A 72,089-nucleotide genomic window follows, 5' to 3' on the forward strand; every position below is an offset into this window, starting at 1 on the left:
GAGTCAGACGTGACAGAAACATTCTTCTAAACTCTTATTGGCTAAGGTTTCAACATCTCCCAATAAGGGAGATTAGAAATCAGGGCCAAAGTCATATTAGCTCTGCCTTTATTAAAAATGCACATATGTGTGTGCTCACCCGCACAATCATTTATGTATTTTCTCTGAAGTCAGAGTCTTAGGACACCCATGCTTTCCAACTACAGATTCCTTTTGTTCCCTGTCTGGAGCTCCAAGTCAAATGAGATGGTGGCACTGCAAACTGGTTTAGCCAGATGGTAAAACCATGGGAAGGCAGAGTTCAAGCCAGAATGAGATGTGTTTCATTGGCAAGCTTGATGGTCAGTATATTTTCCTTTTTCTATATGTCTATTCGACTCCACCTCTATGTAGCCAGTACCACTTTTCCACCGAAGAGAAATAGTGCATTTCCTTTCTGTTCAAGTCTTTCATTTCCACCTTCTTATCCTTACCAACTAATGGAAGCCCCTTCCTTCTAAGATCCCATGTCCATTCCTGGGAGTTGTTAACAGATTGCTTTTTTTTTTTTTATCTGTTACGCCCTACAGCTCAACTGTTGGGAAATCACATTGGTTGTTATACTTTAACATTCCTAGTCTATGATACACATTGTCTCCAAAGCTACCACCCTTTTCAAACCTTGCATCTTTCATCTGAATCATTGCAACAGCCCTTTAACTACTGCCCTTGCTCTGTCCTGTTTTATCAACAGTTGGACAAGCACCTAGAACTGAAGCCTGTGGTGACCAGTGTGTAAGTGTTTGGATGCTGAATGTGTAGGTGCAATAGTATTTGCTGCTCTCAAGTAACACAAGTGCTCCGGAGAACTCTAAGCCAACACTAGTCATCACTGTGATATCATTACTTTTAAAACCATGGGTTGAAAGTTATGAAATATTTCTTACATGGAAATATGCTCCAATGTCTATATACAAAACACAATGAAATATTTATCCCTTTATAACTGAATCTCTTTTTTCCTCAAAAATCCAAACATAAACAAAACAAAAACCCAAAACAGAAAAACCAAAGCATTGCCTTGAATTCCTGTTCACTATTCTCTAATACTGTAAAAAATAATAGGTTAGTATGGATGCATCAAGCTTTAAAAATCATATTTCAGTTTGTCAATTTTTAAGTTTCAACTAAATGAAATCATCAATTTTTTCAGCAATTTAGTTAGTTTGTTCATTTTGCTTCTTCTATTTGTTGTTCTTTAGTTTGCAATTTAGTAGAAGACATTGCAAAGGATGCCTTGCCACATCTGAGCTCCTCCCAGAGAATTTAGAAACTTCATTTCTGTGGTGTTTTAAATGACCTCCTTTCCCTTATAAAAGAAAGGCAAATAAACCAAAATCTGCTTCATCAATTTATTTTTTTTCACTCTATGCAAACCAGGTGTTCATTGGAAGTGGGTCATCAGGCCCTTTTGTTCCTTTTGTCTTTGCAGAAGTATATTGTAGGTCTCCTGAACTACTCTTTACAAGAAACTCATATGGTGATGGGGTGTCCTTTAAAACTAGATTAACCATCACTGCATTTATATGTTCAGTAGAAGACATTAAATAGTGAATCAAATAACATGAAAGACCTAACATTGGTATGCCAGCCACTAGCTGAAGTGGCAATTTATTCAGATGGCAACATGCTCATGACTGCAACTAGTAGTTTTCAACATGTGTAATTAATTAGGCTGAATCCTTAAATTAAATCCCAATGACAATTGTTTACTTCCCTTTAAGGGGTGGACTGCAATAGTCCAACTTTCAAAACAGACATATTTTTTTTCCAAAAAGACTTCAGCAACATTTAAGTTAAAATTGCTTACCATCTGACAATAATGATTAAAATAGCCACAAAAGTGTACTTCTGTCATTATTCAAGTCTCATTTAAAGCATGCAAGTAAGATCACTGACCTACACTTTTACATAGGCTTTTGATATTAGCACTTCAATATTTTAGTCTCCAAAGTCATTAGTCCCTATAGGGAGAGCTACTATGGTTACCTTCCAGAAAGAGCTATTTCAGCGCTTGCTGAGTACAGGAGCATACAGGCTTTGCATCCACATTAAAGGCTAATCACCAGTAAGTGATCTGTGCTTTCTCTTCTTAGGGTAATTTTAGTGTTCCTATAAGAAGCTTGGAGTAAAAGAGGGACAATGTCAGCTATTAAAACTGTAGAATAAGCTAACACTGATGTGGAACTCCCTTCTGTATGCTGTAAATACATTTGGTTAATAAAGAAGATGTTTGTGGCCTGTGATAGGGTAGGGCAGAACTAGGTGGGGAAAACTAAACTGAATGATGGGAGAAAGAAGGCAGAGTTGGGGAGATGCCATGGAACCACTGCCAGGGACAGACATGCTGAAACTTTACCCAGTAAGCCACAGCCTCATGGTGATACATAGATTAATGGATGGGTTAATTTAAGATATGTTAGCCAGAAATACGCTTAAGCTATTGGCCAAACAGTATTGTAAATAATATGGTTTCTGTGTGATTATTTTGGGGCTAAGCAGACGAGAACAGAACAAGCAGTCTCTACAACATAACACTGAAAGTGTTGAGTATAATGTATTTCTGTAAATATTATGCAACTGATGTATTATTAATAATCATCAACTCACTAAAATTTTGCTCACTTTTCCAGTAAGCACTGTGTACTTATTATAGACCCAACATTTTTGTGTCTTCTGTGTATCAGAGACTTAATAGATACTTTCAGGCAAGATGAAAAATATGAGATATAGTTTCTTTCCTAGGGAATCTTTTGACACAAGAGATACATAGAGAAGCACTCAAGACCTCTAATTTAAGGGGGTGTTAGTTTTCTCATGAAAGATTATCTTGGAATTCTTATTGCTATTACAGAGATTTTCTGTTCAGAAAAACTTAGTCTTACTAGGTAATCACAGAAAAGCAAAAATTCACTAGACTCAATTCCTGTCAGAATCACTAAAATGGAGTCAAAGAGCCTTAAAAAGGAGAAACACCTGCTTCAAGATTTTTGCATAATCCTTCCCAACCATACAGCTTGACTTGTCTTTAAGGGTATTTTAAAAATTATTCACGGTCTGGACGGTGGTGGCGCACGCCTGCCTTTAATCTCAGCACTTGGGAGGCAGAGGCAGGTGGATCTCGTGAGTTCAAGGCCAGCCTGGTCTACAAAAGCTAGTTCCAGGACAGACTCCAAAGCTACAGAGAAACACTGTCTCGAAAAACAAAACCAAAACCAAAAATATTCACAGCTGATAACATAATACAGCTACAACTATGACCTTAAAACACTTAGTAAATGGTAATCAAGGTTGCTAGATGGCAAGGACTGGAAGTCCCACTGAGCCCACCTCAACACACATACACCACAACACATTCCATAAAGCTCTCCTTTGCTGTTTACACATAACTGACTACCGTGGCCTGTGTATTTATGTCCTAAATCTTATCTCTTTTCCTTCCTTTCGTGTTTTAATAAAAATAAGGAACCATAGTCTCACTATGTAGACCAGGTTAGCCTTCGATTCGCCATGTAGGCCAGAATGGTTTCCAGCTCACCAAGATTCAGTCCCTCCCTATCCCCTTCTACAGAGTGCTGGGAATAAAGGTGTGTACCACTATGCCTGGAGAGACTCATCTTTCCAGTTTCGCTTGACTTCTAGAAGGCGTTTGCTAATATTGCTGAATTGCGTCTTACTTGACTGCTGACAGCAAGCATGATAGCTACTTCCACTCTCCCAAGGCAGTTGATGCTGAACTGACCGCCCACTTACAACACGCCTCAGTGTGCTGAGGTGTCACAATCTTTCACTCAGCAGCTTGAGCTGGGGATCTTGCAATGCCTCCTTTTTTGCCCTCTGCATTCAGCCAATTCAATGGCTCTGAAATCTCTGCTCTTTTGACCAAATTTTGAACAAGGTCAGTGACCTTGTTCACTGGTACCCTATGGACCGCACCAGTTTCCTTGCCAACTGACCTTCCTGCAACTGATACTGACTTCACTGAACACCGCCATCATGTCTGGGTAAGATATTCCTCTTTTTACGTTGCTTGTAATGCCTCATACTCCACATTAAAAAAAAAAAACAAAGGAACTCATTCATTTATGGGTAAGTTTATCCTAGATTTTATCCCTGCCTATCTTTCTGGTTTCAACTGGTCTCAATCGTGATGCAAAAACATAGGGTCAGACATGCCAAACTTTTTGAAGGATAAATTTTCTCAAAATTCTCCTTTTCTTGAGAACTCACACTTTCACTTAGTATTCCTAACTGGCCTAGAAAAAGTGCGTATGGAGAACGTGACTTTGTTCTCTGTAGATGGTTGTCATAACCACTTCACCCATCAGATTGGGAGGCATTTTAGGTCATGGATACGTAGACCATTTTGAAGCCTCAGAATGTGCTGTATCTGACTCAATGTGAGTATCTTGAGAAATTGGGTGACCTTAAAGGATAGCAGTCCTTTCCCCTTTCTGTACTGTGTCATCGAGACAGGAATACAATGCACTGTGAGAGATTAACAAATAAACACTTTCCCCAGTGTTCATGTAAATCAAGTGAAGTATTTCCTATCAACAGCATTGCATCCTCTGGTGATTGCACCAGAGGATGCAATGAGATGGTCTCTATTTGTCACCATCCAATGTAGTTCAAAGAGCTGGATAGATAAGCATCAGGAAGAAATCTTACATCATTGAATATAATAATGCCCAAATATTATGTTTAATTACCTCTAATTGTTGAGGTAATGTGCTTGATAATTAACTTTAAAAAAAACACCAAAAAAACCCCAAAACAACAACAGCAAAAAAACCTCAGCACTCTTCTAGCTTTCTTGGGAGTCAAAGGTAGGAGCATGACTCTCTTTTCCTGATTGCTAGGTAGTTTACTGCAGGCCTCTGTTATGACTGTGCATGTTAAACTCACCTGATTAAGTCAGAACCTAAAATGTGTGTTTATATTCTATGTGTGTTTTCAATGTCTATAGTTTTATTTAATTCAATTGCATCGCATAATGCCCTGTGGCCTGGAAGTTATTGTAGGACTTCTAGAAAGCAAGCAAACTGTCACTCAACTGTCCTCTCCTTAAGTTTTCTTCCCAACAGTAAGAAATCAGGCTGGAAACATCCACCATACACTATGTCATTAGTGATTTAGACAAATCCACATGACTAATCAGAACATGGCTTTATGTGCAGTTTCTCTGCTTTACGTTTTATAGACTCCATGTACTCTTAGAATTGTCTTGGTAATTCTATCTCCCCACATCTCTTTCAATGAATTTCTCAACGCCAGATACACCTGCGGCACAGTTAGACTCTCTTCCCAGGGCCAGCATTCCTTCTTCAAGTCCTATAACTCATTAACTTTATTTGCATATATGAAGATTTGCTTTTTGTTTGGTGAAACTCTGTGGTTTTTATAAACATATAATTTCATGTATCCCCATGATGGCAGTAGAGACTATAGTTTTTCTGCTAATAAACTCAGTATAGCGATAGGGTATTTTTGTTTGTCTGTTTCATTCAGGGCTATCTTTATCTACTTCGTTGAAAGTCTTGGAAGTCTAGAAGAGAGAAACTTGATAAGATAGAGAAAATATATCAACGAGAAAGAACACATTGTTCTGCAACGCAATTGCTTTTACATTATACTCTAAACAATTTTCATTTCTAAAACTATATTCCCAGTTTGCATATAGACCTTCCTGCTAGACTGTAAACTCCAAGAAACTCCTTTGTTTCTTGAATGCTCTTAAGTCCGGCATGCCCAGAAGGCCAATACACTAAAACAGAAACAAATGTCACCCTGCACAAGTCCAAGTTGTTTTTTAACCTTGCAAAACTCCACCCAGATTGATGCAATACAAATGTCCGCCAGTGTCAAGAAGGTTTTCTTCTAATTTTGGTAAACCATGAACTAAATATATCTACTGCAATGTTTTTTCATAACAATAGATTTCAACAAATTGAGGATAAATGGGAGTCTTGTACTGAGATTTAGTTAACAGTTTATGCTTCCTATATCCTGACTGATGTATTTTTGGTTGTTTTGAGACAGGCTTCCTCCCCCGTACTCTGGCTGTCCTGGAATTCGCTATATGAACCAAACTGAACTCAAACTCACAGAGATGCACCTGCCTCTGCATCTGGAGTGCTGGGATCAAAGACTTGTGTCACCACATCCAGCTGTCTTAACTGATTTAACAGCTACAGTGAAATACTATTACTTGAAGCAATCTGACACAAAGGATGTGGATGTGATATCTTCACAGAGAGGGAGACAGGAGAGGAGAGGAGAAAGAGAGAGAGAGAGAGAGAGAGAGAGAGAGAGAGAGAGAGAGAGAGAGAGAGAGAGATTAAGTAATGTGTTCCAAGTCATCCTCACACTGACCTGACCTGGGTGAAGAGTGGATATGCCCACTGGAAACTCTTAGCTTCTTTTAAGCAGAAAAATGAGATGACCTAGAAATATTTCTAGGCTAAGAAATGGCTGATTTCTTAGCCATTTGTCTCTGATAGGGACCATGTTGATGCATGAGAGTATGTGGGGCATACATAATGATGCTACTGGGATATTGACAGTGATCTCCTTTGTGTGCCAGATGTGATTATTATGGTCTGGAGAGGATTGCACAACATCTGTCAGACAAAGACTTTATTTTGGAGAGTGGAACCGGAGCATGGGTGTATATTAATGACAAGAAACCCAGCTCCCCAAAGAACTGAACTTCACTGCACAGGAAAAACAAGCATCTGGGTTGTACATTGTGCAATGTGTTTATGCTGTACTCCAAAACAACCACAAAGACCACAGTATTACACTGTGACAGCTCTTGAAGTTCAACTGTCTCTGCTAATAAAGATCAACTTTTAACAATCAGTGCAGACTCCTGGGTTCTTGAGAAGAGTTAGTACCAAACAAATGTGAGCCGCAATGAGTGTGTGCTGCGGATTAGTATAAGCTTAGGAGTGGATCCAGAATCTGACCATGAAGTAAGGGGTGTTCCTGAGACTCATTGTACAAAATGAGTAAAGTCTAAGTGAACCCTGGAGTGGACCACAACAAAACCAAGGCAGTTGCAATGGATTTGGCAGGGAGAATAAAGGCAGATGTATAAAGAGAACTTCTTCAGATGGAGTTCCGGGTAGTGATGGGCAGAGAAATCTGGAAATGGGAAGAAGATACTTATGACAATAGTCCTAAAACTTTTCCTTGAGTTGGGACATTCAGTGGGTAGCTTGGGTCTTAGCAGACAGCAACTACCATTTCATTTTCTTCCTGGACTCTAACTTTATGTTCGCTATTATTCATTATTTTCTTCTCATTTCCTACTTTAATGAAAGATAAAATACTCCATGAAAAAAATCTTTCTTGTGTCTCCTCCTAGCCAATTCCATCCCACCCAATATGTACACTGAGTTCCTATACTTCTATGTTGGCTTCTGGAACCCTGCCCTAGATGTCGCTTTTGCTAAGTGAACTCTTAATCACCTTTTACTACTCCCGCTCAAAGGTCACCTCTTTGTGAACAGTATTTCAGCTCTCCTAATTTGGGAGAGGTGTTCTTCATTTCCGTGTCCTCATATTTGTTTATAACTACCAACAGTCTGTCTACAAAAGTTCTAGAGGTGCAGGTTGCCCAATCCCATTGAAGACACTAATCTAGAAACTGTGGGGATAGAGCCTAACTAAGTGCCAACAAGGTGATTGTGGTACATACGCAAGTGTTGGAGACCACTTGTAACTTGCATGCTGTAAAGAGTCCAACAGTGACTCTATGTCATGCGGCATGTTGAAAGGATGCTGACCATTTACCAGGTGACCTTCCCAAATTACTTCCTAATGACTATGTCTCTTAACATTATTTGAGGATTTTCTTCTTACTGGCATAATTCTAGCCAAAACTCAAAAGCTTCTTATGCACTTACGTAATTAGTTATGTAAAATCATTAAAAAAAACAAAGCAACTGGCTTAAATGCCTTAAAAATAATTTATAATTTAATCCATATAACTTAGTTTAGTTTTTATATGTATTCTTTAGTTCCATCTTTTCAGTCTTTTTCTATACTAGGCAATTTGCCAGGCAAGCACATCCTCCTGGTCATCTCACTGGTTACAGAGGCAATGTCTGATATTCTTTTAAAAATTAATTTTTGATTATAGTAATACAATGACTTTTGACAGCTTCAGGTCTTTGAGTTCTGGGGCATCCTGGATCAATTAATACTGTCTGATTTTGATCTTAGCCATCTTTGCATGTGAATGGGGACAATTTTTCTGTCTTCAGCACAGATGTTTTTCTTTGGTTGCCAAAGTGGCTTGTTGCTTTGTTATTATTGCTGTGTTTTAGTTTTATTTTTTATTAGTTTCATGATTTAAAAGATAGGTCATTAACAGGTGGTTAAAATAAAATAAAAATGATAGGAAAATAAAGAAGCGTCTAATTCATGTAACATCTTCTTTATGATCTAATTCTATCATGTTGAAGGAGTGCCCAACTAAATTTGCTGTTGAACAAGCCTATAAAACAATATCCTCATACTTATGGATTGTTTACATCATAAAATAACTTCAGCATAAAATAAATACATATTTTGTGCCTTTCATTGATCATTATGTAATTCAGACCATTTCCACGGATCACTTTAATTCTCTTTAAATGGGTACATGTGAATTGAGTTTAAGGGAAAGCAGACAGCTTAAGTTTATATTACCATAACCTTTTTAAGTAGTTTGTTACCAGTCAGTACAACTTAGTAAAATGTTTGTCTTTTCTGTATAGAGTTTCATTAGTGTGGAAGTTTGTGTATATCTGTGTTCTCACCACCAGAATCATGATATAACTGATTTGGCTTGCCCTCAAAAGTTATTTTGAGGTCTTGACAAGGTAATTTTTCCACACACTTTCTGCTGCAATGAAAACCAACAGGCTTGCCTTTCTTTCTTCGAATCTTATATAGTGAAAGATAAAAGATGCTTCTGTCTCAATTGCTGCTTGCACTCAGTTCAGTAATTCTGACAGTCACTCGTATGTTGTGCATACCAAGGATTGTTTCCTCTTGTTGCAGCACAGCACAATACTGCTTGGATCACGCCATGCACTGAATCCAGCTGACTCTGTCTTGATGCTTATCAACTGAGCTGATGTGAACATTCATGCAAAGAGTTTTGCATGATATATTCATTTCTTCTGGTTATTTGTTTAAGTGGAGTTCAGGGTCCGAGTGTGGCTTACTATAAGACATCACAAATTTTTTTCCCAAGGAATCTGATTTATTTTCATCCTAGCTGCAACTTCATGAAAGTCCCATTCTCTCTACACCCTCATTAATACTTGCATGTCTTCATTTTCTGAATTTTAGTCTTTTCATGTCTTTAAATATTTATTGTTATTTATATATGTGTTTTGGGAGGCTGGTACCTACAGAAGCTAGAAGAGGACATCAGATTCTCTGGAACTGGAGCTATAGGTGTTTGTGAGTTTCTTGACTTGGTTGCTGGGAACTGAAATTGGATTCTCTGTAGGAGCAGTATGTGCTCTTAAAGTTGAACATTCTCTCCAGTCTTTCTGTTTTAATTGTTATTTCTCTGATGAGTTGGGCTGTCATTTTCATATATTAATTTGAGAAGTATCCCTTTAAATTTTCTGCTCATTTTAAGTTTGTTAAGTTGTTAAGTTTCTTAATTTTATTCTTTGTTTCTTCGATAAAATCCCTTCGTGTGGAATGACATCAAAACATTTTCCTATTCTATGATTTATTATTTTCTTTTAAAATATATTTATTCTTTGACAATTTCAAAAGTATATAATATATTTTGATCATATCTAACACCAATCCTCCTCCAGACTTTCCCAACATGTACCCTTTCCACCTTCATGCCCTCTTCCCTTTAAAAAAATAAATAACTTGGAATGCCATTAGCACTGCCTTCATGGCATGGGGAACCTACAATAGCCAAACCTGACCCCAGACTTGCCCTGCTCCCAGCAACTATCAATTGCCCGAAGCTTGCATCATGGGCCTTTTCCTGATACATGCAGGAATTTTGACTAGCTTCAACTTAGGAAGGCCTTACACGACTGCCATGTCAGCTTCTCAAAGCAGTGTTTTATAGCTCTTTCCCTCATCCTCTGACTCTTATATTCTTTCTGTCTCCTCTTCTGGGAGACTCTCTTGCATAGGTTACTAAGGATACCCTTTGCTCCTTAGCCCAGAGTCACTTATTAGAAAGTCAATGCATTATACCTCTGCATTAACTCTCCATGGTAAAAGGAAACTTTCTCATCTAGGAGCCTGTCCTTTTTTGTAAGAGGTTCCTTGCAAGACATTGCCCCATTTCCTTTGTACTTTCACATTTTGAAAAATTCAAATATAGTTGCATAATTTTTCCCCTTTCCTTTCTTCCTCCCAAGCTTCCCTATTTCTCTTGTTTCATATCAAATTCATTGCCTTTTTGTTATCTAGATTGAGGAAGTAGGTATCAGGATTAATTTACACAGTTAGTGTCTATGTTAACAAACAAGAACTACAGTAAATTAGCTTCTAATTAGTTAAAAGTCAATGTTATTGTTACACACACACACACATGCACACATGATTGCATAAATATATAAATGCAACCTGCTCAGTTTGTTTAGTGTTCCTGTATTTGTATGATTTCAGGACAGATCGGTTCATATTGGATAACCATTTAAAGGGCTTGTCCCTGGGAATGACTATTTCTCCTGCTCTTAGCATTGCTTAGTTTCTGTAGTTCTGTGTCTAGGAGCAGAGATTCTTAAGATCTTTCTCCCTTCCACATTAGCATGGCTATTGATGCTGTCCGTGTTTAGGTCTTGTTCAAACAGACATATCATTGAGGTGTCATGAGTCAAGTTTCCCTGCCATTTCTAGGAGACATATTCTTACAGCAGAGGTTTTGGTCCCCTGGCTCTTATAATCTTTCTGTTTCCTCTTTTGGGAGGGGATGCTCCCTGGCCTTACGTATGGTAGTTGTGTTGTAGATGTAACCTTTGCGTCTGTGTGCCTCACAATCAGCGACTTTGTGCACTTTGAAGAGTAGGAGTTTCCTTTAACATGGAAGAACTGTTTTTGATCACTGCAATATAGGATTTTTTTGTCATTAGTTTATACTAACCTATCTCTGGAGACTTCACATACCCTAAAAATTACCTCCTCCTTTGTTTTGTATTTTTAAATTTTATACTATATCTACAATAAGTTTTGAGTTATATTTTGTCTGTGATGTGAGGCAAAATATAGTATTTATACATTTATACTCAATGTAGTACAGTCTGTTGAAAATCTATTCTTTAAAAATATTTAAAATTTCTAAAAGTTTTGTGTGTGTGTGTGTGTGTGTACGTGTGTGTGTGTGTGTGTGTGTGTGCACTCACAACTTAGCTCACTGTCTGGTTATTGTGGCCTATCAAGTCTCAGCATGGAGATAGAAGGTCTGTAGGAACACTGTTGAGAAAGTTTTTCAATTTAACCCTGAAAAGGTGTTTCAGTTAATAATAGAATTTATAAAGCACTTAAAGAAGGTGTTGTATTTTAATAGGAAATCTTTCACATTGTGTTAACATTTCTTTAGATATTTTAAAATTTTCATCATAAGGTTATATAACTTTTAATTACTGATTCTACATTTATTTTTATCAAATTTCCATTTAGTATTTATTTTATCAAATTCACATTTATTGTTTACTTACCAACAGTATTTATTTATTCTTAGAAACATAACTTAGAATTTTTCTTTTTATTGATAAGACAATAAAATTAAGATTTAATTTTTCTTAATGACTATGTATCCTATAATATTTCTGAATATACTTGTTAGTCTTAATAATTTTAAAGATTTCTTACATCTTTTCACATAATTTATCATGCCTTAGAATAAAGATGGTTTTATTTCTTCCTTTCTCATTTGGTATGCTTTTGATTTCTTTTTTTATCACTTATTTTCATCAGAATCATGTACAAAAATGTTTAGCTTATCACTATTAATAATTTTTCACAATAATTTTTGTTTTTGATATAGCTCGAGGCAGAGTCTAGCTATGTAGCACAGACGGAGCTCAAGCTCATGACTTCTCTTCAGCTTTCCTCGCAGGTAACACCACACCAGGCTCACCACGAGCTTCTTTAATGCTGCCGTTTTTAGATGGAGATTAGTCTTTTTCTAAAAGCCTTTATTTATTTATTTATTTAATTTATCTATCTATTCATCATAAAAAGATATTGAGTTTAAAATGCCATATTTTCATTTATTGAAATGACTTTACTCTCTTTACTCAGCCAACAGCAAATTTTAGCAATTTTTTGAATTTTAAACAAATCCTAAAATCCTAGGATATTTTCCTCTTTATTACTATGCACTATCCTTTTAAGTGAGAATTGCCTTGAGTCTGCCAATTGCCTAAGGCAATAAGGCTTAAGAACTTTGTTTTCTTTTACTGTTTGTGAGAGCTTTGGGAGACATTAATGGCTTCTTTTCCTGCAATGTGCTTCCCTGGATTTTGTGTCAGCTGGCTTCCTCTGATAATTTCTAAAAGTATTTGTATAATAGCTGTCATTTTTTCCTTGCATATTTCTTAGACTTTGCCAGTGTAGGCAAATGATGGAGTTTCTTTCTGGGACTTTTAAATTGCAAATATAAATTGTGTCTTAGATATCAGACTGTCTAGGATTTTTATAACATTTTTAGTCTGGGCAATTTAGGTATTTTGTTCCTCTAGATTGGAGATTTTATTGTTGTAAACTCTGCTCATGACATATTCTATTATAGTTTTCATGTCTGTGGCTATGTATGTTAATGTACATTTTTAATAATAGCAACATGTGAGGTGTCTTATACATTTTTGCAATAATAGCTAGAAATTTATCATTTTATTGATAGTTCAGAATTCATTGACTTTTGACCAGTTACTTTATATGCTCACACTGTCGTTCTTGTTTGTTAATAAAAAACACTAACAGTATAAACTAATCCTGATGACTCCACTCTTCACACTTTATATTCCCATCTAGTCCTTGATTCTATTATGCACCCATCAATGGAAGACTTTATTGATTAGTTCATGGCCTTCAGGATCCAATTACTTCTCAGTCGCACTAGGAGTTGAAGTTCAATGCTTTGGTTTATCATCTTTTTGGGGGGCAGAAGTCAGTATGCTTCTTAACTATAGCAATATATAACTATCTTTGTGAAAAGTAACTTTTAAGATTCTGTCAGATTTTCTTGTATATGTTTAATGTTACTTAATTGAGGGCCTACATATATTGCTTACCTATGATGACTCTATCTTTAATAATTTGAATTATTATTTTACCTTGATAATTGATATTAAAGTATATTTTGTCTTTTATTTTATATGCATAATACTGCCACTGTACTGATAATGTTTGTATGTTATATGATTTAGTCCTTTTAACAATTTTGGTATCTACATACATTTTTTCCCTATAGCATATAGATTGTAGTCTAATAATTCCTTCTTCTTAACTGGAATTCAGACCACTCTTTGTGGGGATTGTTGCTATTAAATCTAGTTTGGCTTCAAACTTTCGATCATCCTTTCTTGTTCTTCTATGTTGGGGTACAAGATCTTTGTGATGCAATTAGTGGTGTGGATTGGCTAACATGCACTATTTTTCTGTTTTTTTCTGTGCGTAGCACACTTCTGCCTTGTTTTTTTATTGGTCAAATGTTCTTATTTCTATTATATCTTTGCTTACCTTGCTTTTCTAGAGATGTCCTGTAGGTTTATTACACACATTTTTATTAGTTTAAATTAATTTGCCTCCTTGTTGTTAACTCAGGTTACTGTGCAAAGTAGTAAGTTTCATTATGACATTTTCATATGTAGGTGGCATTATAATTATTTCTTAATCGTCCCCTCCGCCACTGCACTTGTGCAACCTGTTCTTCATCTAGCTGGTTATAAAATAGCCCCACTCCTTCTGCTTTTTTATTACATATATTCCTTTACATTTAGAGAAAAATACATTACAAATGATGTCACAGACACATGAATAATTATTGTAGACTTTCAAGAAGTATTATGTATGATAATAACCTGAAGAATGTAGAACAGTATGCATCTTCAGGATGTTTTATATACCATGCAAATTTTAGGATCCTCACATCTTTTTCTGTATCCCATTCTTTGTCTATACTTTAGCTTCATGTATTTTATTTTACATATATGTGTAAAGTCACACACATATACATACATACATGCATACATACATACATACATACATACATACATACATACATGAGTGTGTGTAGTATGTGGCAGGTGTGTGCTCATGCACATACACACAGAGAGCAGAGACTGACCTGTGTTTTTCTCCATCATTTTTCACCTTAGTCTCTCGAGACAGCATCTTTCACTGAACCTATGTTTCATTGCTTTTTGTCTAAGTTGGTGACTAGAAAATTGCAGTATTCCCTCTGCCTCCATCCCCCACCTAAGCACTAGGGTTTCGGACGGATACAGTCAAGTCTGGCTTTTTATATGGGTCGTGGGGACCCAATTTTAGGTCCTTGTGTCTGTAGAGCAAATGCTTGTTCCCAATAAAACCATCTCCCCAGCTCTACTTTTGCTTATGTTTTAAATCAGACTTCTTCCCCCTATTTCTGTATAAATATCTAACTTTATCTTTTGTAAATTTAAACAATGATTAATTACATTGTCTCCTGTGCAATTTCATGTGCGCATCCCTCATGTTTCCTTGTCCATCCATCTTTCCATCTGCTATTATTTTCCATCCTTATAAACTTTCTTTAATACGAGTCCAGGTTTATTCTAAACAAATCACACAAATTACTTTTGATATAAAAATCCTTTAATTCATCTTAAATTTAACCAAGTGCTTTTGTTAACTACAGCAGTATAGTTGTTTTGTTGTTTTGCTTTGTTTATTTTTCTCTCTCTTTTTAGATATTGTAAATTTTACTACTGTCATGAAAAGTGGCTGAAGAAATTCGCTGGCTATTCTGATCTTTGGATGTATGACTGCATTAATAATAGATGCTCTTAATATTGTAGAATTCTTCCTCTATGATGGGTTTCTAGCAATTTTATCATGGTGCATCTAATTTGCATTTCCTATCTCCATTATCTTTTTCCATGGTTTTACATTTGTCACCATATTTGTAAATATTTTGCCAAGAAATAATTTTTAAATAATTTCCTAACAATCACATGCTTGTAATCGCAAAACACCAAAAGTGAAGTAGGGGGGATTGTGAAGTTGAGGCCAGCCTAGGATACATAGCTAGAGCCTAACTCAAAACAAAAACAGAGACAAAAACAAACAACATAAAACATACTAACAACAGAATTTTCTAGAAATGTCTGAAAATATTTTTTCAGGTCTTTTGTTGTATGGGGGTGGGTAGAGAATTCCAGGGTTCTGGGCTACACAACTGGATTGCATGATCTATTCAATGGGTCAGTGAATCTCTGTTAAATATTATTTTTGTCTTCTGTGATTTTTCTTTTTCTTTGCATTTCTGTTCCAGCAGTTTCTGTGCTATAACTTCAAGTCCACTGTACCTTTCCACTGACAGGATATAATCTGCTTTTCAGTTCATCAATTGAAAGGTATTCCAAATTACATGTTTGTGTTTAGCTTTCCACTTGATTCAGCTTCTCTTAACGATTTCATACTTCTCTTTAAGTTCTTGAACACACAGAACACATTTGTAACAACTTTCTGAAAGTTTCAGCTATCAAATTTATTTTATTCAGTAGAACATTTATTCACAACTTTTTAACATCTCATGTTTTAAAATTTATCTTTTGGATAATTTGAACACACACACACACAGCCTGCTGACTCAATTTAGTGTTTTAGTGCTGCTCTTGTGTATATGTGTTTAGTACTGACCTCTTGGGATTGGGCAGTTTATCAATGGGCTCCTTCCTGTAGGTGACTGATTATCCCTCAGCAGCCATTAATTACCTACAGCTCTGCATCTATGAGTGGGTTTTCCAAGCCATCCCCTCATACTTGTGGGGATGTCAGCTGGTATTGTCATTGTGTGGACCTTGTTTAGACAACTGGCTAGGACTTTCTGATGCAGCTTCTCATCAGATATAGAAGACGCTGCCTCACAGCAGACACCTTGGTTCTCCAGTTCTTACATTCCTTCCTCCCCTCTTCCATGACATTCCTGAGCTTTAGGAGTAAGGTTTGACTTGTAAATATATCTACTTGGATGGATTACCCCATAGACTTTTTTTGTTTGTTTGTTTGTTTTGTTTTGTTTTGCATTTTTACTTGTTGGGGATATCTATAATGATCTCCATCTTCTTCAACAAGCTTCTTTGACGTAAGGTGAGAGCTACACTTATCTCTGGGTATAAAGAGAGGTATTTAAAATGCAGTTGGGAATTAAACTAGTTTAAGAAATGGCATTTTTTCCCCATGGGCAGGGTTCATGATCTCACCAGTCATGGGTAGCTGGCTAGGTTTGCAGTACTAGGTGTGAATTCCTTTCAGTTGCATTATTCTTAGTCTAATTATGTGACTGTTTGCTACCCTAAGATATAAGTACTATTGCACCTTTATGAGTATTTTTCCATCTTGTTTATGGTAGGCTGTACTGATGGATTGGCATAACTTTTCTCCCTTGACAGCTAGTTTAGCACTTTTGGATACTTTGAGAGCCAGTTTTCAGGGAGGAAGCTTCCATGTCAGTTACAACTTTATTCCTGAATCTGAAATATTAATTTTCTCTAACAATTGGGTCTTGCCACAATAGAGTCTTATTTTCAAGTTCTGGGAGGCAACCAAAATCAAGAGCAGTAGCCTACATTGTTTGGGAGTCTCTTGAGGTCCCATGACCAAAAAGAATAGAGATGGCTCAAGCCTGTGTCTCAGTTAAGGCTTCTATTGCTACAAAGAGACACCATTATCATGACAAATCTTATAAAGGAAAACTTTAATTGAGGTGGTGGCTTACAGTTCAGAGGTTCAGTCTATTACCACAATGGTGGGGAGCATGGTAGTATGTAGGCAGATAGGTAATAGTTACATCTTGATCAGAAAGCAACAGGAAGTGGACTGAGTATCACACTGAGGGAAGCTTGAACAAAAAAGACCTCAGAGCCCACCCTCTGAGTGTCACACTTCCTCCAATAAGGTCACACCTTCTTCAACAAGGCCATGTCTCCTAAGAGTGACACTCTCTTTGAGGACCATTTTCTTTCAAACTACCAGGCTTTTGTTGCTGTTGTTGTTATGATCAAAGACCAAAGCTAAAAGTGTGTATACATGTAATTATGGGTTTGATAGACATGGGTGCAGATGTGAGTATCATTACTTCAGAATCTTGGCATCCAAACTGACCTCTTCAAGAAGCAGATGTTCAGTTACTAAGAATTGGAGCCCTATCTCAAGTGAAACAAAGCATGAGATGTGTTTAATGCATAGGGCCAAATGGACAAAAAGGAAGACTGAGGCTGTATATGGCTAATATTGCAGTGAATTTATGGGGTTGTGATCAGCTGCAGCAATGGAATACCGATATTAGCATTCCTGCAGTCCCTCATAATTCTAGGAAGGATATTATAAGAAACTATAAACAAAGGTCACCAGTCATTCAGGCTGTACAAGAACACAAAGCAACTGGCAAACCTTTAGAGGTACCAATGGCCCTACCTTTAAAATGGATAACTGAGAAGCCAATATGGGTCAAACAGTGGCTGTTAACAGACGATAAACTGCAGGCTTTAGAACATCTGGCACAGAAGCAACTAGATGCTCACAATATTGAAGAATCTATCAGCCCTTGGAATTTTTATGTATTAGTTGTTAAAAGGAAATCTGGTAAATGGAGAATAGTGACAGATCTAAGAGGTGTCAACAAGGTAATTCAATTTATGGTCCCCCTGAAATCTAGAATTCCTTTGCCTTCTCTATTACCAAAATAGTGGCCTCTTATAGTTATTGATTTAAAAGATTGTTTCTTACTCTACCTTCAAAAGAAAAGAAGGTATTTCTTTTCTTTTGCCTTCACAGTGCCTACTTAGAATAATTCTCAACCTACTAGGAGATACCAATGGACCATCCTCCCATAGGGAATGCTCAATAGTCCCACCCTATGCCAATACTTTGTAAGTCAGTCATTAGAAATAATACGTTAAAAATTTCCTAAATCTATAATTTACCATTACATGGATGACATGTTGCTATCTGATTCAAACATAGATAATTTTAAAGAATGTTTGAAGAAGTAAAGAAAATTTTGACAAATGGGGATTCTGTCAATTACCTAGGTTATAAAATAGGTTTACAGAAAATTAGAACACAAAAGGCACAAATTAGGAGAGATCAATTGCAGACTCTAATGACTTTCAAAGATTGTTAGGAGACATTTCCAGTCTATGACCAGCTGTTGTGATAACACCTGATCTAATAGTTTATTTAAACAAAACCTTAGATGGTAACAAAGACTTAAATAGTCCTAGAGAATTAACAGCTGAAGCAGAAAAGATATTAATTGTTGTTGAAGAAAAATCACAGGAGGCACATGTGGATAGGGTGAATCCAAATCTTAATTGCATTCTAGTCATATTGCCTTCTAGAATTCCCCCCACAGGAATTTTAATGCAAAGGGAAGATACTATCTTAGAATGAATCTCTTTACCACATAAACCAAGTAAAAATAAAAAGCTTATGTGGAAAAAGTCTCTGAATTATTTATAAAAGGAAAGTTGAGACTTTGTCAACTAGCAAGTATAGACCCAGCAGAGACTACAGTGTCTTTTACTTCTGATGAAATTAAAAAATGGGAATACAATGAACCTTGGCAAAGCTAATATTTTAGGAGAGATTAATAGCAATTATTCCAAAAGTGATAGAATTAACCTTATAAAGAGAGCAACTTGGATTATTCCCCACATTGTCTGGGGCACACCAATAACTAGAGGCTGTATATTCTGTATTGATGCAAATAAATCAGGAAAGGCAGGTTACAAATCAGAAGATTTAAGTAAGGTGGAACAAAGCCCTTATAATTCTGTCCAAAAGGCAGAATTATATGCTATTCTCATGGTATGAAGGGATTTTAAAGAACCACTTAATATAGTTACTGATTCACAATATGCAAAAGAGTTGTCTTGCATATTGAAACCACTGAATTTTTACCAGATGATACAGAATTAACTTTATTATTTATACAGAATCATGATATAACCAGGAATAGGCTCTGTCCCTTATACATAACACATATCCAATCCCATATGGGTCTACCATGTCCTATAACACAAGGTAATGCAGAAATTGATTGATTATTGATTGGAAATGTGCTGAAGGACTCAGAATTTTATAAGAAACATCATGTCAATAGCAAAGGTTTAAAGAAATAGTTTTCTATTACATGAGACTTTTCTATTTTCCAATGTCTCTCTGCTGCTGTTTCTAGTTAGTGTTAAGAAAATTCAAGGTTAATAAAGAATTATGTAATCTATTTCTGGGAATATTTTTGGGATCCAGTCTGGTTGAATACTCACCTTCCTGGACTTGGAGGGAGGGGGGAGGAACTTGAACTTCCCACAGGGCAGGAAACCCTGACTGCTCTTAGGGATGGAGAGGGAGGAGGAGAGGGAGTGGGGAGAGTGGGAGGGTGTTGGGAGGAGGGGTGGAAATGGAAAATTTATAAATTAATAAACTTTGAAAAAAAAGAGAGACAACCAATGAGGTGGTAAGGAAACATCATAAGGGTTTGGGCAGGGTTCTGTTCTTGTCTTTGTGGGAAAATATTCATTTTTAAAAAGTTAAGAGGCCCTGGACATCTAAATGCCTAAAGAAGAAAAGATAATTATCCAGATAGGATCACTAAGCAAAGAGAATTATCACTTATGAGGACAAGTTATCTGAGGGTAAGGATCTCTGAATACTAATTAAAATAATAATTATGACTCTTAAAATTCAAAACTGGCTTTGGAGTTAAGACTTTGGCTCTGTCCTTCTCTAAATCCAAGCATGTTGTTAAAATAAAAATTCAGAGTTTCTGTTTCATGTCAGGAGCCATGGTATGGGACAGAAAGAAAAAAGAATTTAGAAAAAAATTTACTTTTCTCCATATCTATTTTGTCTCTGTCATACCTTTCATCAAATATATATGTCTGTATAAGTAAAGTTTAAGTTTTCCACAATGAACAAGGAATTTTCCTGCAATAATCTTTGAAGTTTCCAGGAAGAAGATGGGGCCCCACATCAACAACTCCACTTGTTTGATTTGATGTCATGATTCTCATAGCACTACTATAAGACCTTTTTTGGGTACCAGCTGCTCAAGATGGTTCCAAGTGAAATGGTGCACTTTTTTTTCTTTTTCCAATGTTCTGCCCAGCACTTCAAATAGGAACCTCAGAAAAACCCTACTGAATACTCAGAGACTATTTGTAATCATACCAGACAGTAATCTTGGAGCTTAACCATCATTTTACTTTCAGAGGACCCCATAGAAAGAACATCACCCTTGACAGCTGGAAGTAATTCTAGAAGATGATGGTCCTTCTCCCAAAAAAGTTTGTCCTCAGTGATAGGGACATCATTTAGGGGTTGATTATAATTGTTATATAGCTTACTCACACTAATAATCTGAGTAATAGAGTGAATGCTTGTGAGTTACTATTTATAGGTAATTTACAATGGTATAGATTCTTGTATATTGATACAAATTTAAATTATTTTGAATATGTTCTTATTTTCATCTACAATATTTGTATACCTAGGCAAAGTTATTTTGTTATATTGTATGCATGCATGCTTCTATTTCTGCTTAAGACATTTGTATATTGATATAATTTTAAGATATATTTATCACATTGCAATATATATTTCTACCTCTGATCAAGATAATTATACATTGTTTACATTTTGAGGTCATTGTCCTCATTTATTGCACAGTTGTTTAAAGATTGTTTGATATTCTAATATGAAGCCTTAGTCTTAAGTTATATAGGTATTGAGAATTATAGGTCAATAGTCATCCATGTTTGTCATACTTATAGTTAGACTAATCAGGTTCTTTAGATACATAGAGATTGTATTCTGTATAAATAGGTAATTTTCAACCACTTCAAAGAGCTTTAGAATATGGCATTTAAATAACTTAGGGTTCTGTTGACATGAGACATGATTGTTCCTGGCAGTACAAATCTATTCCAGTGTTGAGCACTGAAGATACTCCACTTGAACCTTGTTTTTTTCTTGTCAAAACTGGCCACTGACAAAATGCATGATGTCTAGACAGTACAAGCAGGATACAAGAAAAAAAGACTGTCAAATCTTGCAAAGACAGGGTAAGACAGTTTTGAAAATTTTCCTGCTTCTGAAAATGGTCTGTCAGTTACCCTAGGCCTTTGCCAAAGTTGGTTGCTCCAACATTGCAAATGAGACTTTGGGTGATTGCCCAGGTAGTCAGTTGTCTCTGTCATTTGTTGCACATGTTGGAAGTTGCCTGATTGCACTTCCTGCCTACTCAAGTAATATTTCTTTTCTCGGGTCTTTAATGGGGTTGAAGGCTAGATAGCTGCAGTTACTTTCCTCTCATGACTTGGCCAAGTTTATTATAATACAAGATTTAAACTCCTTAGGATAGGATAATTATTGAAACATTTATCACATGTTTCTTGCTTGACATTATTTATGCTGGTAATTCTAATTTTTATACTTGATATTTGTTCTTTTTGTATATAATTTTATATTAGGCTTAGAATTTTCTTATGTAAGCAAAAGGGGGAGGTGCTGTAAAAATTTCTAAAACCAATAGCTTTAAGTTACCCACTGACTTGGGCATGGCTTCTTATAGTATAAATGCCAATGTAAAACATGAGTCTTCCCTCTCTTCCAGTGGTGTGATTTGGTTCCTGTTCCACATTTGTGCAGAGAACTGTGATCTGTGACTCTACCCCTAAATAAATAACTATTATACTCAATTCTGAGCTAGTATGAGCTAGCTAATTTCTTTTTAGCATCCTTCTTTATATATACACATACATATAAACATATACATAAATATGTATACATGTACATACACACATATTTATTTATTTATAGGAGATAGAGAGAGATTGATTCTACACTGCTTACCTTTCTATTGTGGAACAAATTTTCCCCGAAAAATTCGTGTTATGGATTAGACGTCTTCTTAATAGTGGGTATAACTGTTTAGATAAAATCTTTTCCAGATATATTCACGTTTTAATTTTATGAATCCACAACATTTGAATTGAAATGGTAACTGTCATAGATTCCTCAGTCTCTCATTTGCAACTATCCCTGCTGCTTCCTTGGGTGATTGGTTTTGTCCTTTTGTAAATGGCACAGTTGCAGCTCTCAGGGAATGATGCCATCCTTACCCCTCCCCTCTTCCCCAAATACAGAACAAGGTCTTTCATTGCCTTCAGGAGAGTTTGCCTGAACATCTTTACGGAAAATCTTCTTAAGCCATGGAGAGCTCTTCTGTCTGAGAAAAATTTGGAAATATTTATGACTGCCCCAGAAACTATTTTCCATACTTGGGAAGATGTAACTTTGCATGAGTAACCATGGTTTGGGGTTTTTATCATCAGCATTTCTGGAAGCAGGAAGTTTTAAGTCCGAATTGTCCGCAAGATCTTATTGATAGCCCACTGCGCATCTGGTTAATGTCGTCTTTGGATGAGTTGTACTTTCTCATTGGTCAAGCATCTGGCACTCATCGATGAATGATTTAGACAATTAATCAGAGTCTGGTGTTCTCTAACAGACGTGTCTATGATTCTGGTAGGTCTCATAGATGCAGAAGGAGGAGTATACCTACAGAAGACATGAATGCTGGAGGACAGTGATGTCACTGCTGCCTGAGAGGTGGACTATAGAAAACTATTACAAGTTTTTATTTTAGCTGGTATTCAACTAGTTTTGCCTTTCATCTAACAGTCATGGTCTGACAGCTCTCCCAATACTGATAGTGCCTGAAATGAAGATAACATAAAATACTAGATCACTTTTTTCATCATACCCATGTACTTTCTCAGAACGCAGAGCACTTCCTAGACATCTTTTCCGGAACTACAATCCATAGTTCCGATTTATGGTGGGATAAGATACAGCCTAGATGATAGGCCCCATCTGAATTTACTCTGCTACCTTAAAAAGAACCTCACATGTTCATCACAGTCTTTCAAGCATATTTTTAAAATTATGTGTACTTGTGTGTCTGTGTGTGAGTATGTGCTCATAATTGCAGGTGACCATGGACTCCAGAGGATCCCCAGGAGCTGAAGTGACAGCCATTGATGAGGCAACTGAAATGTGCACTAGGTATAAAACTTGGGTCCTCTGCAAGAGCAATATGTGCTTTAAACCACTGAGCCCTTCTCTCTGACCCCTTGTTTAATATAGTCTTGTAGATTAGTCTGAGAGTGTTTTCAAATGCTAGTTCTCATTTATCTACAAGGTCTTGCTTGCCAAAGTGTTCAGAAGGTTTATTCCTTCACTCCTGTATGGAAATGGAGCTTCTAGTGGTCTGCTGGACTGTCCTCCAATTAATTATAGTAAATAAAAGATTGTAACTGCTGCCTGTCAATAGACATCCACTCTACAGTTTCACCTTTGAATTGAATACTAGTAATATTGGTATGTGTCAACATCTGCTTTGACTAGTTAAATCTTCCATGGGCTGTATTTGCTATAATTAAGTATTTGCCTTGTATCCTTTCTCACAGGTTTCATTTGATCCTATCAAAAAATAAAGGTAATTTTTATGAAAGGGATATTTTGATGAGATGAAAGTTAGACCAGTTTAGTATTTTTAACTTTTTTCATTAAAACATGGGGTGATGAATACATGTTATATCACAGTATAGTACAGAGACACACATGCACGATCCCCCACACACACACATGCTTACACATAGCTGAAATATAGTCTATTAAACTACACTGTACTTACCTTACTGGCTGGAACACCCTTAAATATTTTCCCATCTGTTTCATTAGCAAACTCTTCTGTTCTATAAAATAATAAATGGTTGTTCCTAACATTTTTTTTTTTAAAAAAAACCAGCACTTGCCCAGACGTCTTTCCAGGTTCCTTATCCAATGGTGAGAAACTGTAAGTCTGTGGCAAAGGGCTCAGTTTTTCCTTTCATTTACCACATTGCTCATCATTGGAAAGTCTTTATGACATAACATTTGCATCTGGGCCATTAAAGTGTACAGTTCAGTGGCAGTTAGTGCATTCGTGGTGTGGAGTAACTGTGACGACTGCCAGAGTACCTCTGGTTACCGCCTTGTAAGTAAACCCTTTCCTAAGCACATCATAGTTTACTTTCTCAACGCCTTCTTCCAGCTCGCCCCCACTGTTTCCACTTAAGCTTCACTTTCTTTATCAGGGATTGAAAGGATTCCAAAGCAGCCCGTAAGTACCTCTTGGAAGGAGAACTGAGTAACACGCAGTCCTCTGGATAATGCGTGGCTAAACAAGTGAGCTGGTCATAAAGCTCCAGCCTAGATGTGGTGTGTCCATGGAGACTTCTGAGAACACCATGAGCACTCAGAAACATGAGGACATGTGTCTGAGGAACGGAATGCTCCTTGATTTCAATTCCTCACCCGAGCTGAGGGGATCAAAGCGCCTCTTAAAGGAACACAGACCCTGCTTTTCTTCATCGTAGCTGTCGACCACCGTATTTAGACACAGTCTTCCTGGACACTGAAGACTCTGGTTAGGAATTCGTGTAGTGTCAAAACAAAGGCATGTCCTGGTTTCTCTGATGGCAAATGCTGGTGGATTAGGCCCCTGATAAGGGATTGAAATGCATGATTTTTATATAATCCATACTGGGGAGACCAGTTATGATTTTACTTTTCGGATTGCTATGTGTAATATGTTAAATACTAGTCATGGTACATAGAGTTTGAGTTTTCTTTCCTTCTTGACAAGTAGAGGCAAAACAGTGTTATTCTCTTTGCATCTCTAGACTACATTCTTTGCCACATACTATGAGTTCAATGTTAGTTTCCATAGCTTCTTATGGATGCCAGCCTTTATTTGAACTTAAAATTTGATGTTTTTCCTGTGACTCAAAAGAGAAAACGTGATTTACATCAAAAGGAAATTGTTTCTATTTTAGTTGTTCTGAACTCTGAGAAGCAGTAACTTTAAAAAAATGATTTATTTGTTTTTATGTATGAGAGTATTTTCCTGCCACAAATAGCTATTGCACCATATATATATATATATATATATATATATATATATATATATATATATATATATATATATATATATATATATATATGCAGAAGTTGGGAGCAGTCATTGGGTGTCCTAGATCTGAAGTTATAGATGGCAGTGAGTCTAAGAGGGTGCTGGGAACCAAACAAGTGCTTTCAACCACGACTTCATCTCTCCTGCCAAGAAATAGTAGCTTTTGAAATTTCCTTACAATTTATTGGTAGCATATGACATTCCGGTCTAAATAGCTTGTGACAAACCATTCCATTTTCATACGGTAATGCAACTGTGTGTGCTTGAACACACAAGACCCACGCGCGCTTTCCTCTCAGTGTCTTCTGGATGCAAGAGACAGTTCAGTTTTCCTCGTCTACACAGAATCAAAATTCCTGGCTTAAGGAACGAATATGATGTCATAAATTCACTTGCCTTCCAGAATATTACTCCCGCAGAAGACAGTTTGATGCTTGTTACCTACAAAAATCATTACATGACTATGTCTCATTCTGAAGGTTGGGTTTGTCACCAGCTCTTCTGGGAGGTCTGTATTTTTCATAAAATAAAACAGAACTTTGAGACCATTTGCTAGTTGATGATGTTGCTTGCTTTCAGCCTTCTTTATCTGTCCAATAATGCTGAACCGAGCAGAACTTTCTGTGATTCTCATGAAACCCCTTTGATCTGAGCCTACAGCTCATCTGGAAGTTGTGCCAGACTGGCTCCATTTAAATCACTTTTTATAATTATTATGTCAGTGGATATTTATTACACACATTTTAAAAATATATATGGATGAGTAGAAAATATTGAGTAGAAAAATAACTTATAACCCTACTAAGCTGGGTTATGACAATGCCCCTAAAGTCTTGACATAGTCCCTTTTCAGCTACAGTTATTACTGTGTTAGTATACTCTTCTGCCACTGTTGGAAATTTTGGATGTCATAAGGAAGAATCTTGAGATGTGCTGTGGGAAGGTATTCCTTTATCAGAAATCAATGTGAGTGTTAAAATATTGCTTGTCAAAGCACATGGTAAGCAATAGTAGCCAATACTCTCACTCCCTAACTAGAGCAGGGCTCCTCATTCTCTATCTCTTTGCAGCCCCTTTTCATCCGAGACATTCTGACACAACTCTGGGTATGCAGTTATATAAACAGGTATGCAAATAAGCATTTGTGGACAACAGTCATTAAGAAATTTATCTGAAAACTAGTTGGCATATATATAATTTTAACTATGTAATAAAACTAAAAGCAAATTTACATAGTAACAAGATGGGTATGTTTGTAGAGTTTTGCGTAAGGAAGTACACAAAAATTAAATATTGGCTATGTAATTGATACTACAGGATGCAGGGCATCATTTGCATTCTTCAAAGTTGACCAATTGTTTGACTTTATAAATATCAATGGTAAGACCCTTGTTTTGCTTAAATAGCTAGTTCGAAATGGCAGAACTATGTTTAAGGTCAGAAATAAATTTCAGAAGTTTTTGGAAATTTTTGTCTAATTCTAAACAAAAATTCAATTCATGATTTTGAAATAAAACTCAAGAATTCAGACGTTTTAAAATTTATTATTTTCAGAGTTTCATACTTGAATATTGTATTTACATTATCTTCTCTTTTTCCTAACTCAGCTCTTCCTGTGTTCCCCTAATTCTCTCTGCAATTCATGACTTCTTCCTCCTTAAATATTACTGACTCACTCAGTCTCTCTCTCTCTCTCTCTCTCTCTCTCTCTCTCTCTCTCTCTCTCCATTACCAAATCCATCTAGTTGTTCTTTTGTCTATATATTTAATGAAGACTGTTTGGGATTAGGGAACCAATTAGCAAGTTCATCCCTGGAGAAAACCATTTCTCCTTCTCTCAGGAGCCATTGATTGCCCACAGCTCTTTGTTGTGTTGAGTTTGTGAGATTTCCCCCGTTCTCATTGACATGTTGTTTGGTATTGTCATTATTTAGGAAACTATATTGATATGGTTTCATAGGTGTCACGAAAATTCTAAAACAATTCAATCTAAACATATGCCGAGGAATGATGGTCAAGAAATAGGAATAGTCCTCGTTTTCTGTAAATAAACTATTATTTCTCAGAAAACAAACTGAAGAATAACAACACTGTAATTCATAACCTAGAAGAGTCTCAAATCTGAGTCTGGCCCTTTCAGGCGGGGTTTGTTGGCACTGCATGAAATGACAGCATACACGGTGCAAAGTGCACATGCTGTTCCGTTCAGAGTGAAGCTGCAGTGGAGCCGTGTGATGCAACACAGGCAAGACCTGCCAGAAACACCTGGATTTATTACATGTTTGCTTCAGAATTAATTTTTGGTAATTGCCTCTCTAGAAACTTTTTCTGTAACTAAAATTCTCATGAGTCACCATCTAAGAAATTGGGAACTTGAGAAAACAGTACACTGTGAGAAGATGAGAGAGAACTCCAAAAACTGTTTCACTCTTGGCCACCACATAGATTGCCTTCAGGACACCAAAATGCTACGGACTTGGAGACATCTCTGATGGACACCCAGGAGGAAGGGAAGCAAGGCAGATTATCCTGAACCATCTTGTGGATGTTCTGCCTGTATATACTTGGTTCAACTCTGAACCAAGAGCTGAAACAGCACCCCTGTGTTACAGAACTGTGTGCAACCATAGAAAACAAATGTGTTATCTTTCAATTTTTATTTCCTTCCAACAGAAGAATAAAACTCACATGTCTATTGCTTTATTCTCAATGGCTGCACATTGTATTGTATCCTCTCCTTTGATTCACACCAGAGATATGGAAATTGTGTTGGAAGCATTTGTTCCTTGAATATTATCAAGTCATCTGTAATTCTAAACCACCTCCCCTTCTAATTATATTTTTCATCATCTCCTATCACAGACACACTATTCTCAAATCTACTTCTTCACTGATATGTGCTCAATGGCCAGTCTGTACAGTACCTGTACAGTAGTCATCTAGTAAATAATTTTATACCCTCATTTTATTGAATATTATGATGTAGAATGTGAATCCTGAAAGGTCTTGCACTCATTCTCATGGCACTTACAAGGTCTGGGGATCATAATACTTCCTTGAATGTGAAAGTGTGATTCTGAATTATCATGGAGCTGGCTAGAAATTGGAATTTCCCCCTTCTTGAAATAAAGGGGGAAATGACACACAGTTTCTAGCAGAGGTATTTAACGATGCTTTGATACTTTGCTTTCTCTCCTTTCTGCCTCTAAGAGGGTTAACTTAATTTTTTTATGTGATGCCCACTCATATTACAGTGAGTTATATTATTCGGTTTCTCTGTTACTCAGACTGAATGTCTAACACCAAGCAAAATATAGCGCATATACAGAGTGTCAGCCCCAAGTGTGGTGGTTTGAATTAGAATGGTCCCCACAGGTTCATATATTTGGGAGTGGTGCTATTAAAAGGGGTGACCTTGTTGGAGTAGACAGATGTGGACTTGGAGAAAGCATGTCAGTAGGTGTGGATTTTGAGGTTTCAAATGAGTAACCCAGGCCCAATGTTTCTCTCTCTTCCTACTGCCCTCCATTCTGGATGTAGAATTCTCTGCTACCTCTCCAGAGCCATGTCTGTCTTCATGCCACCATGCTTCCTGCCACGATGACAATGGACTAAACCTATGAACTGTAAGCAAGAGCCAGTTAAACGTTTTTCTTCTATAAGAGTTATTGTGGTCATGGTGTCTCCCATAGCAATAGGAAGCCTAACTAAGACACCAAATGACATAGCTTTCCACTCTTCTGCCTTCAGGGACACTTCCTGGAGGAGCAAAGGTTGCCTGAGTTATTTGTCTGTACTTGTTGTATACCAAAGAATAAACAGGTAGTCTAAGACTCCCCTTGGAAAGCCATCCTGGTTCTATAATTAATCATGAGAAGCACGAAGGAAGGAAAATAGAGTTCATGATATGAGTAGTATAGGGCAATAATTGGCATATTCACATTATATTTAAACTTCTCATGATTGTGCAGAAATTAGAATTAATGAATAAACATACTTTACATGTAAAGACATTCATTTTCAGAGACACTGAATCACTTCCACAGCTGGGGCTCAAGGACCGGTCAGTGCTGTCCTTGAACCACAGATAAGGTAATAATCATTAAACTAGTGTGCTGACTGCAATAACTGAGCAATTGACCCACACAATTGGCATTGCTGCCAGCTACCTCGCATATACATCAAGCAAAAATTTCACTGAATACTTTGCATATTTGATCTTAACCCAACATACAAGCCACATACTCTTATTATTTCAGTTTTGTAGATGTAGAAATTAAAATTAAAATGTTAAAGTTTTATCAGTAGAGGAACTTAGATTTAGTTCCATAATCTGAGAATCAAGATCCTCATGCTTAAATCAACGATATTCTACTTCCTTTAACTGGAGCTAAACAAATGGTAGAAAATAGGCAAGTGATTTTTTTTTAATGCCATGAGTGTCTATATCATGAAATTGTAAGTGCTTCCAGCAAATGAGTTCACAATGAAGCAGATGCTAATGTAGTTAATAGTTATCAGCCATCATGGTTATTAGTTGACATACAATACTTTAAAGGCAAAGTGCTAACATGTATGCCTGCATTCTAAACCCTAGAGTTTATGAATAGGTGGGTTCGCATAGCAGAAATGAATTTTCAGTTTGGTAAGGATTTGGGCATGGAGAGGACATTTGAGATTATTCAGTGTCGGATCAATGACATCAAAGGAGTTCGAATCTGAGGAAATAAGACTACAAAATTCATGAGAAAGAAACATAAATAGGTAGATTTTATATATATTATATACTTATGTTTGTGTGTTAATGATAGCTATAGATGATAGAGAAATGATAGATAGTAGATAGACAGACAGACAGATAGACAGATAGATTGATAGATGAACGGACTAGAAGGAAAGCAGAAGAAATTGTACTGCTGACCCTGGTTTTCAAACAATGGCATTCATCTTTAATGTCTAGCCCTCAGAACTGTAGAGCTCTAAGCTTCCTATTGATTTTCCAAGACAGCATATATTTGCTTCATTTTAGTAGAAAATGCTCATTAGTATTGTTTTTAAAAATTAACCTTTATATTTTAGTAGTTAGAGACTTCTAAATTTACAAAACTAGTCAGTCTAGAGTGTTCTTCCACCCACTTCCAATTTTCTATTTCAGTATCACACATGAGCATAGTACATTTCTCACAACTGGTGAGTCGATGCTGATAAGGTTTCCTTAGTAAAAATTTTTACTTTCAGACTCCTATTGCACCTGATGTTATTTAGGCACCTGTCTAGTATGCTGTGTTACACCGAATCATCTCTTCTTAGGCTCCTATAGACTGTAATAGTTTCAAAGGTTTTCTGTGTCTGATAACATTGGATGTTTTGAAGATCAGTGAAGTATTTGTTTTGATTGATCAGATGTTTACTTATAGGATAAATAGGTAATAAGGTTGTGGGCTAGGGGATTCAGGGTCTTAGGTTGTGAGTTTTAAATTAAATGACTATCCGGGTATAGTGACAATAAACCTATAATTCCAGAACATGAGAGGTTAAGACAGGAGAATTCCCACAAGTTTGTGGTTAATCTAAGATACATAGTGAGACCCATAAAAAACAAACACTAAATAAAACAACAACAAAAGAAGATCGGAAGGAAAGATCCTATTGGGTCATTTCCATTCCATCCTGCTAAGAACATACCCTAACAAAATGGCTATTGTAGATATTCACATTGGTCACCCGCCAAGGGAATGCTTGTCACAGCTCTCTGCTTTAAAGTTGTTTCCCTCCCCTGTTCCTACTCCCTCTTGGGAAGGAAGTCATTAGGCACACCCCACACTCAAGGAGTGAGTTTTCCTGGTAGAGTATGTCTGAATTTTATGTTTAGCAGATTCTTTACACCTCCACTGAGTGTCTAGAATTGAAAATGTCTGTAACAAATGTCACCCACCCATCCTACGTGTCCTCGATGGCCTAGCCCAATCTCTCACTGAAGCACTCACAATGCCAGTGAACAGAAACTACACCCTTCTAGGCACTTGGTCTGGAAGTGTGACAGTCATGCCTAACTGCTGAATTTCGTCCAGGCTCCAGTTGAAGCATGTAAGCATTAGCTCTGCAAGCAGAACGCCACTCCTTTGGTCTAGAATTCCATCACAGCTCATCAGAACTGTTGCAGCGCCTCTCTGATGAGATGCTCTCCTTCTTCCTGCCTTCACCATGGACCTTTCTGAAGTCACTCCTCATGTACTTATGTGACTCAACCCTGCTCCTCTTTCAGGTCTTTGCTCCAGAGACTCCTTCTTCAGGAATATCTCATGGGTTCTGTATATGAAATTTTAGTACACCTGGCTCTTCAGAGACAGCTTCGTGTTTTTGATTGTTTTGTTTCCTCTTAGCAATTACCACCATCTGCATAGGATACACGTAACCTGTTTATCCAGGCTGTCACCTCTTATATCATCTGTCGTGTGGGAGAAGAAGCTTGCTCATGTCACATTCACAGAAACTAGAGCAGTCTGTGGTACATGGTAGGCGCTTAATAAATATTTATTTGATGAATGAGTGAATCAGACAATAATAGAGTCAGAGAATGTTTTCCATCTGGTTCTGGTGAATTTTATCCCCATACCCTTTCATAAAAATCTACTTAATTTCTATTCATCACTCATCCTAACTACTCAGATGACACAGAAGGAGAGTAATTTGACATCAGAATCAAGTGACAGACAGAGGCTCACAGCATGAACCATTCATATGGTCTTATGAGGTTTTTTAAAAACTTAATTCTAATTAGTTGTTTCATTTTCACATAGCTTTTGTCAGGGCCTTGTACTATTTATCACCCTTGAATGCAAATCACATAGTTTGACCAAGGAATAAAGCCAAAATTAATTTTCTTTTATAATTGAAATTTTCAAGCATTGTATTAGCTACGAGTACGGCGGGTTCCAGAGTTCAGGATGCTGCAGGCAGCTTCCTTTCCTGTGTCTTTTAGCTTTGCTCTCCTCTCCACTGTCTTAACCCTTATGTATTTCACATGCTACAGCATGGATGGCTCTTACCTTACGCAGCCTTCCATGTTTAAGATCACAGAATATAAGAAAAAGATTTTATTTTCTGTTCCTCTTCGTACAAACACTTCAAAAGATCTTTGGTGTAACTTTTTCTTTGCATGTCTAATTAGCTGAAATGCTCAGATTGACCTGCCTGGATGTCCTTCCAAGTCCACACAAAGAGCCCATTGGCATCTACACCAGACAATACAAGACAGTTCCTGGATGCTGGACAGGAAAACCCAAAATGAATCATTTACTGTACGGACTGGGGAGATTGCTCAGAAGTTAAATCAAACAGTACATTCTGGTTCTCAGTGAAGTTTTTGCCAAGGGGTAACAAGAAGCAAACTAACATTGGGGAATTCAATGAACGGCCACAAGTCATGGGAGAGGGCTGTGAAAATATGACAGGTTTTCGGTGAAGTATTTATCTCACTTTCTATAGTTATCTTACAAATTCTTTAAAACACATTAGAGTTGTAAGATGAAAGAAAATAATACTTTTCTTAATGTATTGCAGGTCCCAACAAAAATTCAGCATCAAAAAGTTAAAATAGAGATCATGAACTTTTGACGGAAAGTTTCAGTTTTTGCTCCAATTTTAATTATACCTACAATACTTTAGGGATTGTGGCATCCTCTGGCTCCTTTATCACTCATGAAGCTTTCTGAGTGGGGGTAGTTCAGAATCTCTCCCATTTCTTGGGGAGAACAGAAGAGAAATAGTGGAAGACACGTATTCCTCTATGCTATAAAAGCCCATATCATTCAGTCACCACAAATGCATGAGAGGCCACTTTTCTTTAGTCCTTCTCTTCTGTGCACTTATGCCCCAGAATGACAACTTGTGGCCTGAAAAATGCACCCGTGACTGGAAAGCCACCTGCCCTTCTGAGTCAAAGGTCTTCTTGTACATCTGCACTTGTGTGCCCAGCATCTCTGTGGACCTCGAAAAATGTCTTTTCATGGAACCCAGTGGATTAAAATCAAGTGTACAATCCCCCACTTTATGCTGCTGTTATTTACTTTGCATATTAGTGATGAGTCAATGTGGCACGGGGAGGCCTAGGTATCTTTCCTTGTTTTTTCTTTTTTCCCCTCCAATAGCTATATAACCTTATACAGGGTCTTTAACTGTCCTGAGCTCCAGTTTCTTTTTAAATAAATGAGGTGGATTTGAATAATTTCTCAAGTTCTTTCCAGCTTTAAATGCTTTGCAGTTAGAGCACTACACGGCCCTTCATTGTGTTACCAATTTTATGTTTTCACATATTTTTCTACTTTACATTCGATCCAGTTTCGGGTACACACAGAGAATGGTGTCAGAAATGTCATTTTGGCACTTTCTACATTCTTTTTATCTTTTCTCCTAAATTGATTTTGAATGCCAAATTGAATAATTGTTTTCACAAATGTTATGTGTGCTTTTCTTGATACTCTGCTTCACATATGTTTCACAAAATTTATGCATGATGCAATTTCTTTTAATGAGTTTGTTCATTTTAAAAGAAATCAGTTACAGCCATAGCGTTCAGTTCTTTTTCTTTGCTTTGGGGAGGCCCAGGATAAGTATAGTCCTGGTTTAGTTTTCATAGCTCTTGTTATTCATGGACCAAGATCATGTTCTGAAAAACAGCAGAGATATTTTTCAGGGTGACTCTCAGGTCTAGTTGAAGTGTCAAACTTCGAGTGACCTTTACAAGGACAAATAGACACATGCAATGGCTCTACTTTACTGAGAGAGACCTCAGTGGCTAGAACACAATCCTTAGGGATTTTTGAAATGTGACAAGGAAAGTTGAGCTACCTTATTTTACTGGTAAGTAAATACATGACTGTACTGAGAAGGTATGCATTTGCCTGAACAGCTACATTGGCCATACTCTGTCCCACAATACAATAAGTTCATCACAGCACATGCAGAGAAATAATGCTGTCAATTACTTTCAGTAGGTTCTATGTTCATACCGAGAAGTGTTCAAAATGAAGACTCACAGCAACAGGGGTATTTATAAAGCCTGGGGACCTCAGAGACTTTGTTCCAAGGAAGATGGAGTTCTTCTTTTGTTAGATGCTATTCATAGAAGGTCAAATAAGTGTGCTTAGGGAATCATTTCCCGGCTCAGGTAATGTTTAGAACTGATGATGTTGGTTCTGACACTTCAAAAGTCATGGCCTCACTTGCTCTTATCACACCATTCTCCTTTGAGAATTCTATGTCCAGTGAGTACGTCCGTCCTTCACCTTTGAAGCATGCTCACATATGCACCATATAGTGATTGGAATATGCCAGAGAGGCAAACTATGAAGTTTTGTTTAAATTCCCAACAAGATAAAAATTGTATTAGGGAAAGATCATCCTTAGATGAAACATGCCATCGTTCATGTCAAATTAAAAAATACTTTTTAGAGATTTTTAAGGCTACAGTGCATTTATATGGGATAGGTACAGGGATGTTGCTGAATTGAGAAGGGAGTGAAGTGACGGAGGTGCAAAATACAAAGAAAGTTACAAGTTAAGTGCTAAAATGTGGTAAAATATACACAAAGATATACAAAATGTTTCTGTACACATTTTGATAAAAACATAGTTTAAAGTAGTATTTTAATAAACCATTTGGAGCATGAACTAGATTCTTCTCTTCCATGGAATGTCACATATTCTGGTTCTCATTTGAACTTTGAGAGTCAAACTTACACAATACCTATTGACACTTACTCTATGCCTTATATTTTCTATTGCTTTGATAAAATACAATGACCAAAAGCAACTTGGGAGGTAAAATATTTATTTCAGCATTATGGTTCCATATCACAATCCATGACCAAGGGAAGTCAGAGCAGGAAGCTGAAGGCAGGAACTGAAGCAGAGGCCCCGGGAGGAGCATGCTGCTTCTTGCCTTGCTCTCCATGGTTTACTCAGCCTACTTTCTTATATACCATGTCACAACAGGCAGGTCCTTCCTACATCAAACACTAAGTAGCAAAACACACTACAAGTTTGTCCACAGGCCTATCTGGTGGAGGAATTTTTTCAATTGAGGATCTGTCTTCCCAGAGGATTTTAGTTCATGTCAAGATAACATAAAACCAGCCCGCACTCAAGACAATCTGTGAATGACTTTATCATCTTTCCAACCCACTCTGCTCAAGTTTTACATGAATTTTTACCTTCATTTTGTTATCAACCATTATTTTACGTAAAATTGACTTCTAGTTCTCTTAACATGTAAGTTGACCTTTACTTTTCTGTATTTGGATATGGAGCACGCAGCTGTGCTCACAAAGGAAAAAGGTCTGGACTTGGAGTAGAAAGGTATGAGCTCATGAACCAGATGTGTTACCTTGCAAAGTTTATGCTTCTAACTGTGCCTGAATGTGCAGACTGAAGTAGATAAATTATATATACGTATACTTATACAGTACACATGCATGTGTGTTTTGTCATCTTTCAAAAGCTAAAAATTACAAAATTTGTCATGATTATATAAAGGCTTTTTATTTTATTTTCTTCATTAAAAACTTGCCATTGTATTGTCCTTCCTCAGATTCAAAAGAATTCCTCTAAGTATTTTCAATAAATTCTAGCCCTAGTTCTTGTTATTTGTTTGTTTGTTTTTGGCATTTACTCACATTTCTGTGACATCATTTCTGAAATAATAAAATTATTAGATCTGTCTGATATCCTACATCTGAAACAAAATCTCAAGGAAATGCAGGGACCACCTGCATAGGGCCACCCACTGATGAATCTGGAGAGGCCTTCCTGTAGGCTCTTCAGGTCTAGAAGACTGAGAACGAAAGCAGAAGGAGATTCAGGAAATAAGTTGCTGCCTTCTTGGTGATAGAGTTGTCACTACGAGAACAGCAGTGAAGAAGGTGGGTCTGAAGAGAGTCCTGTGGCACTGCAATCGTATTGCCTTCCTGTTTGGCTGGTGTCCCCAGATTGCGCATGCAGCATGAGATACTAAACATCCAGGCTCTCATTTTCAGATGCTGCTGTCCAGACCCAGCTGATGCCCCACTCTCTGCTATAAGCAAACATGTCTGAGCTCAGCACTTCCAACTGTCTATCTGAGTTGCAGGGAGACTTCGAGGTGACCCCTTTAGCCTTGACCATAGTCCCTCCGCCAGGCACCAGATTGTAAAAATCCGACAGTCCTGTAGCATCTGTACCACTATAAGACTGGTTGAATGAACCTTGGGAATGGGGGTCTGGAGATTTAAAAACACATGCACACAGACAGACAGACACACAGACACGGGTCATCCTTGATACAAGAGTGCCAAGTTTATTGTGCTCAGGGAAAGAGGAAGCTTACATAGAGACAACTGATAGCCATGCCTAGCTCTTGGGATTTTTCAGCTGCAGGCCTCCTCAGAACCCACACCCATGTTATCAAGGTCTCGTGCTCAGAGCAGCTGCGGATCTCACACTCAGTTCACTCCAGTAGGCAAAGGATCTCAGGCAGGCAAAGAAAGCCAAGGGGCCAGGGATCTGCAGCTCCCACCAGATCATCACATAAGATTCCATCTGGACATTTGTTCCCTCTGCACAATGGCTTCATCTCCCTTCTCCATAACCTTGCTCAGGTAAGAGAATTTTACTTCGTGTTTCCAGTCTAGTCCTGTTATAGTCTGGCATGAGCCTCAGTCACAGTGAACCACTTGCCTTTGTAGTTAGAGAAATAGAGCAGCACACCCAGACTCCACACAACTATCTGCCTTCCTCCCATCATAGTCTTCCCTCAGAACCAGTTCTGGAGCATTGTAGCTCTTGGTCCCACAGTACCCTAGCAACACAGTGCCAGCTCCACCACTGGGAGCAAGGCCAAAGTCTCCGAGCTCCGCACTGCCCTCTGCATCTTGCAGGATGTTTTTGGGGGCTTCATGATGGAGGATACCATGGTCATGACAGTACCTGAAGGCTGACACTCGCTGCCCGGATATTTTCTGCGCCTTTTCCTCCTGCAGCCTGCCTTCTTCCTTTTATAGCTTTACAGATTTCCTCCCGGCGCATATTCTGTAATGGTGTACAAATATTTCGCTGTTGTTAAAGCCTGGACATGGTGAATGATGTGTGGCTGTTGAACAGTTTCCAGTACTACCACCTCTGCCATGATTAGGCGCAAGTGTTTCTTGAGATTCTCTACCACTTTTATTGTGACGGGCATGCAAGGGAGGCAATGGAGACCAGTTTCCCAGAGCCCACATCCACCCTCGCTGATGGTGCACAGCACTTTAAACTGTCTGTTTAGGCCCTGCTTTCGGTGGAGGCAGGCCATGAGGCTTGGTGTTCACTGGCCTCCCGTCAGGAAAGGTTGTGCCAAAGCCTCAGACCAACAGCTAAAATGAAGACACCTGTGAAAAGACACCTGTGCAGGAGTCCCACAGATCACCGGAATTAGCTCCCTGGTCTGTTGGGACAGCAATGCAGCCTAGCCTACAGCCATTCTTCCATCACTCATTCTTCCATCTCAGTGGCTGTTTGTGAGGTCAAAGCAAGAAATGGACCAATCGCAGCAAGCTATAGCCTACAGTGACTGTCTCCCTTTTGGGCCACAGGCACCTTTTCCTGGCTTATGAAATGCAACTAGCATCCCCCAGCTTCTGCTTCAGTGGATCAAAGAGACAGACAGATGCTTACTCGTTTAGAGATTCCAACCAGCATAGTAGCAGTGGCCTTTGCTGCTGGACCCTGAGAACCTCAAACTGTGTCCAGCCTCTAAAGGACGGGGTACAGTTTGAACAGGTGTCCTACTACAAAGAAACAAAGTCATTAGCAGGTTCTGTCAAAGTCATATTTACAGCCTTCCATTCTTGGGGCCAGGGCGAATAAAGGCAGAAAGATTTCAGGGCATGGAGAGCTAGCTCTTGGTGACTCTTTCCTGAACCTGTTAGTTCTAGTCCTGGTCCGGGGGCTTGCTTCTGGTGTGGAAGAAAGGGCCACTTGAGATGTGAATACTCAGAAAGTAGGAGGCGGCCCCCCTGGGGTCTCTTGAACATGGGGTTTCTCTCCTCTTTAGGAGGCAGTGATTGTCGGGGGATGTGGGCTTTAGACTGTTTTCTTACCTGTCCGCCTCATGGCATCCTGGGCAATCACTGTGGCGAGTCAACTCCTTATTAATTGGAGATCTGGAGTTCTCTCTTGTGAACTTGGGTGTAGGGGAATGTGTTACAGTCATAGTGTTGCAGAGATATCCTGACTTATCGGGAAGCCAGGATCTACTTTGCGCTGCAATAGGACAGCTCTGGAGGCTGGAGCCTCAATAGGACAGCTCAGTCCTGGAGGAAAGGTGTCCTGACTATTGGGAAGTCAGGCTCCCTGAATCCCAGGTGCCCTGGAGGATGGTCTCCTTGCAGGATACAGTGATCCTGCTCTTGTCCTGGAGAGCCGCTATAGCTGAGTTCTGCTGCTAACTTAAGGGAGTGTCTTAGTAAAGCTATCTGCTTCTTCTCCAGTTCAAGATATTTCTTCTTTTGCTGACACTCTGCCCCTGTAGAAATGTAGCAACACCACCACCCCCCCCCCCCCGTCCACTCCCGGCTTAGGTGAAAAGCTATTACTTTTTCTTCTCAGACCACTTTAGAGAACATCTCAGCAAGGTTTTTCAGCTCAGTTCCCCAAGGGACTTCCCAGCCAGGTTCTTCTAGTCTGTGTCAGTGAATGAAGGTCGTCACCCAAGACTATTTTTGAGAAAAAGATTTATTTGGGAAGGAGGAGTCCAGGAGAGTAGCTACCTCTGCCAGGAAGGAATTAATGACAGCCTACAACTGAATGGGCAGAGAGGCTTATAGGCGGTGTTTCCCAGGGAGAAAGGGGGATTGGTTAGTTTTGCCCTGCTCCGGAATTGGTCAGTTTAGTTCACAAACCAGATATTTTATCACATATCATTATGACCCCCACAGACACAGTCTCATCTGAAAAGCAGTACTATTGTGATTCATTGTGACTTGGGAGGACAAGGGAGTGTTTTACTTAATTATGAAAATGTCTAATCATTAGTTGCAATTAATGTTCAACTATAGTGCGTATATAATGCATGAAAGGAATGGCTGTGGTACTTCTATCCTGGAAAACCATAAACAAATTTGTGGATAACCTTTTATGTTAGATCTGAGAAGAGAGCAAGTACAGAAGGAACGAGAGATGCCCGGTTCCAAATGACAAGCTAGCATTCCGTACACTGTTCACTTTATTCAGCACACATTATTTTATGAATACAAATTTATTCAGATAGGTCATTACTAATTGTGTCCAATGTAGATTTCCTTCCAACACTAAAATAGATGGAGGTTTTTCCATTTGAGCAGCAGATGCAATGGTTGGCTATGTTTTGGAACATGTTTCAGTCTGTTCTGGCAAGGTCTTATTTAATTTTAATTTTTATTTTGCATTTGTCTCTCTCTCTCTCTGTGTGTGTGTGTGTGTGTGTGTGTGTCTGTCTGTCTGGGTGGGGTACACATGTTGGGGGCCCAAAGACAATTGTCAGGGCTTGGTGTTCCCTGTATCATGTGAGTTTTGGGGGCTGAACTCAGGTGGTTAGGTTTGGCAACATCTTTACCTACTGAGCCATCTCTTAGGTCCTTGTGCAAGACGTTTGCCCTTCAAGTGCAAAGCTGTTTTGCTTACTGCCAGGCACACACTAATGTAATTATTGAATGGAATGGGGATAAAATGGCCTTTGTAACTTAAGTTGTCCTTTTTTTCTTTTCAAATATGCTTGATTAACTAATGCAAATGGGTATGTTTGTATACACTATGTAATAAAATGCATTTGTACTTATATATCCATGCATCTCGTGCAAAACAACAAGATTTGAGAACTATTATTTTTTCATAAAGAAAAGAAGCCTACACTGGCTTCCTATGGAATATTTACTCTGTGTTGACCCTCAGCTCATCTTTTGCTTTTGTAATTCTAGTATCAATAAACAACCTTTAACAAAATTATCTCCATTGCTGTGTGTTTGCATATGACTGTGTATGAATTAGGATGTTTTTCTGGTGGTTCTTAGGAAATGGAAGATGTTTGTCAAGTAGAATAAATGATACTTCAAATTGCCTTCCTTGTCTGTGGGCCACATATGGGATAAGTTGTCAAAGATGAGAGAAATTCAACAGAAATCAAAAGTCCAACAGCTACCCCATAGACAGTTGACAAAACCTAGGATGTCACTCAACAGTGTCTACATGTGTTTCCAGAATGTTCTACGCCTGGGTTTGTAAATGATAGCTGATGGCATTTGCTCTTGCACATTACTGCCTTAGAATAACCAGTTTGAGGTTGTTGGGAGCTTCAAGGAGAGATAGTTACCTTACAGAGGAGGCTTCCTTTCCTTTCTGTTTTCCCTTTTTTCTCCCCTTCAGATTCAGTACTGTTTCTTTTGGCTAACCTGATGGATTCCTGAAAAGTTTATGGGGCCTGTGGAGCTTTACTGACCTGATGGTAATTTTGCTCAACTTTCTTATTAAGGTGCATAGTTCCTGGCCTCCGGTGGAAGGGAACTCTTTTAGCCCCTTGGGGAAGGGAGTGGCCTGTCTTTCTTAATAATGAAGCAAGATGACTTCAAAATGGAATTGGCATCATGGAGACGGAATCAGCCCAGCTCTCTGACATACACCTCATTGTTATTAGTCTCTACTACAGTTAGTTAATCACACAGTGCTCTATTTGGTTTTATTGTAATGATGCGGTGAGTTAGCCAGAGCTGGATACAGGCATAATTTCTCTTAATCCCCAAAGGTCTGTACATTAAATGAAGCATTTTTGAAATATTTTGCTCTTTTTAACTTCCATGGGTCAAGATTGATGTCCCTGTACTGCATGATTTTCATTTAGCTTCCCATGCTTCTTCTCGTCAACAGACTCATGGGAAAAACACCTGCTATGGGACATACCTTCCCCTGTGTTTCCCTCTGATTCCAGTTATGTTGAAGGTTTGGTTCTTGTGTTCTTAGAGTAAAGCATTCACACTGGGGCACACATGGAGCAACAGTCAAATTATGTTTAGCAGACAAGTAAGTGAAGGCAAAGTGTACCCTCCAGAGTGGAAAAGAGATGGGGCAGTGGCCAATGACTCACTCTGGTTTCTGGGTGGCCCATATACGGCTTCTTTGTCTTTCCCTATCGTCATGTGAGGTTGGCTCTTTCCAGAATATATAGGGGCTTTTTAAAGAGGCTGTCCTTAACAATCAAACCTGTTTTAATTAGATGCTAGCGCATTTATAAAAGTGTAGTTGCCTATCAGGTTGAAAAGGGTCACTAGCAAAGGGGCTTTCTCTGGGCTCCTTCTGGGGACAGGCTGGGTGAGATCTGGCCAGAGACGCATGGACTAGCTTTCGTATCTAGCCCAAGGCTCTCTCATTTCCATTATCCGGTTAGCTTGCTATCTAATACTTAGCTGCAAGGCCTCTGTTCTTATCCTTGCGATTTCAGCACCACCATTTGTTTTAAAGCTAACAGTTCTATAATCAGTAGGTATAAATCTTCTCTCAGACATCCAGACTCCTAGAAAATTAGGTTAGATAAGCTAGGAGTAGTCAAATATATTAAATTAGTTTATGGTCTATTGGTTCATGAATTTTTTTTTACTAGGAACTAGAGCACACACCCACATGCATGTGCACGCACACACACACACACACACACACACACACACACACACACGCATTTAATTTTAAAGTCTCCTTTGCTGTGCTTTCTGGAAGTAGTGATGAAAGCTCTTATCAGACAACCATTCTATGCTCTTTGGTTATTTTCAGACAAAGAAACATCCTTCACTTCACTACTATTTACTGTTTATTAATTTTTTTCATTCAAAGAATGCCCATTTTTATGCTTCTTCTTTGTTCTATGCTCGCAATTAGAAACATGATCAGAGGAAATAACGCTTATCTAATTACCACTTTTTTTTGGTAAAAGTTCTCTTTACTGTTCTTTGAGTGCTTTTGTGACCGTATGCCATGTGTTACAGGTGCCCTCAGAGACTAGAAGAAGGCTTCAAATCTCCTGCAGCTCAAATGAGAGATAGTGGTGAGCCACCCAATATGGACGCTGGGAACGGAAGTGAGGATCACCATATGCTTTTGCAGAAATAGCACAACAGCAAACCAGACTGTGCAGTTCCATTCCCATCCGTTTTTTAAAAAAAGATCTGTTACTTCAGTTACTTTTTAAGACGTGTGGAGATCATAGTACTGACCATATAGGATTGCCTAGACGCCTCAAAAAAAAAAAAAAAACCCACAGGCTTTCGTCATTGCTCCTGGTTATCCTCTAGAAACTGACCAGTAGGATCAGTTTCCAAAGACACCACACACTTGAGCCATAAAACCTGGAAAAATCAAGCTAGTATTGACCTTGAGGCTCCAGCCATATTCACGAGCTTTGATGTGTAGGGAGGTTCAATACACACTACTGGAGCAGAAAAGTAATCAGTCTTATCCAGTTATTAAACCTGTGAGCTGTCAGACTGCCCTGGTAAGATATGCTCACTGGTCCAACAATGGCGTCCATATTGTAGGAGTGTCCAACCACTTCCTGATCAGATTTAAGGCCTTCACCAAAGGATAAAACTTATACCTGGAGCCATAGTTGGGGCCAAGAACCTGTGAGACCAGTCCCAGGCAATAGAGAAGAAGCTACTTCTATTACTCAGTCAAAGGGACAGATATTAAAATGACTCCTAGAGAATTCCCTGTATACCCATTTAAAAGTACCCTTCACAAACCTCACTGGAAACACTTCTTTTTGCTATAGAGTGTGAATCACAAAAGAAGCACAGCTGGACAAGGTGCAGAAAATGAAAAGACTACAGAGTGCTCACTCCTGAAATGGGACACGTGGAGAAATTTTCTCAGGTGAAGTTCCTTCCTTTCAGATAACTCTAGCTTATGTCAAGGTGATATAAATCTAGCCAGCACATGTACCTAACAGAGTATTTTATCCAACAGCTTCAGAATATATACTAGCCCCAAATGCACATGAAATACTACCTAAGATATATCATATTTTAGGTCAGTGAATACATGAACAAATCAATGAGTGAACCAGGCCATCAAGGAAATTGAGAGCATGAGAACATTGTACTTAGTACACAGGGAGTAGATAGCAAATGTCGGCTCTCAGGTTTATTAACTTCTTACCATAAATTTACTTTCAGCTGCCTACATTGTCAGTGATTCTACTCCATTCTAGGTTTAAAAACACAAAAATTTATTTTAATTTATCCCTCGGGTCATAACTACTCACAGTATTATTTATCAGGTTTTCACATAACAATCCCATGGAAGTCAATATTCCCATATTGTTGTCTCCAAATTGTGATGACTTAGGAATCAACCCTCTGTATCATCTCTCGGTATTTCATCTAAGTGACACTTGCCTTGGGGTCTCTGCTTCTAATCGCTTATTCCCCAATCCAAGTTTTTTTTTTTTTCTGTCAGTTCTGCTGTGCCTGTCCTACTTGTTACAGGCTATATCTTGATAACTTAGTTTTATTGGTTAGTGAAGTATGAGAACTCAGGCCATTATCTTCCTTCCTCTTAAACTAGAAAAAAACATGGGGATGTTTAATTACCTATTTCACTCTATGATTTATTTGAGCTTTTTTATGGCATGTCTTGATGTGGTTGGGATGGAAACATCCGAGAGACAGACATGTCCCTGTGGTTTTGACAGTGCTTGCTTAACTCAGAATTTGTTCTCACAATTTTTTTTCCTGGATTTATTTTTAGTGTGGCTCACTCTTTAGAACCTTGTTTTAAAACTCTGCCTTGCTTTATATAATCAAAGATAGATTTCCCGCCACCCATGAATTTGTCCAGAATGAGTTCTGATCTATGTTGCTGTAGAACTCAAGCCAGAACAGACTCACTCTGTCTGTGAGGAGCAGCATTTTGCCTGTGAAAAATGTGGGTTTTTGTAGTAGAGGTCAACCAAGGTATGGTACAAGGAATATTTTGAGCTTGGTTAAGGGAAACATGCTTCCATTAAGAAACTGTGTCTTTTTTAGCTGCTTTGCTATCTGAAGAACCAGAAGTTATTTCAAACATGTGGGCTTATAAATAATTCAAAGGTTGTCATGATCGGCATGGTGTAAGTTCTAGTCCAAAAGTCTCTCACTGGAATGGCTCTCTGAAAAAAGCCTTCTGTTCTATAGAATCCTTTGCTCTTTAGCCAAAGCAATTTCTTCCAAACCTAGAATCATATCTCTTCTATAGTATATTAAATTTTAATCATTTCTACTCTGTGGTAAGCATGTATTATTTCCAGTTTTGCCCAAAGTATTAAAACATATCTGGCATATGGCAAAAGCTAAATGACATCATTCTCAGTGGAATTAGTATACTTGCGTGAAGATTTTGACTACGACTATAAACAATTAGCACGTCTCGTCGAAACCCAAGTTTGGATTAGATTCTTTTCCTCAACGTATATTCTCTTCTCCAGTGACTCTGTGATTTGCCCTTCTCCAAACATGAAGCTCAGCTCTTGCAAGTCTACTCACGTCAGACTGAAATACTCTGGCTCAAACTTCAGTGACTGATGATCTTGGGAAAGTCACTGTATCAGGGCTTCAGCGTCATCACTGAAAACTCAAGACTGGCTATTATGCTAAATCAAACATAAAGATTTAAAAGTGTACATCATTTGCTAGTTCTTTGAGTACTTTACATAATGGATTTTGAGCATGTTTTCTTACTCCCCCGACTCCTCACACAAATGCCTACTTCCCAACACACCTGTGCCCTAAAAACAAAACTCCGAAGTTCAGTTTGTATTGCCCATATACTCTTAAACATGTGGCCTTCACTAGAAGGTACCTACCCAACAGGATCTGCACCCTTAAAGAAAACGGCCTCTGCCCTTCCAAAGAGATATCAATGTCAGTATCTCCTTAGGTGGGAATTTTGTGCCAACCTACCTTCTTCATGATAGAATTTTGCCCGACTTGAGCTTGTATACCTCTTGCGCATCCTATGAATTTGTATGTGCTGCTGTCCTGATGTGTCCAGAAATCGTCGTTTCCTTGTAGTTTTCCAAGACTTCTAGCTCTTAGAATCTTTCTGCCCTCTCTTTTGATCATTGCAAAAGCAATGATATCTAAGCCTAGTGAGGAGAGGATAGGATACAGATGGTTCATTTAGTGCTGAAAATTCCATACTCTTATTCCCTGTCCCTTGGTCAGCCGAGGGTCTCTATGTTAATTATCACACACTGCCAAAAGAAGCTTCTCTGGTGAGGGCTGAGAGACATGCTAATTTATGGGTATAAAGATAAGTCATTAGAATCCCGTCTAATTTTGTGTCCATTTAGCAGAATAATAATAGTAATTTCTTCCCTAGAACCTATGACCTGTATGTCCATAGGTTCTTTGTCTAATAATGGTACCATATATTGGTTTAAGCTTAAATATAGTCAGAAAATGGTTGCTTACTTCCATTATATTTGTGCCACTGTTGCGCCAGTGGATAATGTCAAGCTGATCATTATTGTAGCGCTCAAGGTTCACTGCAGGATAACATTAATGATAATCTTCCTCCTCCAGCATCCTAAGTAGCTCCTTATAGTACTATGAAAGCTAACCAATAGCGATGAATTTTCCAGGTGAGTACCAGCTTGATTTTTGTATGTCAATGGCTCAAGTATGTGGTGTTTGGCAATAGGGTTTTACTGTCAAGTTCTGGAGGATAACTAATAGTATTGGCAATAGTCTGTAATATTTGGTGATCTATGAGAATTTATTGTCCAATTATTCCACAAAAGACAACTCATCTTAATATTAGGTTTTTATTTGTTATCATTGTAATAGCTACTAAGGAATTACTGACCAGTAACAGGGTAACATGATTTAAACTCATATACATTTTATATAGATATACATATAAGAATACATTTATAATTATACATTATATATATATATATATTAAAAATCATGTACATGTAGGTTTCATTGACCTTTCTAAATTGTCTTCAGAGTTCATTTTCCATCCTCATTTTCTCCCCTCTACCCATTTCATCCACTCTATTTAGTCCTTCCCTTTTTATTATTCCTCCTTAACTTTTATTATTCTTCCTCCTTAACCTTTTATACCACCGCATCCTATCTTCCCTCTCTTGAAATACTCCCTGCCATGCCATACTAATTTTCTGACCTCTGTATGAATTCAAAGTAGGAAAATATATCTCAAGATTCAAAGATAATATTCAGACATGAGAGGAAACAAAGGCCACTTGTCTTCCTGCATCTCGGTCACCTTGCCCTGAGTGACAAATGGCATGTTTTGATACACAGCACAGTGTTTGAAAAGGCAGTTACAGAACACAGGCCATACTGTGACAGTGCTTGTTAAAGAGATCTTTCTGTAGATTTCTAGCAGAGTGAGAGTGGAAGGACAGACCGTAAGATAAGGCACCCATAATTGGGCTCCCCCAGGAGCTGATAGACTTCATGTTCCCTGCCCAGACTCCCTTTCACATCCGGGCAGCCCCACTGCCCTCCTGGGTGCCACTGAGCACAGCAGTCATCCTCTGCAACTTTAGCCCAGACTGCTCTTTTCTCTAGAACTCTAGTCCATCATGTCCCCCCAAAATTTCGCCCCTTACATTTTTTTCATATCTTAATTTTAATGCCATTTTCTTTAAAGAAAAAAAACATTCTGTGCTGACTTCACTAAAATTGCAACATTCCTCCACATTTCCTAACCTTATTGTACTCGTTGTCAATTGACATCTAACACATGATATGTAAATAGACTATATACTTTGTTCATTGTCTGTTTCTAGTCATTAAAATAGATGGAGAGGGATTTTGTTTGTTTTATGCACCAATCACATAAAATTCACTGAAAGATGAAGACAATCATGAACGAAGGAGAGAAATGTGTTCAGCTGGAAGTCAAATGAGTCTTTTGAAACCCTTGAGTCTGACTCAATCTGGCAGCCACTTGTCTTCTCTTGACCACTAAGTAATTCTCATGGAAATATACAGCATCCTCTGTGGGTTTGACTCTGGGAACTGAAAATTGTTTATTACTGAACAACTGAATGCCAATCATCTGCTGTGCAATAACAGCTAATTCTTTTTTTAAAAATTTATTTATTTTCATTTTATATACATTGGTGTTTTCCCATGGCTGTCAGGTCCCCTGCAACTGGAGTTACAGACAGTTGTGAGCTGCCACGTGGGAGTTGAACCTGGGTCCTCTGGAAGAGCAGTCAGTGCTCTTAACCACTGCTCCATCTCTCCAGTCCCACTAATTCTTTATGTAGAGTTACAAACAATTCTTAGATAATTCAGTTAAAAGCAAAAGAAAAATAGCTAGGACCATAGGGAATCACTTTGGGATAAAATGATGAGTTTTTTTTTTTTAAAGCATTTACTTTCTGTGTCTCACTATGTTTAATCATATATAATGAGAGTGGGGAAATCAATTTCATATTAATGTCTCTATAACAGAAATTATAGACACCTTGGGAAAATGAATGGGATAAGAGAGAAGCATGGTGGACACGAGTGGCAAGTGATGAGACTTAATTGATATGCATCACTCTCATAGCTCATGCCGTTCTCATTGTTTTTCTAATTAAATATAATATTCCTATGGGGAATGATAAGCCTGGTCTATTGTTCCTTGAGGTTTCCTCTTTCAACATGTCCTTTGAGGAACTGGCATCCCATCTTTAGCTCCCCACCCGTGGAGCAGGACCACTGCAGCCTGCGGAAAAGCGTCCTCTATGGCCTCTTTCGAGCCTCCAGAAGAACTGCTTTTTAGCCAGTCGCTGATAAACTTGGTAAAACGTGCTGCAATGTTTATTCCTCATTTTCATTTTGTATGCCTTCTGCATTTCTTTCTTCTCCACGATGGTCCTACTGGAAAATGCTTGAGGTCTAGGGCATTACTGCGTGTGCACCCTGGTATGCATGCTGTTTGACAAACCATTTGGGTTTTCCGACTCGGGGATGCAAGTTCTGGTTTGTCCCTATGGACAGAGGGTTAGCACACTGCAAGGACGTGCCCATCACTGCACTCAGTTACCTGCTGCCAGCGGCTGAGCTATGCCTGTTAACAGAGCTAGTCCTCAGCTCACTTGGTTTGGAGTTACCATTTCATCCTCATGCCCTCAGCACCGGCTTAGCTGTTCTCTCATCCACTTCTTCCTTGGGCAAAGGCTTAGGCTAATCACGAAACTAATCTTGGACCATCAACCTGCTGGATTAAGGGTTGTGGTTCAATTTCCACATCTGTTCCTCTTGTTTTCCATGGACTATTTCTCGGTAGCCACCCAAAGAGATGAAGGCAGCATCTCTACTTCCAGCGTTTGGACACAAGCACAAAGCTCACTGGCCTGTGGTTTAGAAGATATACTGTTTATTTGAGCTGCTCTGACAGTGTAAAAGAAGAAAATAGACAGGATTTCTATTTATTTTCTGTAGCCAGGGTCATTTTCATTTTGTAATTCCCTCATCTGGAAAGTGCTTTAAAAAGAATTTGCCACCTCATGTGGTCTGGTGTTGTTTACTGTTGTTGGGTTAGCTATGCTTGAAATTTACAGATTTAAGTTTTTGTTTTTCTCTTTGGGCACCCATATGGGTGTGTACTAATTGGTGTGTACCCAGATTCCACAGGAGGAGTCAGCTATGACTCTTATCAAGAGGCGTAGCTTTTCCCCCCTCGGCCACATTTGTGGATGAATTTTTCATTCCCTTTCATTTCCCAACTCTCATGTCGAGCATTTTTGAAGATTCAAACTGAGCACGCTTTCACTTTGAAGCCTTTGTTGATCAGCCCTACCTGTCCAGATGGAAAGTGCATCTTCAGACTTTCGTTTCCAGGATAAAATAAGGTGTAGCCCTTAGCACTTATCTTTACCTTTCCTTTCAGATGAGCAAATCTGGGAGCTTGAGGCCCAGCAACATTTACCACTCATGTTTGAAATGTCATTGCCCAGTTCATTTTAGGATCTTGGAAAATGTTGTTTCAATAAAAAGTCTTAGAACAAACAGACTTAATGCCTGCGGTGTTCACAGAGCACCCACGGATTCAAACTGAGCCAGTTCTGGGGGTGCAGAGCTTTGAGAGTTGCTGTCTCTATTGCAGAATGCTTCCTCTTCTTTATATTTCTTGTTAGGATGTCAGTCACAGTTTAGCTACTTAATTTTTATATTTACTAATTTATTTTGTGGAAGAGGAATACACATGGAGTTCTTTCCTTCCATCATGCTGGTCATATGAACTGAACTGTATTCATACATTAGGCTTGGTAACAACTTCTCTTACCTGCTGAACCATTTTCCTGGCTCACAATGACTGTTAATTCATCTTTTCTATTTGCCTGGATGTCTTCTGGCACTGGCCTTATTCTGGAGGTATTAACTCTGTGACTATTGATCTTTCATCCTAATGGTAGATAAGGACACTGCCTTTCTCAACATTTACTGCAATTACTTAGTGAGACCCTGGCTCAGAAGCTGTACGTGATGAGTCTGGCACAGTGCTAGTACAGTTCTGATTTTAGTCAATTATGGGAATTTGTTTCCTGGGTCTTAGCATCTAAGAAGGTAAACATGGTCTCCAGTTCTTATCTGGCTTTAGGTCTTCATTAAAGTCATCATCATTATTAGCCTTGATCTATATATCGCTTCTAATATTTAGCCTTGAAAATTATTTCTATCTTTATTGGAAATTTTCTAATCAGTTTTATTTCTCATTCTATTTATTTTAAAGTTTTTAAATTATTTTTCTTTTTTTTGAAAAGGCATCTTCACTTGCTTGTATATTACAGCACTATTTTTTTAATTTACTTATTTATTTATAAAAATTTCCACTTCCTCGCCTCCTCCCAATACCCTCCCATTCCCCCCACTCCCTCTCCTCCTCCCTCTCCAGTCCTAAAAGCAGTCAGGCTTTCCTGCCCTGTGGAAAGTTCAAGTTCCTCCCCCCTCCCTCCAGGTCTAGGAAGGTGAGCACCCAAACAGACTAGGATCCCAAAAAGCCAGTACATGCAGACAAAACAAGACCCAGTGCCATTGTCAATGGCTTCTCAGTCAGTCCCCATGTCAGCCACATTCAGAGAATCCGGTTTGATCACATGCTCGTTCAGTCCCAGTCCAGCTGGCCTTGGTGAGCTCTCATTAGATCAGTCCCCTTGTATCAGTGGGTGAACGCACCCTTCGCGGTCCTGACTTCCTTTTTCATGTTCTCCCTCCTTCTGCTCCTCATCTGGACCTTGGGGACTCAGAAGAGAATCAATGAATAAATGGGACCTCCTGAAACTGAGAAGCTTCTGTAAAGCAAAGGACACTGTCAGTAAGACAAAAAGGCTACCTTCTGACTGGGAGACGATCTTCACCTACCCCTCATCAGACAAAGGTCTGATCTCCAAAATATACAAAGAACTCAAGAAACTAGACACTAAAACTCTAATTAACCCAATTAAAAAATGGGGTACTGAACTGAACAGAGAATTCACAACAAATGAACTTCGAATGGCCAGAAGACACTTAAGGACATGCTCAACCTCCTTAGCGATCAGGGAAATGTAAATCAAAACAACTTTGAGATACCATCTTACACCTGTCAGAATAGCTAAACTCAAAATCACCAATGATAGCCTATGCTGGAGAGGATGTGGAGTGAGGGGAACTCTCATCCATTGTTGGTGGGAATGCAAACTTGTACAGCCACTGTGGAAATCAGTGTGGTGGTTTCTCATGAAACTGAGAGTCAACCTCCCTTAGGACCCAGCAATTCCACTCTTGGGAATATACCCAAGAGATGCCCTATCATACTACAAAAGCATTTGTTCAATTATTTTTCTTTTTTGTATATGAGTGTTTTGCCTGCATGTATGTGTACTGCATACATGCCTGCTGCTGATGGAGGCCAAAGTGTACCTTGGATTTCCTGGAACTGAATCAGTTATGGAACTGAAGTTATGGATGGTTGTAAACCACCATGTGCATACTGGGAACTTAAGCCAGGTCCTTTGAAAGCTCTCAATAGCTTAACTACTCTCCAGCCCCTGTTTCTCATATTTTGTATTTTTCTCATTTCTAAACACATGCTTCTCCCAATATTGCCTAACCATGTCCACACAGTCAATAACTACCTTACTTAATAAATTTTGAAAGTTACAATGTATGAATTATGCAAGATTCTTAAATTTTCAATAGCTCTATTTGAGCTATAAATGAAGATAGTGGTAGTGATGGTATGTGTCACATAGATTTGCTGTGAAGGTTCAATTAGTGAGAACCCATATAGATTTCAGATGTTGACTAGCTCATAGTAAGTACAGTTAAGAGCTTATTAAACAACATATCTCGGTCTTCCAAGGTAATGATTAATGAAAATAAAGTCTTCTAAATTGCAGTATATTTTTAAATTTTACTTTTATATTAATTTTTCATAAAACATATTTTGATCATATTCTGTCTCCTCCCAGGTAGTACCCATCTCAGTATCTACTCAGCTTTATGTTTTTTTGTTCTTGCTCTCTCTGAAAAAACAAATAAAAACACATAAATCACAAAAGGAACTAAAAGTTTAATAAGACAAAATGTATCAAAATTAAATAAAACATAAAATCATCACAGGAAGGCATGGCTTCTGAACTGTGGACAAGGGGCTACTCTGGAGTGGGATTGATAGACCCAGTGACAGTAGATTTGAGAAAATGTCTTCTTTCCTATAAGAAAGCGGTTGTAACTAGCTTGTTTCTTAGAAGTGGAAATTTGTGTCTCCTCCCCTTCTCAGTACTGGGATTTTGTCTGCTTTGAATCTGTGTAGGTCTTTTGCATGCTGTTAGTCTCTGAGTTCATGTTTATCAGTCCTGTTTTGTCCAGAAGATGCTTTTCCCTTGGAGTAATCCAATCTCTCTGGCTCTTAAAATCCATCTGCTTCCTTCTCTACAGAGATTCCTGAGCCTTAACAGGAGGTATCTGGAAAAGATAACCCATATAGGATGAGTACTCTGAAGTCTCTCAGCCTCTGTGCGTTGCCCAGTTGTAGGTCTCTGAATTAATTAACTAATTCAAGAAAAAGCTTCTCTAATGTGGCCTGAGTTCTGGGCTGATCTATGAGTTCCACAGTATGCCATAAACAGTCATTTTATTGTTACGTTCCTTTAGCAGAATAAAAGTAGTAGCTTTTCCTAGGCCCATGGTTTATCTAGTTTCAGGTTTGTGGACACATAGGAAATGCCAGGTATGAGTTCCACCTCATTGAATGGCCCTTAGATCCAGTCAAAAAGAGGTTAGTTACTCTCATAAGATTTGTGCCTGTACTGTACTATTATGTCTTGCATACATGTTGCTATTGTAGGTCACAGCATTGTAGTTGGATGATATTAATTTCTAATTTTCTTTTTCAGTAGTGTACAAAGTATACTAGCCCTATGAATACTAATCAGTAGAGATGAACCTTCAAGCTGGGAAAGCAGCTTGATTTCATGATGTTTAATTATGTAATTTGTATCCAGCAACCTTATTATCAGGTTATGGAAAACAATAAAGAGTCTTTGAAATAGTTTGTAGTGTTTGGACGATGGTATGGGATCGCTTTGTCCAATGACTCAACAATATGTAAACTGTTCCTGGCACTTGAGGTTATATTTAGTGACATAACATGTCAAGATGTGGAATTGTCTCCCCCAATATATAGTGATTCCATTTAAATTCCTTTCATATATGCACATATTTTTGGAAGCTTCTACAGTAGATTTCCATATGGTTTTTGAAAAGGCCTTTAGTATTAGTTGTTCTTCCCCATATTCCCAATGACTTAATGCAAACTTGATTATAATTGCTCACTTGCTCTAAATGCTTGTCACACTCCTATACTTTCATAAATGCGGCTCAGAATTTATTTGCAGTAGATTATTGTCTTAATTTGGGTTACTACTGCTGTGAAAGAAACTATGACCACGCAACTGTTATAAGGAAAACGTTTAATTAAAGGGGCTTGCTTACAGTTTCAGAGGTTCAGTCCACCATCATCAAGGCAGGGGGCACGGCAGCGTGTAGGCAGACAGGGTGCTGGAGGAGTTGAGAGTCCTACACCTTGAAGGCAACAAGAAGTTGACTGACAGTCACAAAGAGGGGAACTTGAACAAATGAGACCTCAAAACCAGTTCCCACAGTAACATACTTCCTCCAAAAAAGGTCATACTTCCTAACAGTACCCCTCCCTTTGGGGGCCATTTTCTTTCAAACTACCACAAATATTATGAAGCTATATCCACTAAGGATAGTGTAGTAACTGTCTAATAAAAGGTATTTATCTTTCTATGACCCCTCATTAATAGAATTATAAAGATTTAAGGGCCAGTGTATAATGTATTAAAGTCAAGAATAGAAGATTAATGTAAGATTTTTAAAACCTGAATTTGTCCAGGTATACATAGGCTTAATTTTTTCCCAAATAAAATAAATTTGATAAGTAACCCAACTGAGACAAACAAAATCCAAAAACTATACAAAATCTTGATGAAAGACTCTTTTGCTTGAAAACATTTTTCTTTATGTGCTATATTAGTTCTCAAATGTACTAGGTAGAAATATATGTCTTCCTCAAGAGCAACTAATTGTTTTACACATAGTACAGTTGCTTTGGTGAAAAATGTTATTTTATGTTAACTTCTAAATGACGTGTTGCATACTTTTGAGTACTAGCAATACAGTTGCAGGAGTTAAATCTCCATATAATGAGATACCTGGAGCATTCAATTTCTAAAAGAACTTTAGAAGGATTATGGTTTTCACTTTAAGGAATCATTTTAGCAATTTAAGGAATCATCAGGTAGGGATTCCAGACTCACCACCACCACCTCCACACTTCTTTGCACTTGGCCTGAGGACCCCTTGTCCCATGCATTCCCACAGGTCCTTCCTTTCCAGCAAGACCCTTAGACGCACATCACCAATTCTACTTGACAGAGAACAATATGTCCCCTTCTCACTTGTCAGTCCCTCTCTCCACATAGGGATCTCAAACTCAGTTACCAACTCCACCAGTCCTGTGCTCACCCAGTAGCTGCTCTCTCTAGATACGGATTCCAGACTCTTACTGACAGCTCCACTCCACCCATCCCCTTCTGAACTGCCTGAGGACCACATAGCCTGTGACTATCATCAGCCTATATCTCTCTAGGTAAGATTTCAGACTCATGCCGCTAACTCTATATACTCTAGAGTCCTGCTGGATGACCATCTCTTCCATTCTCCCTGGTCTACCCTTGTCTCCACAATGGAACCCCAAATTCAAACTCTCAATTCTGTCAATGCCTATAGCCTGTCCAGGGACTATATGTACCATGCTTGCCCTCCAGTGTACCCTTTCCAGGTAGGGCTCCCACAATTGTATCACTACTTGACCCACCCTTGCTGTCTGGTGGAGACACACTGCCCTGGCTGTTATTGATTGTGTTTATATGCTGGCCTACAGGCATATAAGTTTTGGATGATTGTAATTCTAGGTGATGTTATCCAGTCTTATCTTTGTTTGGTGGGTATTTCATTCCTTAGTTTCTGTTTCCATGCTTCTTAGGAGGATGAGGTTACTTTGTGTTGCCTGGGAGGAATTTATTCTGCAATCTGGACAGGTATGGACACTGGAAAGATTCCAGTTAGAATGTGTTTGTAGGTGTTGGGAGCTGACACTTAGGAACAAGGATGGGCTAGAAGTGGGGCGGGTCACAGAAATGGTCCATGGGAAAGAGGAAAGCAGGATATTCCTCTAGGATCTGGTTAGTGCATGGGGAATAGAGGTGGAGAGTGAGGAGAGGCAGCGAGGTAGTATGCTACAGAGCTAGGGATGAGACTGAGAGATTAGATCTGGATGGGAGGAGGAAATGTTAAGATATGAAGCTCCCTGCTTTCATGGCCCACTTACTTTTCTAGTAGATGTGGCTGATGGGTTCCCAGGGAATCCTGTCTTGAATTATAATGAATGTACTATTTTTTCTTCTCTATTTAGTCCTCTTTTTCCTAGATCTCAATGTTCACAGTATTGTCCTAGATTTCTTTTATAAAAACATCTCAAATCAAATCTGCAGAACATATGTTCTGATTTGTATCATAATACATACTTAATAAAGCACAAATATCTCTAAACAGTATAAGCGATGTAATTTTGTCAGTGAGTGGTTTCAGATGATGCCTGTACTTGGGAGAGATTTCATTCCTATGAGATGATGCAGATACAGGGCATCGGCACAAAGGATGCCTGAACTTCTCAAGCTAATTACATATGATTATTCTTGAATACCAAGCCCTGTCTACTCACAGGAGTAGTATAAATCATTTCCTTTGGAGAGATGCTATAATGCACTTTGAAGAACAAAAAGGCAAAGTGAAGATAGGTGAATGATTTGAAAATATGATCTTTGGAAATAACAACCTTTTAACTTCTGGGATACTTAGCTTTAATCAAATAGGCTATAATACAAAATGAAATAAGTTATTTAACTTTTCAAGAAAGGGACATATAGCTACCTAACTAAGAAGCAGCTAGATTATCAGGATATTTTGAGTATTAGGAAGGATCTTACATTTCTATGCCTGCCACTAATTCAGCCTGTAAGGTTATGATTTTCTTTGCCACTCTTTAAGAGCCCTATAAACCAATGTCCTGTTTTGCTTTCTATTGCTGTACTAGGAGCCATAAGCAAGAGCAGCTGAGGGATGAGAAAAAGAGTTTATTTCAGTTTACATGCCCAAGTCTCACTTCATTATGGAGGGAACTGAAGGCAAGAACTGAAGCAGGATCCATGGGAAAAGACTGTTTACTGGCTTGCTTCTCTCTAATACCTCCCAGAATACCTGTCTAGGGGTGGGTGGCACCGCCCACAGTGGACAGGGCATTCGTCAAGAAGATGCCTTGTGAACTTGCCTACAGGCCGAAACTAGTGGAGACATTTTTCTCAAATGAGGTTGTTCTTCCCAGGGAATTCTAGATTGTGTTGAGTCACAAAAACAAAACAAAAAACCTAATCAGGAAACCAACTTAGCACTTATTTCACACAATGCTGATAATATTGTTTAGCAATAGTTGATGTTAATATATGCAGCATGAATAAAAGAAAACCCAGAGACAGATATTGGGGTTCAATCTAAAAACAAGAAAAACAAGAAAAGCAAAGAAGTCAAGTCACTAGAGAAGTATTACCTCTATCAAGGTTGAATGGGCACAGCCTAAGCAGACTAAGCAGAACATGCCTTTCTCTCCTCCCATTGTATATTCCCTCTAGTGCTGGGACTAAAGGTGTATCATAATCCCTGAAACAATTTTAATGCCTTGTAAATAGATATTATATTACATTGTTTAAGAAAAAGTGATAAGGAAGGAATGCTGTGCACATATTATATACTAGATCTTATTAAAAGTCATGAAAATACATCATTATTCCTGACTCTGAAATCTCCATGCCATTTTATATATACACAGTGTGTTATGGGAAATAGTTTTTCTGAGTCTGCTAGATTGGGGGGGGTAAAGCATCCTATGCTGCTCTTAAGTCTGAGAATTTCCCTTCATTAGTGTGGAAGGTCAGATTTCAGTCTAAATGAGTTCACTGTAGGATGATAAGCTGCAATGTTCAGCTGTCAGGGGCTGAGATGCTCTCTTTAGGGGACTGACAGTGTATTTTCTGTAGCATCATTTTGAACTTGGACCAATAATACAAGGAGAAGAAAAGTCTTATTACCACATGATTATGAAGGTTATTACTCTACTCAATTAATATCTGTTGCCCCAAATATAGCATTTCTATTTTTCATTCTTTTTTAAAATTTACTTTATGTGTATGCGTTTTTGGATGCATGTGTGTCTGTACACCACATGTATGCCTGGGACATACAGAAGCAAGAAAAGAGTATCCAGTCCTCTAGAACTGGAGTAAGACTAGCTGTGGGCTGTCATGTGGGTGCTGGAAATAAAGTCTTCATCCTTGGGAAGATAAGTCAGTGCTTTCAAACTCTGACCCATTTCTGTAGTCCCCCAAATGTATAGTTTCTTATAAGCAAATACTGTCAGGATTTTTTTTATTTTGTAGAATAAATGAACATAATTTTTTATTTTGTAGATGAACATAAAATCCTTCATCATTCACAATTAATTTTTAAGCAATATTATTAATGAAATATTTGAGAAAATATACATGCTGATCTTATCATGATTGAGTGAAATAATTTAGAAAGGATTCAAATATAAATTGGGATATTTGAAAGATTTAGAAAATAGTGAGGTGTCTTTTTTTACATCTTACATGTCTTCCATTTAAGGGAAAGGCATGTTACTGATATGTCTGGAAGAGTGCTTATATTTTTATCTATAAGTCAGAATCCAAAAGCTTTGGAAGATTTACATCTTCTGTAAATTAAAAAAAAATAAAGGCAGGAGGAATGAGATATTTTGGGGAGAGGAGATATCAGGCAGGCATCTTTGTCCTCATTCTACACCTTGATGCGGTCCACATGGATCCACATGGTACTGTTTCTCTAAGTCGGGAAAATGAATGAAGTTCAGTGGAAAGATGGAAGTGGTGAGCAGAGGACTGAGGAGAGGCTGACTGAACCCTATCAAGTGAACCAACAGAAACACTGGCGAGGAAAGATCAAGAAAGTCCTGGAAGGATTATTTTAATAAGTAAATAATAGGTGAAAACTCCCAAACTCTGATTTTAAAAAGTCAATATTCAATGTAGAAAGCTCAGCTAATTGGAACTGGTTTCAGTCCAAAAACAATATACACTGAGACAAATTGTTTTTTTTTTCTTAGTGATTTTGACCTAATTTTATAGACTTGTGGCCTAATATTGGTATGCACAATAAGTGAAAAAACGCTGTATACATAGTAAATAAATCTTAATTTAAAAATTAAGAAAGCAAAAGAGGACACACAGTAGAAAGATAACAAGGAAATATAATATGGACACTTTTGAATGAAGAAAAGGAAACTGTAAAATGACTAAATTATTCTATAATTTCAGAATAAAATACTTTCTAAAAATTAACTATTTTCACTGAGACAAATTGTGATCAAGTTGTCAAGAGTCAGAACTCAACAAATCTCAAAAAGCAGTAAGACAGAAATGATCGTCATTTCTAAGGACTTCCTAGTAAAACTGTCAGTGAGCATTTCTGCAGAGATTTTTTCAGAATAGAAGTTAGTGGGAGGATATAAAGGCGCGGACAGATGACATGACACTATAACTTAACTTATGGTTTATACCCATATTTTTCATTTCCTATAAGATTTAAGACAAATGCATAAAACAATTAAAACTCTGCTAATGAACACAATACCTACAAAAATATCATTTGTCACATCAGGGTCATAAAATGTAGGGATAAACCTGACCAAGGAGGTAAAATATTTATCGGATGAAAATTATAGCATATTGATAAAAGAAATCACAAAGAACACAGAAACTTGGAAAGATATCTCTGCACATGCATTGGAAGAATTAAGTTATTTAAATATTCTGCAGCACAAAGTGACCTACACATTCAAAGAAATTATCAAAATTCCAATGATATTCTTCTTCATAGAAATGGAAAAAAATCCTAAAGTTCACATAAAATGACAAAAGGCTGACAATCTACCAATATCATCTTGACCAAAGAGAATGGGCTTCAAGGAAATAAATGTTAAAGCTGAAATTTCAGGGTGGAATTATAAATATGATTACCTAAGTAAATATTTTAATTCTAATAATATTTCCCAAGAGGGTTAGGAAAAAGTGAAAGATAAAACATAAAGAGTTGCCTAAAAATCCAAAGCAAAAAGGAAAGGAAATGGAATATAAGAACAAAAGATCCTATATAAATAGTATAGAGAATTAAACACTAAAATGGTTGAACATAATTAAAGACCTAAGTCAAGACACATTTCCAGAACTGAAACACACGATCCCATTACACACTGAGACCTAGCTTGTACCTTCAGCATAGTTCTGTAATGAATAATAAGAGCAACAAGCATGCAGCACCATGAATGCCAGTATTGTAATAACACCGTCCTGATGTTATTTTATAAAATAAAAGTTTGTATGTGACCAATGTGAATCAATTTATTTTATCTTCATTTCTTGACATCTTTCACAGTCATCAGTGGATGAGCATGTTCCTTATCTAGGCTGCCTTCGCTCCCTACCATCAAAAAATATTTTTCTACAGGAAGTCGTTGTTGAAAACATCAGCCGTTAGAGCAGAAACTTTCTTACTTTTAGTTAGTTCATTTTTTCCCCTCAATTATAAAGCTTAATTATCTTATATAACATTTTATACTCTACAGCTCTCCCAATCTATGATTTTCATTTTACTTAACTATTTTCATATTGAGAGATAAAGATAGAGTAACTTCTTGCAGAAGGTCTTTTGGGAAATCACATCCATTATATTTTTAAGACTTACAAGCGAAGGGAAAATTGTCGAAGACATCACGTTGGGCGGCCATCTGTTGAAGACCAGCTTCGACAAAACGTATATGTTGTGTGGTAGGAGTGTGAGGATTATAAATATTAAGAAAAAGGAACAGGGATGTAAAAGAATTAAGAAACAGAGACACAGAACAGCATTGGGAGGGTCGGTCAGTGAATACTGAATCTGCCTCACTTATTCTCCACATGCTTATTATATTTTTCACTCCAAAAGGGGAGAGGGCATGCAACAGACTTTGTTACCATGATATAAGGGATAGACTTGAATTCTCTGACCTTTGGTCCAGGTGGAGTGGATCTACTTCTACACTAAAAGTACTAATTAACCACACGCTAGGTCAGGATCTCTCATTTGTAGCCACATGTCTTGTCAAGAACTTTGAGAAAGTAAAAATAAACTCGAATTCTCTGACCTTCTGTCAAGGTGGAACAGACTCCACTTTGGGAGAAAATTCAATGTATATTTGAAAACAAAAAAGTCAGGTTTTTTTTTTAAAAAAAAAATTTTTAAATTAAAGTAAACTTGAAACCTTCCAGCTTGAGAAAATGTTTATTGTATTTATTTGCTTTCCTAATTTAGTCCTCAAAATAAGTTTAGAACCAAGAATAATCATGCATGCTTTTAATCTCAGCACTCAGAGATCTCTATGAGCTCAAGGCCAGCCAAGACTACATAGTAAGATCCTGTTTTAAAAAATCAAAAGCGTCATTATATCTCGCTTATCATAAATATTTAAATAATTTTAGGTATCGGTGAGTTCACCTATGTTCTTTAGTAATTTCCTTTCCATAATGGCAGTCTACTCATTTCATTAGCCACTTCTTATATTAAACTGAAATGACAATAGTGGTAGGAACTGAATTCAGAAATAGCAAAAGAAACCAGAACCCTAAGATACTGTTCTGTTTCGTTTGCAGCTTCCATACTGAACATCAAGACTGTTATAATATTTTCAAGACACATCACCTGTGAAGATTGTCACAGGTGAGATGAGTTTGATCAGAATAGACTGAAAGATTAAGAAATGGAAGCATATTTCAAGATCAAGAGTTTCAAGGCTGTATCAGGTCAACTCGCTTCATAGAGAACTGAATGCCAAACTGAGTTTTCATTCTAGAATTTGACAGTTTATTGAGGTACCAGATATAAACATGCAGTAAAACAGAGGTGACAAAAATGCTTTAACAGTGGTGAATCTAAATTTAGGCAGTGAGGGAGTAGTAGAGGAAGAGAGAATTTTTGACAGATCGTAAAGAAATTATTAGAAAAAGCATACTTGGCTTTTGATTTAATGTAGCTTAGATTGCACACAAGAGAGGAAGATGCTAGAATACCTTTAGAAGTTTTAGAAGAGTACTTGGACTTTCTTTGGACCTCCTGCCCCCAAATAATGGCACAGGGACTTATTATTCACTGTGAAATCTTGGTCTTTAGCTTAGCCTGATTCATAACTAGCTCTTATAACAAATTAACCCATTTATATCAACGTACATCCTGTTACTTGGCTTGTTATCTTTCATCTGTAATGTATACCTGCCTACCTCTTTGTTTTTCTGGTGAAATCTGTACACCTTGATTTATCCTCCTGAGTTTCTCTCTTTGCCTCGAAGTCCCACCTAACCTCTCCTGCCTAGATAGTGATTGCTCTGCTTCTTCTTAAACCAATCACAGTGACACATCTGCACAGAATGTAAACAAATATTGTACACCTTAGAAGTATGTTTTAAAAAAAATCAAGGGTCTCGGGTGCTCCAGACGATTATTCTGGTGAGAGAAAGTCCACAACAACAAGAATTTTGATTGTCATTGAACTCCAGTCTCTAAGACCATGTCTGATGAGTAGCAGCTGTTTGAAAACTGAATGGCTACTGGAGAGTTGACAGGGCTAGGTGGAATATTCTGGTTCACATGAAAGTTTAAAATAAATGGTAAAAGCAAAACTCAGTATTTTTTCTAGTTCTTACTATCTTCACATTTGTCTTCTATACCACAAGATTACAGACATTTCAAATTGCTCTGGAAACTGTTAGTGTTGAATCAAATTCATTAAATGTATTGATGGCATTCACAATATACTGTTTCAAATAACACATTAAGAATATATTTTTGTTAAACACACAGACTCATTTGGGCAAATCTAAATTTCTCTTTGTCTTCCTTGATCGTGTACACTCAAAGTCCAAAATAACATTGCAACAGCCGATCAGCAAATTCTTGTCATTCTCTTGGTTTATTAGACTTTGCATGAGTTAGCTCTTACACAGGGCACTCTAGGGCATTCTGGAGTCTGGTTCTAGTTAGTGGTATAATAACAAGAGACTAAAGCATGAGAGAAACTATTAACTAACTCTTTAAAGAGAGCTTCCACAGGCACGGAAATAACCACTTATTTTAAGCCAAGAAAGAAGGGCAACTTCTAAAAAATGAGAAGACCTTCTTCCTTAGGCAGTGGCCGTCATCAGAGAGTGCTTTGCAAGGCAGGGTGTAGTGACTCACTCATTCCTTTTTTTTTATTTCCTTTTTAAGTAACCAAACTTGTTTTCTTTGTGATCATTGTCTTATGGCCACAAACAAAAAAAAAACAAAGAATTAGGTTGTGCATTGCTAAATTACAGAATTATTTTAACTCCTGCCTCTTTGTGAGCATTAGTTCATTCTTTAAAGTGGTAACCTGGAGCCTTTAGTTTGTCATTATTTTGCCATGTTAAGGAAATTGGCCACCCTAATGTAGGGCACTGTAAGCCTTCACAGACTTTAAATACTTTACGGAGCTGGAAACTTTGTTTTCCTGAATATTGCTCTTAGGAAGACATTGCCTTATATGATAAGTGAATCCTTAATTGGTCATTTGGCCATGGGCATGTCCAGTTTCTATCATAGAATCTTAGGCACATAGACCCACACACACAAATGAGATATTGTTTCTTATTACTTCACCTCAACTTTATAATTTCAAACACATTACCAATTCTTATTTTTTTTTTTAGTAATACTTGTGTCAACCGTGGCCTTTGTAAGCAAATGTGAGATTGGTTTCATGTTTGCATAAGTAGTCTACAACTTTGTTCAAAACAGAAGGAATCATAGAAGAACTGTGGAGACTTCACAGTGTTGCTGGAAAGAGGAGAAAACAAAGCTTGACAATGGGGTAACGGGAATGTGGGATCCTCCTAATGGCAGGGTCGTGTCCCTGAGTGAGGAACAGATTCTTTTTCCAGAGGACAAAAACGTAACCATGAAATCAAACTATGGTCCTATCTGAATGGAGAAATGGTGGCCGGATGACTACAAATGGGGTTAAGCTAAAATCTTTTGACATGTTTGAATAGCTGACATGTGGTCATTAAAATTGTCATTACTGAAATGTTTTGTTTCCTTTTGGTTGTTCTATGCTCTGTGAAGTTTGTTTTCGTAGAGGAGACTTTAGATGACAATAGTCTGTGGAATAAGCGGAGTGGCTGTGGGAAGCGCTCATTTTGTGCAACAAAATGTTTCAGAAGAACCTCGTTAAATTATTTTACTCCTTTTTATTCTTTCCATATATAGTTTAGAGCACAAAACTTCTTAAAAACTCTGATTTTTTTATCTGATTCCCTCATTAGACAAGGCAATAAAAATTAACCAAATTTAAGTTGCGATTTAGAAGAAAATTATGAGCCAAGATTTTTACATGTGTTGGGGTCTTACATTACCTCATACTTTAAGAAGTGAAGCTACCGTTTTTCTTTCTTCGGGGTAGGGAAAACTATCTGAGAACTTTGAACTATAGAATACTAAAACACACGAAGCAGAGAAAAGAACACAGTGAACAGACATTCATGCTTTCTGAGCTTCAATAGTAGTAACCCCTCTTCCATTTTTATTCATGTTCTTTATCTATCAAGATACAAAAGGCACTTTCAGGCTTGTTTTTTAACAAGACAGAGGGAACTGCTTCAGTGACTGTGTCTCAGAGAACACGGTTGACTTCCTGATGTTGAGGGAGGCAGGAAGGACATCCACTTTATCTCCTAATACTTTACTCACAACTTGGATATTTCCGGTTAGAAGAAGACTAGGAGAATACTAAGAACAATCCCAGATTAAGGAAAATACAACACTCTAGGAACCAAGCATGTTTTCCAGTTTTCATTTTTATTTTTGGCTTGTTCCGTGGGATTGTATAGTCAGGCTTTTTGATTGGTGTGGTGGTGACATTTTGTTTGTGCCATAACAAATAAAGTTTGCCTGAGAACCAGAGTGTAGAGTGAGCTAATAACTAGCCATAGAGACAGGCAGTGGTGGCACACACCTTTAATTGCAGCACTTGGGCAGGAAGAAACAGATGTATTTCTGTGAGTTCAAAGACACCCTGGGTTACACTAGATTAATTCAGTCTCAAAGAGAAACAGCCAGGTGGTGGTGGCTCACTCCTTTAATCCCAGTACTTGGGAGTCACGTGCATTTAGTCCCAGCAGTAGGGAGGTGATGATAGGAAGAGATATGGCTGGGAGGAGAGAGGAAAATAAGGCTAGAGGAGACAGGAGATCAAGTATTCAGTCTGAGAACTTGTAGAGAGAGGATACTCCATTCAGCCTGAGGATTTCACAGAGGGAAGAACTAATAGCTGGTTGCTCTGCTTCTCTGATCTTTCAGCTTTCACCCCTATATCTGATTCCAGGTTTTTATTATTAAAACCAACTGGGAATTATGCTACATCTGGCATCCAACTTTAGGGCATGAATTCATGAAAGAGCTGCTTGCCTTTGACTCTGTCGCCATCAGCATAGACTGGTGCTTCACATGGCCAGAGATACCATTCTACTGGCTAGGTTTTCCTTTCTTTTCTCCCTGTGGGTATTGGGATTTTCTGAACCCCCTTTTCAGGATGCTGCCGAACTAGGTGGCTGCCTTGAAACCTGCTCAAGCTTCTATTGCTCTATACAGTAGCAGTCAGCCTCACACTTCAACATTACCTTAATTGCCATCGTCAGCAGATTTGGTGAGACAATTGGGAATTCTTAAAGGGACAGATTAGTTAAAATTGGGACTTTTTCCCACATTAAAAAATAGGGAACACTGTTATAATGGAGAGAATTGGATTACACAATGCATGGTTGAAATTTCAAACAATTAAACAAGAGGATAGTCAACTTAATCAGGATTGACATAATGTTAATATTATTTTGATAATCTTTATTGTTGGTTTGATAACTCTTGTTTTATCCTTTAAAAAGTTGATTGATTTGAGTCACAATATATAGGCCTTAGAAAAACTTACAAACAGATCATTTTTGATCTGTTTTCATTCCAGACAGAGGAATTTAAAGGAGAACCAATTTCAGCCTTGCATTATAAGGTTAGAGAGAAACAGCCTAAGGCTTTTAAATAACCAACTATAATTTACACAGTAACCTTACAGGAATTTCCAAATGATAGATATCCCCAAGGCTGTTTAAACATTCACTGGAACCCTGTGGAAATGTTAGATTTAAGGAGGTTCAAGGAAGTAATAGTCTCATATGGCATGCTTTTGCCTTTCATGGAGCATATGTTAAACTCATGATCAACTTGTAATGAAATTATCTCTCAAGACTTGAGAGATGTAGTTACAGAGGCCTTGGATCCTGGTCCTCAATTACAATGAAGGACCTGGTGGAAAGATGAGGCTAAGATCATTGAACAACGAAGTAGGATTGGAGGTATCAGGAATCTCCCAAGACCAACTTTTTGGAGAGGGAGATTATGCTAATGCACAAAGTCAATCTCTTTATGAACTCCACACCTTGGCTTTACGACATATAAAAGCTTTGAGTTCTTGAGAAAAATTGGAAAATTAAAAACAAATTGTGCCATTTACTGAAGTTATACAGGTCCAATGGAAACCTTTATGGAGTTATTACAAAAATTGACTTCAGCAGTAAATAGAATGATACCAAATTCAGAAGCTAGAAAATTAATAGTGGAATCTCTGGCTTTTGAAAATGGTAAAGCCCAATGCAAAAGGGTAATTAGGCCATGAAAGGCATCCATTCCTTTGGAAGAATGAGTCTGAGATACAATGATTACTGAATCTCAAAACCATGATGATGCTTGGATAGGAGAGGTGATTTCCAGAGGTTTGAAGAAGAATTGAAATGGCAAATGTTTTGATTGAGGTAAACAAGGTCACCTAAAAAGATCTTGTAAACAGGGTGTTCCTAAAAACAACGGTTTTTTTTCCCTAAGCATAAAATAAAGAGAATGCCTCTCCCTTTGGGATTATGCAGAAGGTATGACAAGGGTAGTCTTTGGACTAATGACTACAAACCAACAAAGGACAGTCAAGGTAATCTTTTGTCATTGGGAAAAACTTTAATGTCATATTCAGTTCAGATGTTTCCTGTCACCTTGAAGGAAACTCCTTCCCAAAACAATTAAATAATCTAATACATTTTATAAAAATTTTTGTCTAGATGATAGAATAGTTTTAGAAAATAAAACAAAAGACATTCAGGAGAAACCATAACTCAGAATTGATAAAGGTTAGACTTGAACAAGAAAGAATTCTAGACTAGAAGAGGTGATAGTTCATCAAACAGCTTGATTACTCAATCAAAACTAACTCATAAAACTAGCAAATGTCTTTCATTTGATCAGATATAATTTGATAATAGGGAACCTCCACAAAGTTAGGGTTGTGAAAGGTTTTGTTTTTGTTTTTCAGGGAAATAAATGCAGCTATCTTGGGGAATTTAAAGACCTTTGGACAAATAAACATATAAAGAAGAAGTGAGAACTACCTGAAAAAAATTACCAAAGAAAGGAGTAATCTGACCTCCTGAGATATGTGAAGTCTCGAAAAAGATGATGAGATTCCACAATGATAATCACATCAGGACTATGATAGCATCACTAAGCTGACAAACACCACCTGAAGAGTGGCTATGTACTACCAACTGCTCAGGCCAATTTCAAGGTGGCTAATTGAGATGATCTAGCCTCACAGACTACTCTAGCCAGGACTTGAGACAAGCCCTACACTTTTCCATTACACAGAGATTGGACAATGAACGATACAACTACCTACCCCAGGACTTGACAATTAACCCAAAAGATGCTGTCACCCCCAGACAGCAGTAAATAAATTTAAGAACTCAACACTCACTTTGCCAAGAGGTGGGGTGGGTGGATTTTGGTCATTGAATGAGTTATGGATATTTGTCATTATTTAGGATGATTGGTTACAAGCTTTATTAGTAACCAGAAAAATGATAAACAAAGAAAATTAGATTCAGTGTTCTTGTTTTGAAAAGAAAGGGGATATAGATATGATAGGATAAAAAGATAGATTATTGAAACTACTCTCAAAAAAGGGAGGATATAGATATGATAAGATATAATGGTATGTTATTAAAACTAATTTAAAAAGCAACTACTAGTTTAAAATATTTTATATTGGATTGGTCTTTTGTATATTGTATACAAATTTTGTATATTGATACAAATTTAAGATTATTTTTGTTAGAACAAAGTGCACATACATTTCTACTCCTGTTCAAGGTATTGTACCTATACAAATCAGTTAACAATGTAATGCAAATTTCAAGTCCTTGGAAGTTATTATCACTAACTGTTTAGGATAAAAAGGAAATGCAGGTTAGTAAGTAGTCATTTATTACAGTTGAACTGTAATAAAAGTCAAGCAAAAATACATAATTAAGATAGACAGGTCATCTTTAAACACTTCAGAGACCTACATAATGTAGCATTTAATATGTTTTAATAACATATGATTCTTTTTAAGATAATGAGACATATCTGCTTCTGGTAGCACCAATCTACTTCAGAGAAGATGATAGGCATCCAGAAAATTATCTCATCTCCATAGTGTCCATCTGCTTGGTCTGTATCTCCTTACATCTCTGCCTTCTTCCCAGCATTCTCTCTGTCTGGCAATCCTGCCTAGCTGCTGGCTATTCAGCTTTTTGTTAAGCCAGAGTGACACAATTTTACACAATGTAAAGGAATATAACAAGGCATCTTTAGAACACTTTACTCTGTTTCTTTTGCTGTATGAAAGTTTGCTTTTGACAAAGTGATATTGGATTTTTGATTAGTAGCTCATTGACTTTATTGCTTCTGAATGTTGCTTACAAGTTGTAATAGATAATGATTAGGAAAGAAGCTAAAAAAATAGATTAGATTACAAATTCTTATTTTGAATAAATGGGGAGAGTAGTTTCCTGTGCTCATGCATTGAAGGCTACTTCCCACTTTCTGTTCTATCAGGTTCATTGTGGTCACATTTATATTGAGATCTTTAATCCATTTGGACTTGTGTTTTGTGCATGGGGATAGATATGGATCTATTTGCATTCTTTTACAGGTTGACATCCACTTATGCCAGCACCATTTGTTAAATATGCTTTCTTTTTTCCATTGTATAATTTTAGCTTCTTTGTCAAAAATCAGATGTTCATAGGTATATGGATTAATATCAGGGTCTTTGATTCAATTGGTCGACCTCTCTGTTTTTATGCCAATACAAAGCTGTTTTCATTACTGTAGCTCTGTAATAGAGCTTGAAGTCAGGGATGGTTATGCCTCTAGAAGTTCGTTTATTGCACAGAATTGTTTTGGCTATCCTGGTTTTTTTTTTTGTTGTTGTTGGTTTTCCATATGAAGTTGATTATTGTGCTTTCAAGGTCGGTGAAAAATTGTGTTGGGATTTTGATGGGAGATTGCATTGAATCTAAAATGCTTTTGATAGGATTGCCACTTTTATTATGTTGATCCTAACTATCCAAGAACATGGGCACAGGAGAACACTTCCTAAAAATAACCACAGTAGCACAGACACTGAGAGCAACAATAAATAAACAGGGTCTCCTGAAACTGAGAAGCTTCTGTAAAACAAAAGACACAGCCAATAAGACAAAAAGGCAGCCTAGTAAATGGGAAAAGATCTTCACCAATCCCCATTAGACAAAGGATTGATCTCCAAAATATATAAAGAACCCAAGAAATTAGACATAAAAATTCTAAATAACCCAATTAAAAATGGAGTACAAATCAAAGAATCCTTAACAGAAGAATCTCAAATGGCTGAAAGACACTTAAGGAAATGATCAACATCCTTAACCTTCAAGGAAATGGAAATAAAAACAGTTCTGAGATACCATCTTACATCTGTGAGAATAGCTAAGATCAAAAACACCAAAGATTGCTTATGTTGGAGAGGATGTGGAGTAAGGGGAACACTCATCCATTGCTGCTGGGAATGCAAACTTTAATAATCACTTTGGAAAGCAGTATGGCGATTTCTCAGAAAATTGGGAATCAATCTACCTCAGGATCTCCCAATATCACTCTTGGGCATATACTCAAAAGTTGCTCATTCATACTACAAAGACATTTGTTCAGCTATGTTCATAGCTGCATTATTTGTAATAGTTAGTAACTGGAAACAACCTAAATGCCCCTCAACTGAAGAATAGATAAAGAAAATGTGGCACATTTATGCTTTAGAGTTCTACTCAGTGGTAAAAAATAATGACATGTTGAATTTTGCATGCAAATGGATGAAACTAGAAAACACCATTCTAAGTGAGGTAATCCTGACCCAAAATGTTGAATATGGTATGTACTCACTTGTAAGTGGATACTAGCCATAAACAAGGGATATTGAACCTATAGATCATGATCCTAGAGAAGCTAAGTAACAAGGTGAACTTTAAGAAAAACATATATAAATCCACCTGAAAAGTTGAAAGATTACCTGATAAAATTGGAAATATAGGGGTGGGGGAAGAAGAGAGGGCAGAAGGGGAAGAGGAGAGGAGAAGGGTAGGGGTGAGGAGTGTAGCATGAGGGCCAGCTTGTTTTGTAACATGAGGAGGCATGCTTATTGGGGTATCTGTTCCCGCCCGGTACCCCACAGCTGGCAAGTCCCAGAGAAAATCAATCACACAGAGATCTCTATAAGTTATAAAGCTGATTGGTCCATTAGGTCAGGCTACTTATTAGTTCTTATAACTTATGTTACCCCATTATCCTTATCTACGTTAGCCACACGGCTCAGTACCTTTCTCAGCTGGGCAGCTTTCATCTTTCCTCTCTGGTGGTCTGGGCAGAACTGCAGAGGGAGCTTCCTGCTTCCCAGAATACTCCCAGTCTCTTTGCTCCACCTCTACTTCCTGTCTGGCTTTCCCACCTATACTGCCTGCCTGGCCAATCAGCATTTTATTAAAATATGATTGACAGAATACAGACAATTCTCCCGCATCATTTCCCTCTCTCTTTTTTTTAAACAAAGGAAAATACCCATAGTCCATTTGTTGGGAAGGTGGGCGTAGTATTTCAGGCTACTTCCTGCTGGTTGGGGGTGCTGATAATCTTATGGGGACCTAAAGAAAATTTAGAGTTGTAATCAAGTCCTGACTGGAGTATCCTGTGAGTCTTGATCCTCTCAGGCAGCAGTCTTGAACCTGTTCTGGATGAAGAACACAGACATCTGGGCCATCTATTCCTGCCAGAGATTTTTCAGGTGGCCTTCCTTGATCAAAGCTGATTTTTCTTAACTCTGAATAAATCCACAGCCTCTCATTTTCTGTGGAAACAAAAGCAAAATCTCTTCTCCAAAGTAACATACCTTTTGACTTCAGTTTTGAAGCCAAGGTATTTTCAAAATACCTATCTTGGGTTAGTTCAGCAGCATTTATAAACAAATATCTTTTAGCAGCTCTTGCTCCTTCCTCAGCATTCAAACAATTCAAAGAGAGCATAATAGCATACAGTATCAAGATTCTCTGTGTATTTTCCATCTTTATGCGGCTTTATTTTAACCTCTATTTCTTTTATTTTACTTTTACTTTTTGAGACAGGTTCTCTGTATATCTTTGTCCTGGAATAACTTTGTAGACCAGGCTGTCCTTGAACTCACAGAAATCCCTCTGTCTCTGCTTCCCCAGTGCTGGGCTCAAAGGTGTATGCTACCATACCTTGAACTAACAGAGATCTGTCTGCCTCTGCCTCCCAGGCATTGGGATTAAAGGTGTGTGCTACCACACCTTGAACTTACAGAGGTCAATATACCTGTCCCTTGAAGTCACAGAGGTCAATCTACCTCTACCCTTTGAAGTAACAGAGGTCAATCTACTTCTGCCTCCCAAATGTTGGGATTAAAAGTGTGTAACACCATACCTAACTACTCCCTTTTTCTTTTTTACTTTTAAGAACTTTAACCTTTAGCCGGCATATATTTTTAACACAATGTAAACCATTTAGAGGTTTTCTTTCTCTTTGAATCTCTCTTTACTGTATAGCTCTCTTTTTCTGACCACACGAGTCTTTAATAGGTAGGACTAAATCTGTAGCTTTGACAGTTAGATCCAGTCCATTCCTTAGCTTTCCAGCCTCATGGCTGAGATACCAGCCAGAGCTGTGTTCACTCCCACAACTCTATGACATTTCAAGGTCCTTGCCAGCAAGCAAGCTGCAGAATTCTGCTCACAGACCACACTCAGTCAGACTGCCTGCCTGAAAGAGTCAGAGTTTGCCCTGGCAGGACAGCCCAGAAAGTCAGCATTTTTAAACGGCACAGCTTTTTTCCTGCTATGGCTGGAAAAACTGAAAAGCATGCATTCAGCTTTTCATCAACACCGTTTAAGTGTTTCATGGCAGGACCTCTTAAAAGAGCTGCAGGGTTTTGCAGCTAAAGATGAGTCAGGAAGCCTCTTTTAGATGAGAGCATTTGCTTGCCTCTAGCAAGCAGAGCAGACCCGAGAAATTGCTGCTACCAAGAAAACATGCTTTACTCTATTCTTTCCCAAACTTTCTCAGGCTTTCTGTGGATTTAGTTATCCACATGGGCGCCATTTGTAACATGAGGAGGCATGCTTGTTGGGGTATCTGTTCCCACCCGGTACCCCACAGCCGGCGAGTCCCAGAGAAAATCAATCACATAGAGATCTCTATACGTTATAAAGCTGATTGGCCCATTAGGTCAGGCTACTTATTAGTTCTTATAACTTATGTTACCCCATTATCCTTATCTACGTTAGCCACACAGCTCAGTACCTTGCCTTTCTCAGCTGGGCAGCTTACATCTTTCCTCTCTGGTGGTCTGGGCAGAACTGCGGAGGGAGCTTCCTGCTTCCCAGAATATTCCTGTTCTCATTGCCCTGCCTCTCCTTCCTGTCTGGTTGACCCGCTTATAATCCCTGCCTGGCCAATCAGCGTTTTATTAAAATACATGATTGACAGAACACAGACAATTCTCCCACACCAGAGGAGAACGTGAGGGAACAGGATATCAAGATGGAGGA

Source organism: Myodes glareolus, chromosome 17 (genome assembly GCF_982192425.1).
Source record: "Myodes glareolus chromosome 17, mMyoGla1.1, whole genome shotgun sequence".
Classification (NCBI taxonomy): Eukaryota; Metazoa; Chordata; class Mammalia; order Rodentia; family Cricetidae; genus Myodes; species Myodes glareolus.